At 39.8% G+C, this 72,089-nt stretch overlaps 1 protein-coding gene and 1 pseudogene across 1 annotated transcript; both read right to left on the bottom strand.

The window, feature by feature from the left end:
* Positions 1 to 7,789: 7,789 nt before the first annotated feature.
* Positions 7,790 to 7,902, bottom strand: LOC137750006 (U6 spliceosomal RNA; annotated as a pseudogene).
* A 4,577-nt stretch (positions 7,903 to 12,479) lies between these two features.
* On the bottom strand, positions 12,480 to 56,449 carry KIF5B (kinesin family member 5B). The gene is made up of 26 exons (XM_068562173.1): positions 55,902 to 56,449; positions 49,430 to 49,517; positions 41,363 to 41,436; positions 40,011 to 40,115; positions 39,466 to 39,514; positions 38,887 to 38,942; positions 38,715 to 38,802; positions 38,425 to 38,549; positions 36,933 to 37,037; positions 36,474 to 36,619; positions 35,683 to 35,831; positions 35,093 to 35,286; positions 34,170 to 34,238; positions 31,953 to 32,159; positions 29,916 to 30,059; positions 24,171 to 24,359; positions 23,401 to 23,518; positions 22,686 to 22,747; positions 22,480 to 22,589; positions 21,617 to 21,718; positions 20,557 to 20,617; positions 20,375 to 20,446; positions 20,122 to 20,226; positions 19,008 to 19,224; positions 18,350 to 18,463; positions 12,480 to 14,941 (listed from the first exon to the last, which is right to left on the bottom strand). The coding sequence occupies exons 1-26, from the start codon at positions 56,025 to 56,027 to the stop codon at positions 14,925 to 14,927; spliced, it is 2,892 nt and encodes a 963-aa protein (XP_068418274.1). The 5' UTR covers positions 56,028 to 56,449; the 3' UTR covers positions 12,480 to 14,924.
* Positions 56,450 to 72,089: the final 15,640 nt, after the last annotated feature.

Genomic DNA, 72,089 nt, shown 5'->3' with positions numbered 1-72,089 from the left:
TGGGGATACAGCAGTGAACAAAAGAGATGCCAGTCTTTACCCTCTCTGGGCTTACATTCTACGGACACATAGTAAACAACCATAAAATGTAGCTGGCGTTATAATATAATACAAAACATGCACAATTTAAAAACCAAAATACGAACCCTACCTGCACTGTTGACGGGAATGTAAATTGGTGCGGCCACTATGGAAAACAGTATGGAGGTTTCTCAAAAAAAGAGAGCTACCATATGACCCAGCAATTCCACTCCTGGGTGTTTATCTGAAAAAAACCAAAAACTCTATTTCAAAGAGATACATGCACCCCAATGTCCATAGCAGCATTATTTACAATTGCCAAGACATGGAAACAACCTAAATGTCCATTGACAGATGAATGGGTAAAGAAGATGTGGTACCTATATACAATGGAATATTACTCAGCCATAAAAAAGAATGAAATTTGCCATTTGCAGTAACATGGATGGACTTGGAGGGTGTTATGCTAAGTGCAATAAGTCAGACAGAGAAAGACAAATACTGTATGATATCACTTATATGTGGAATCTAAAGAAATATGACAAATTAGCAAATGTAACAAAAAAGTAGATGCACAGATATAGAGAACAAACTAGTGGTTACCAGTGGGGAGAGGGGAGGAGAGAGGGGCAGTATAGGGGTAGGGGATTTAACTGCTATGTATAAAATAAGCTACAGGGATATACCGTACAACACAGGGAATATAGTAACTATTTTTTAATAACTATAAATGGATTATAACTTTTAAAATTGTGAATTACTACATTGTACACTTATATAATGTTATACATCAACTATACGTCAATTAAAAAATAAATAAAAATCAAGATACCTTTTTTTTGCACCAGCTAGATTGGCAAAGTTTCTCTGCTAAACATGATGCCCACCAGGTTTGGCCAGTGGTGTGGGAAAGGAGAAGCAGTATGAGTTGATGTAACTTTCAGGACAGCAGACGACAGTACGTGTCAAAAGCCTTCACTCCCTCAGTTCCACACCCCCTGATTTAGTACCCTAAGGAAATACTCGTGGATTGCCCAACTATTTCTACATATAAAGGAAGGTAGGAGGTTCAAGCCCGAGCCTGGAAGTGGACAAGCCGGGGTTGACAGGCAGGTTCTACATCTGCCATCTGTGTGACCCGCAGGCTACCTGGTGACTGTCAGCGGATGTGCGACCTTAGGCAAGTGACCTTAGGCAAGCCTCCAGGCAGCGTGTTCCTCATGGTAAAATGGTGATAATAATAGGATTTACCACACAGGGATGCTGTGGGCAGTAAATGAGAAAATGCCCACGAAACACTTAACACAGTGCCTGGTGCATGACGGGTTTCAGTATACATAAGCCAAAGAGGGAAAAAAACAAGGAATATATGTTCAGCCCAGCATCATTTACAACGGTGAAAAGTAAAAGAAAAATTGCCTAAGTGACTTAAAATAAATATAGAGAAGAAAGACCACCCCAACATCGAAAATCACATTGCAGATGAACAGTTAATGGCATGGAAAATGATCACGGTGCATTGTTAGGTGAAAAACAGTTGGTTATAAATAGTACAATAGTTCAATAGAATTCCAATTTCAGGAAAAAATATAGAAAGACAATACTATGTATTTTCCACAATGAACAGGCATTATTTTATAATTGAAACAACACTGCACGTTATTTGCAGCAGACATATGTAGGGTTTTGGATGTCCAGCGTCATCCCACTTTTTGTAACACCCCAGTTTTCTGACGGGGAGTAATCTTTCTCCCGCTGGGAGGAGTCTTGGCAGGAGGGCAGCCTGTAGCTCCAACATCCACCTCTCGCTTATGGAAGCCAAGAGGGCTTTGGCCCCGGAGGCGGTGCTACAAGAAGGGTGGGTCTTTGGGCAGATGCTCTTAGTGCGGTGATGGCACTGGGGATGGGGAAGTGGGTGGGGCTGGGATTTGCTTGATCTCTGCCCTTTCCTCCTCCTATAGTGTTCATGAGCCCCTCCTAGCCTTCCAATAAATTCTTTTCTGCTTAAGTACACCAGAATCTATTTCTGTTGCTTGCAACTAAGAACTCTTACTCGTAAGTTATTTTTAATAACTGGAAAATGAAAAAGGCAAGCTGCACTTAATATAACAGCAGCTACAGGACCATTCTTTGCAGGGATAGTCTAATCCCAGGTGGGGCTGAGAGGGTCAGGAGGAAATGCTAAATGACCTGGCTGTGCCCACTGGATGCCACACACCTGGTTGGAGACGAACATTCATGAAAAAATTATAGATGTTGTGACACATTCAGTTGTTTGACATCGTGTGACAGCTGATGATCGTTATTCATTGATAGTTGTGATTTGGGTTGATTTAGAATTTAGAACAGTAAACTAAACTAAAATGAACAAAGACCTTAAGCATGATGCTAATTACCCCCATATACTAGTAGGTACGAAAGCTACCCCTGTATACTGCGTTATGAAACCATAGACGTGTAGCTAATATGCTTTCAGACTCGACCCCAGGAGGATGATCCGAATGACAGCTTTGTCGTTATGCTTTAAGAATAGTAAACACCTGGGACTTCCCTGACGGTCCAGTGGCTAAGACTCCGCACTCCCAATGCAGGGGGGTCCGGGTTCAATCCCTGGTCAGGGAACTAGATCCCACATGCCACAACTAAGACCCGGCTAGCCAGAGAAGTAAATAAATATTTAAAAAACTAATAGCAAACACCTGCATATATTCATCTGCACTTAACTTTGATAGCATGACACCATTTGTTTTTGAAAGATTTGAAAGCCATCTGCTATTAAAATGATTACTGCCCTTGATACAGTGAGTTTACTAGATATTAATCACACATCCTCAGTGTTCATCTTTGCAAACTTTCAGGACTGTTGGCCTCTAAAATTTTTTGGCTTGCCTCAATTATTTTGCCAGTTTTTTCTCTCTCACGTGGAGAAGATACCCTCCAACTGTGAGCCTGACCCAAGCTTTGGACAAGTTCTAACACCTAGAGAACACAGCAGATTTAACAGAAAATAATTACCCAGCTTTCTAGGAATAATTACTCTTTATATGAGTTTCACTCATTATGCAGCTTTTCATAATTTGCAATCAGTGACATTGAGGGCAGTAGGAGAATTCATGTTACCCAATTTAGCTTAAACCAATACTTCTCACATTGTAATGTACACATGAATCACTGAGGGCTCTTGTAAAAACGCAGACACCAGTTCAGTCAGTGTTCTGGTTATCTGTTGCGGGACAGCAGATTGTCCCAAACATAGTGGCTCACAACAGCCATCAAATGATTCTTCATTTATGTTGCTCACAGGCCTGCACTTTGGGCAGGGCTGGGCGGGGAGAGCTGGTTTCCATACCTGTTCAGATGGGGAAGTTGGATACTGAAGGTGGGAGCTGAATCATCTCACTCTGTCTGGTGGTTGATGCTGGCTTGTATTTTTGGCTGTGCCGCACGGCATGTGGGATCTTAGTTCCCCGACCAGGGATCAAACCTGCACCCCCTGCAGTGGAAGCGCAGAGTCTTAACCACTGGACCGCCGGGGAAGTCTGATGCTGGCTATTGCCTTGAGATGCCAGGCCTGGCATTGACCAGGAAACCCACACGTATCCCTTCCACATGGATGCTTGGCTTCCTTACAGCATGGTGGTTGGGTTTCACCAAGTGGCCTGTTTATGACCTAGCCTCAGAAGTCACCTAACATCACTTCCGCCAGACTCCATCGGTGGTGGTTGTCCTAAAGATCTTCCCAGGTTTAAGGGGAAGAGACATTGCCCCTGTCACTGGATGACAGGAGGGTCAACCTCACAGCGTGCGGGATGGGACGTATTGTAGCGGCTACATTTGGACAATACTATTTGCCCAGTAGGTCTGCTGGGGCCGGAGATTCTTCGTCTCTAACTTGCAGGTGATCTCAGAGCCGCTGATGCTGAGCCCACACTTTGGGTCGCGAGGGTCTAGACCACTGCGTGAGGCCACATCTTATTATGTACAGTAGCCACTTTGGATTGCTTTGGAAGTAGACAGAAGACACTTCCATGTATACGTGAATATTATGGATATTCTTGACAGATGCCATGTAATTTTTCTTCTTCCTTTGTTTTTGGTTTCATCTTTTTTTTTTCCGCACTATTCCTTTAGCTTAATATCATTTACTCTTCTTTCTTCATAATCCCCTTAAAGAAAGAAGAATTGCTTCATATAATTTTGGTTAGATTCCTCACCTGTAGAATATTGCACCACATGTTTCATAAAGGGTACTTGACATTGTATTATAGTGTGTCTTTATTGAATGTTTATGGAAATAAAGATTTATTATTGAAAAGTCACGATCTGTTTCTTTGGAGCAAAATTTGTGAATTCTACAGCTACTAAGTTTTATTTGATTTTTTACATTAATTATTTATTTATTTTTGGCTGCGTTGGGTCTTTGTTGCTGTGCGTGGCCTTTCTCTAGTTGCATCGAGCGGGGCTACTCTTCGTCGTGGTGCACAGGCTTCTCACTGCGGTGGCTTCTCTTGTCGCGGAGCACAGGCCCTAGGTGCGTGGGCTTCAGTAGTTGTCGCTCACTGGCTCTAGAGCGCAGGCTCAGTAGTTGTGGCACACGGGCTTAGTTGCTCCGCGGCATGTGGGATCTTCCCGGACCAGGGCTCGAACCCATGTCCCCTGCATTGGCAGGTGGATTCTTAACCACTGTGCCACCAGGGAAGTCCGTGGCATGTGAACTCTTCGTTGCAGCATGCATGTGGGATCTACTTCCCTGACCAGGGATCGAACCTGGGCCCCCTGCATTGGGAGTGCAGAGTCTTAACCACTGCACCACCAGGGAAGTCCCCTCCTTGGTCCATTTTCTTCCTGGGTTTTCACCTTTCTTTTTCTTGTTAATTTCTAAGAGCTCTGTGTATATTAGGGATATTAGCCCTTTAATGTCATATGTGACAAAGTTCAATCATCACATATTCACAAGTCCAATAGCTAAGAGGCTCTGAAAATTAAGTTTTTTGTAAGTTTGGTGCAACTCTTTTGATAATAAAACATGACTTCAACTGACATGACACTTTTTTCAGCCTTTGCATATTCCGCTGAATGTGAATAGTGGTACATTTTGCTGAAGAGAAAAATCATGTTTGATTCCATGGTACTGGCCTAGACCTCACTGGTACTGCTATATACATACTATGTGTTACCTTTTCTAAATTCTGAAGAACTCAAAACTCCATAAAACATTTGTCCCCAAGGATTTCAAGTAAGCAATTGTGGACTTTATGCACATAATCCCTGGGGTTTTTTCAGTTCACTTTGGACGTGTTGAATTGCAGGTGCCTGTGGGGTCTTTAAGTGCAAATGGCCTGCAAGCATTTGGATACATCAGTTAGGAATTTATGGGAGCAATTAGGCTTGGAAAAGCAGATTTTGGATTTATCAGCATATAGATAATATTTAAAGTCATGAGGGTACGTGTTAGAAGGCGTGTTCTGCCAGAAGAGCGAAGGGAACATCCAAATCCAAGGGATGGATGAAGGAGTTCCTGGGGGGAAAGGGACAGAGGGAAGAGTGGAGAAGAAAGTGTGAATTGGACAGGGTAGAGGTGCCTCGTTCTGGGCTGGGCCCAAGGCTGCAGTGGAGCTGCCAGCCGCAGAGTTCTCAATGGAACGATTGTTAGACATCAGAGTGAAAACAGACCCTGGAATGTGTGTGGCGGGCAGAGTAGGAAGGCTCTCTGATGGTTGCCTCTGTGTCCAGGCTCAGGAACCAGGACCTCAACATTCCTGAATAACCAAGCATCCTTTCATCAGGCTTCCGAAGCAGGGGTCTCCAGCCCTCCTTCCTCCCCTGGGAAAGTCCTCTTAAAGGGTCTGCAGCAGCAACATGGATGGACCTAGAGATGATCATACTGAGTGAAGTAAGTCAGACAGAGACAAATGTCATATGATATCACCTCTATGTGGAATCTAAAATATGACACAAATGAACCTGTCTATGAAGTGGAAACAGACTCACAGACATAGAGCACAGACTTGTGGTTGCCAAGGGGCAGGGCAGTGGGGAAGGGATGGATTGGGAGTTTGGGGTTAGTAGATGCAAACTCCTATATATAGGATGGATAAACAACAAGGTCCTACAATATAGCCCAGGGAACTATATTCAACATCCTGTAATAAACCGTAATGGAAAAGAATATGAAAAAGAATATATATATGTGTAACGGGGTCACTTTGCTGTACAGCAGAAATTAACACAACACTGTAAATCAACTATACTTCGGTTACATAAATTAAAAAAAAAGAAAGGGTCTACAGCAGTGTCCCAGCCCTGTCAGACCTCTGTGGGCCCCGCTGTCCAGCAGGCGGCTCAGACCTTGGGGTTAGCAGGTGGTTCCAGCGGTGGGTGCGGGGAGGAGCTGGCCCTCCCCCCCCCCCCCAACGGGGCCGGGGGCACCAGAGAGGGGGCCCCGCCTCTTCCTGTTTATTCCTGCAGAGGGGTCACCTTGGGACCCCTGACTGGGGCATTTAGAAAGTCCTTGCCAGTGGGCAGCTGCCTTGCAAAGAAGGGACTGCTGAGAGGCCGCAGGTCGGCCCCCAACCGGCCTGCTGCAAAATTTTTCCAGCTGGTTTTCTATCAGAAGAAAAATCCGTTTTTCATTTTCAGTTGAATGTTCTCAGCCTTAAAATGTGCGCCTTTTGTTCATTCTAATTCGCCTACATTTGCATAAAACAAAAGTTCATTTTCAGAGCAGAATGCAGGGCGGCTGTGCACAATTCCAGTTATTGTAGAGAAAAGCTGTGTGCCTAACTTTTTATTCGGCAAGAAAAGAATATATCTAAGATGGTAACGTGGGTGTTTCCTGGAACTCATACTGGTGATGTCTTGTCTGCCGCTCAAGAAACAATGGGCACTTATCTGGGATTTCTCAGATTTAGTTACGGTATTTTGATTTTTCATTTCCAATGGCTCTTGACTGTTAAGTGGGTGAAAAAAATGAGTTAATTTCTTGAATATTTTAAATACTTGTCCTCAGTTCTGATTTTACCTACAGTGGAAACGTCTGAAAGTTTATAATGTTAATAACATCATTCCATCAAGCTAATATGAACTGAAGAACATTAAATAAATATTTTGGTGTAGATCATGACACAAATATTTCCAGTCCTGAGCTAATTTCTGTGTACACACACACACACAAAAACCCCCAAACCAAACACTTTTCTTCCAACACTACTGAACTGTACACTTAAAAACGCTTAAGATGGTAAATTTTATTTTATGTGTATTTTACCACAATTTTTAAAAATCCACTTCTCTTCTAAATCTTCAAAATTTGGAAGCATTCATTTAATGAAGAAAGAAGTACTTTCTGGGAATTCCCTGGCGGTCCAGTGGTTAGGACTTGGCGCTTTCAGTGCTGAGGCCCGGGTTCAGTCCCCGGTCGGGGAACTGAGATCCCACAAGCAGCACTGTGCAGCCAAAAAAAAAAAAAGTACTTTCAAGAACTGCTTACTTCAGTTTGAGAGACCTGTGGATTTATTTCCACATAAAGTCAGTGATTATGAAGGCTTAATTTCTTTCTTTCTTTTGCAGCATTCAAACTCTTAGTTGCGGCATGCATGTGGGATCTAGTTCCCCAACAAGGGACCAAACCCCGGGCCCCCTGCCTTGGGGGCGCAGAGTCTTAACCACTGGACCACCACGGAAGTCCCTGAAGACTTAATTTAAAATAAACAAACCTTTCAGATGTGATCTACATATATATATTTTTGAACTCAGAGGACATTTAATTAAAAGTAGGCAACAGCTCCACGAATTTGTGCGTTATCCTTGTGCAGGGGCCATGTTACTTAATCTTTGTTGTTTTGTTCTAATTTTTAGCATGTGTACTGCTGAAGAGAGCACCAGATGTTATAACTCTAGACCAGATTACTTGGCATCTCAGAATTACAGAACAAGAGGCCTAAGAGTCACCTCGAGGTTTCCAAGTGTTTTTCTACAAATGGGCAAGTTGAATTCTAGGTTGGGTCAAGAAGCTGGGACATGCTTCTGAAGTCATCCTCGGAGGAGAGCCACCCTACAACAGGATACAAACTGAGCCCTGAAAAGTCAAACATGCTCTAGAAAACTTGTTTCAAAAACAGAGGTTCCTTCCACCCCAAACAAAACAGCGGTCCCCTGCCCCACTTCACCTCTTTCCCACTCTCCAGAAGCAGCCACTTTCATTTTGCTTCATCTCCAAATCTCTGCTACTTATTGATTAGTCATGGTTAAGTGGTGCCAGTTGTCTTATCCTGTGGAAGATGAGGATTGAACCCTCTTTCACCACCATCAACACATAGACACAACCCCTCTTCCTCTCAATAAGGTCATGTTGTAAGTTCAGTTACTAATCCATGTTTCCATTACTACTACGATGAAATGTGCCAATCACAGCTGAGTCATGTAATATACTATGGTGACTTTTCCTCTCCTGCTTATCTTAGGATTCTTTTTTTTTTTACACTTATTTAAAAAAATTTTAATACAATTTTTAAATGTTACTTCTCATTTACAGTTATTACAAAATATTGGCTATATTCCCCACGGTGTACAACATATCCTTGAATCTATCTCACACCCAATGGTTTGTGCCTCCCACCCCCCCAGTGGTAACCACTAGTTTGTTCTCTATATCTGTGAGTCTACTTTTTTGGGTTATATTTAGGAGTCTTTTTTTTTTTCTGTTTTATCATTTAAATTTTATTATTTTATACAGCAGGTTCTTATTGGTTATCTGTCTTATACATATTAGTGTATATATGTCAATCCCAATCTCCCAGTTCATCACAGCACCACCACACCCGGATTCTTTTTTGAATAAGTAACACTTTTTTTAAAAAAAATCAATCAATCAATTTATTTATTTATTTATTTATGGCTGCGTTGGGTCTTCGTTGCTGTGCGCTGGCTTTCTCTAGTTGTGGCAAGTGGGGACTGCTCTTTGTTGCGGTGCACGGGCTTCTCATTGCAGTGGCTTCTCTTGTTGCGGAGCACAGGCTCTCGGTGCGTGGGCTTCAGTAGTTGTGGCTTGCGGGCTCAGTAGTTGTGGCTCACGGGCTCTAGAGTGCAGGCTTAGTAGTTGTGGCTTGTGGGCTCTAGAGCACAGGCTCAGTAGTTGTGGTGCACGGGCTTAGCTGCTCCGCAGCACGTGGGATCTTCCTGGACCAGGGCTCGAACCCGTGTCCCCTGCATTGGCAGGCGGATTCTTAACCACTGCGCCACCAGGGAAGTCCTCTGACTTTTTTGTGTGTATGACTTTGTCGGCAACTTTCTCAACTTCATCTTCTAACCTTCTTATTGTTTCTATTTTCAAGACTTTTTTTGTTTTCTCAGTATTTCTTTCTTATGACCCCTTGGTTTTTTGTTTTGTTTAGTGGAGACAAACTCTTTTTTCACTATGTCAAAATCTTGAGGCTCTTACTATTAGGTTTTTTTTTTTCCCCAAGTTCTAGAATTTATATACCAGTGCTATTCTCAATAGACACAAACTGAAAATCACTCATATTGTAATACACATTGGAATAAATTAATTGTTGAATGTTTACACTATGGAATCCTATGCAACAGTGGCAATGCATGATCACAACAGGCAACCATATAGGTATATTCCCAAACAACATAAGGAATAAAAAAGCCCAATCCAAAAGTGGTTATACTGTGTCATAACATTTATATAAAATACAAAATACAGGTAAAGTGATCTTTTTGTTAGATACCAGAACAATATTAAACCTTAAGGGGAGTCACTAGAATGGGACCAGGGGGCCTCTGAGTATCTGGCAATTTTCTGTGTCTTTATCTAGAAGCTATGTATAGAGTGTATTCAGATTCCGAATTTTCTGAGATTTGTCATTTCCTTACAAACCGTGCATGTTTTTAGTTGTTTTTTAATACATAACAAAAAGTAAAAAAGATACACTAGGGAAGGTAATTATATTAGCACTTTAATATCCATGGTTTTCAAGGTGGAAGTGAAAGGTATTAAATTTAGTATTAGTTTTTAAAAATGTTTTGTTCCCCTTTCATAGTTCCACTTTCCTCCATATTATTATTATTATTTTCTGTTCTGATCCTGTCATCGTAAAGGCTTTCTTCACATGCTTCGTGACCCTCGGCTGTCTGTACATATTTAAGGTGGGGACACGATGACGCTGACTGGAAGCAGTTGGTTCATAGGAGTAGGACTGTTGACTGTGGCATTTCTGAAACTGTGCCTCTTTGGGTACTCCTTGTAACAGCTGTCAAACTTTTCACCGAAGTCTTCTCATCTCCTGGCTGGAAACCATAAGCCTGGTTGCCAGCATTCAGGTAACCAAGCAATGGAAAAAGGTTGGGGTTCTAAGTATTCTGATTACAAACGTTCATATTACCCTCTGTATCAGGCCAGGTCAGAGGGGATTAACTATAAATGGGTACAGAGAACTTTCAAGAATAGTCTAGGGCTAAGGGAGAGTACCCAGGGAAGGAACAGACTTGGAAGGGGCTCCCTCCCCATGTCTGGGGTTCAGGTCTCATTGCAAAGGCATGGCTGCAGCCCACTGGATGGTGGAGAAGTTTGCTAGGTTTCCCAGGCTAGAGCTGGTCCAGTCACCAGGTGAGCGGGAAGCATCCCTCTGGGGTGCGGGCAGGCCAGGTCGAGACCCTGGCTGGGACTGGGGGGGAGGAAACACCTCACTGGATCCTAGTGGGCCAAGGCTGCCCTTCCCCCGCCCGCCACCATGGATCAGGTGGGCAGGAAACTCCTCTCTGAGGCTGAAGGGCAGGCTCCCAAAGGAAGGCCACCTGCTGCTGAAGGGGTGGCCATGTGGCCCGGGCTCTCCGCTCACTAAGGGACAGTGTACGCCTGGTGCCCCCCACCTGCCCCCTTCACACCACTGACAACTGGATGGTATTAACAAGAGGCAAACCGAAGGAAAGAAAGGAGGAATGCTTAGAGGGTCCAGCTCACTGCCAGTGTCGGCAATCACATTAGTCTGCTCGGGCCGATGAAAGCAAGCACCACAGACTAGGCGAGGTAATAGAAATGGATGGTCTCACAGTTCTGGAAGCTACAAGCCCCAAACCAGGGTGTTGGCAGGGTTGGCTCCTTCACAGGGCTACGAAGGGAGGACTGTTTCAGTCTCTCCATGGCTTGTAGATGGCCATCTTCTCCCTGTGTCTCCCTCCTCGCATCTGTCAAATTCCTCTTTTATAATGTCACAAGTCACATTGCCAAGAGCCACCCTGATGACCTTTAACTTGATTACGCCTGAAAAGACCCTATCTCCAAGGAAGGTCACATTCTTGAGGACTGGGACTTCAACATAGGAAGTTTGAGGGTGCACAGTTCAACCCCTAACAGCGACGAAGGGTAGCTCTGGCAATGAGGGAATACACTGCTAACTGGCACGCTCCTTGTTTTCAGCGCGTCCCCCCACCCTCAACTGCTGCCAGCGTCTGCATCTGGAGACGCTCTATTTCAGCCTTTCTGGGGAAGAAACAGGCTCACGCTGGGATGTCAGAGAGGCAGTGGCAAGCCACGTGGCGCTGAAGAAGGGACCTGCGGGTCAGACGGAAAGGCCTAGACAGACTTCCAAATAGTCCGATTTCAGCCTACTTCCACTCCTACTTCCAGAGGTACGGAGGTCATATTCATGACCATTTAGGGGTGCTCTGGGGGGGGATACCGAGTTGCTCCCTGGCGTTCCCCACTGCTGGTTGAGTCAGGTGTCTGCTGAGTTTTGCTCTCCTGCTTGTGGTCTCCTCTGTTGCTCTTTGTGGCTTGATGCCTTATAAATTAGTAAATAAACCTTTTATTTCAGAATAATTTTAACTTAACAGAAAAGTAGTCAAGGTAATAGAGTCTCCCTCATACTCTTCCTCCTAATGTACCATCTCACATCACCACTGCACCTTTGTCAAAACTAAGAAATTAACTGGCACATTACTGCTAACAGATTTCACCAGTTTTCCCCGATGTCCTTCTACCGTTCCAGGGTCCAACCCAGGACACCGCCCTGCGTCACTGCGTCCGGCTGTCAAGTCTCCCAAGTCTCCTCAGACTTATCTTCCTGGTTTTCCACGACCTTTACACTTTGGAAGAGTACTGGTCAGGCATTTGGTAGAATGTCCCTCTATTTGGTTAGTCTGATGTTTTTCTCATGATCAGACTGGGGTTAACAGTTTTGGGGGAAGAATAACACGGCGAAGTGTCCTCATCACGTATCAGGCTACACTAACGTAAAATAACGTAAGTGAGACTGATGGTTCATCTCTAGCTCTTAATTCTTCAGCCTACATATTTAATACTTGATGTCCAAAGCATATGCAATACATTAGGAGACAAAATACACGTGAATATAATGACATATTAGTCACTGTTCTGTCAAGAAAGAAGGCCACTTGGTCATGTAAAACCAACCTAATACGTCACTGAATTGAGTTTTAAGAAAGTCATCACATTTCAAAACATTTTTTCCTCTTTATTTAAACATAGAAGACATTTACAGCATGCAGGTTAACTAAAATTATATGGTGCCTTCCCAAATCAATTATCTTTGAATGTATCTTCAAGCACTGAAACGAAACCAACACATTCCACAGGTGGACTCGGACTCTTTTCTATCACCTCCTGTCAAATTGAGAGTTATGCACAGTAGTTTTCTTAAATTAGGCAAATAATTTAATTGATCACCATGAATAAATATTACTTTTATTTCACTGAGTTTCTGTTCTGAACCATTTATCAATACCATTCAGAAGAACATTAATATAGTCAGTCAAAAAAAAGACACTGCAAATTGAAATAAGTGTCAATGTTCCAGATGATCAGAAATTTTCATTCATAAGAGTAAATGCTGTGTTTAATGACCTACCATAGCAAAAGCAGTTCAGTGAAAACAAATTTAGGAAATTCTCTGTACATTTTGTGAAAGTTTGAAATTATAAATAGAAAAGAACCATTAAGATATTTTAAAAACCCTAGCATTGTATACTCTGAACCACATGCTAGTTACAATTCATTGTTTGTTACACAGCACCAATACCATGATGTATCTTATAAGAATGACACTACCATATTCAGACAAAAGAGAGAAAAAAAATTCTGCTTCATTTAACAATATTGCCCAAAAAAGCAAGCTTTCGTTTGAAAACAAAATACAAATGTCTATGTGAATGCAGCCAAACATTTCTCCATTTAGAAAACTATCATCACAAATAGGCGGTAGCACTTTTTTTTAGTGAACTGCACTGCTTCAATCTTGCTGCTCTACAAGGTTTCATCTCAATTTTTGGAGTGTTTCTTTTGATCATTCCTAAAAACAATACAATCATTTTTAAGATTGCAGATCATAACAGCAAGGATTTTTGACTGTTAAAAAAATAAATTTATCTTTTAAATCAAAACTATTATAAAAGTGGAAATTGCAACAGTTAAGGAAATAGAAAAATATGCCAATTATGATCTGAGTCTTCTGACTACGGCTCCAAATTTAATACAAACATCTGTATATAAAACTTTTTCGAAAAGTTAATTCTGCCACCCAGATCCTAACACAGAACTTTCCAACTTTCTCTTCTGAGTAACCTTAAATCCCCATTCTCTGCAAATTTCTGCTAACACAGTTGCAGTTACCCACCCCCAAATGATGAAGCAAATATTGAAATCTCTTTCCCTGTTACTTTTATAGCTTCTAAAACAAACTGCTGACTTAGTTTAATCATCTGAGGAAGAAGAACAGGTACACTTAACAACAAAATTACCAGCTACCGCCAACAAAATAATTTATTTGAGGATTGTTAGTGACTTGCAAATAATTTACTACTTCTAGACTAAACAAGAAATAAATTATAGTGTATGACTTAGTGTACCAGGTAAAAAACCTCAGGGATTTCAGACCAAAATTTAACCTATGTATTTATAAGTTTACCATATATTTGTCTTGTCCTTCCACATTTTTTCTCAATTTCCATAGGCTATAAATTTAGATCAACCAATACGGTACTAACAATATAAAATTATGCTTAATCCTATAGTATCTTAGTTCACTTCACTATATTAAGATGACAAATCATTATCCGTCCAATTCTTATATTAATTAGTGGGCTCACCAAAACAAAGCAGGGTGTTTTCATTCCACCAATCTATGTGGATTAAAGCACTGGGAAGAACAGAAATAAATTCCTTTTCCAAACTCTCCTTCTTAAACAAAAGCAAAAGATTTGCTTTTGATATTGTAAAGTATTTCTATTCAAGATAATTCAACAACAGTCATTTCATGAGATAATTAAGTAGCCTTGCTCAGTCTCAAATGTCTAGTTAGGCAGTTTTAAAGGTTACAATGCTCAAAGAGTAGTTTTCAGAAGCAAACTTCAGAGATGATACAGATAATTTTTAACTCCGAAGTCATTTCAAGGGATTTTAAAGTACAGTACTGACCTGATATAATTTGTGGGCATGTAGTGTTATAAGTGGTAAAATTTAAGACATTTAATCTAAAGGTTCCATTTCCCCTAAAATATTGTTTTAGTAAGAAAAGAAAAACAACAAGCAGTAGCAGCTAGGTAACTTAAACTGAGATTAAAAAATAAACAAAAAAAAAAAACAAGTACAAAAAGCACAGTCCTGTATGACACAGTTAGGTTGGCACAATGAAGACTAAATTTAAGACATGAAAGACAAACTGTGTAATAAATAGGGCCACAGTTGTAAACTGTCGTTTTTCCCTTCTAAGACACCAAAATTGCACTCTAGTTGTGTTGGGAAGCAGCAGAGTTTACGAGAAGAGAGGGCAGGAAACAGCTGTACAGGCCAGGTACAATTTATACACTAAAAAAAAGGTTATAATTCTGAAGTTCCCAAGGGATACAGGCTATAGTCATTGATATAATGTCCTCTTCATACTTCAATTACTTTTAACACCTGAAGATGGAAGAAAGCACAGAGAAAAACATTTTTATTTATACAAAACTTGTGTTTGAGATAATCATGAAAAGAATTAAATAAAATATACCAATGAGTTTAAAAACATTTAGCCAACAGCTTCGACCACTCTCCCCAAAACAGAAAAGATGGCAACATTAAATGATTGAATTTCTTTTCCTTTTATATGCCTCCGAAGCAGAGCCATTTAGGGACAGTACAATATTGAAAGGAGGTCACCCTGCATGTTTTTACTCCCTGCAAGAGCTATGAGTGAGTGGATGTATAAGTTAGATTTTTTTTAAAAAGAAAAAGATGATTAATAAAATGGCAGCCAGTAGACAGTGGCAGTGACATTAAGCCAAGGACCACTAACTAACTAGCAATGTTACATACATGGTAGCTGTAAGAAACAAAAAGGGGTGGGGGAGGGATAAGCAAGAGGTACATGTGGTGGGGAAAGTGACAGTGAAATAAACAATCCCAGGGACTTCCCTGGTGGTCCAGTGGTTAGGACTTGGCGCTTTCGTCGCTGTGCCCTGGGTTCAATCCCTGGTCTGGGAACTAAGCAGCTGCAAGCCGAGCGGGTGTGGCCAATAAAATAAAATAAAATAAAATAAACAATCCCAGCAGCAGGTGTTACCTAGAGGCATCCTTGTGTTCAGCTGCCTATTTACCTCTGTGTTTATTAGAAAACCTCCACCTGTCCAAAGCATTACGCAGTTAGAAGAACCAGCCATGTAAAACTGGGTACTGAAAGTATCAGTATCATTCATACATTGCCATCTTTTCCCAAAATAAACCCAGTGTTTTGAAATGTTTTTCTTAATAATTAAATAATTTTAAAATCTCTACAAAGTATCTAATTTTTTCAACAAGTTATCACTTATGTAGACCATATACTCCTCAATCATGGCTTAAGATTGATCGATGCAAGACTTTAAAAAATAATAACCATTATCCTTTGGACCAGCAATGAAACAAACCTGTAGGTGGCTATACTTTTATAGTTACTTCAAGTCTTTGAAAACCTGGGTTAGCTAGCTTAGCCATCTCCCTCATGTGCTTAAGTGCTGTCATTACACTGCGATCAGCATTCTACTCTCAAGCTAAAACCTAGCTATATTTAACAAAGGCCACGGACTATCCTCTCTGCAAACGAGATAGGAATTCAAAGTTCACGTGTGAATTTTAACGTGAGGACAATATCCAAAACGGATAAACTTTTACCTGTATTTATAATTATCCTTTGAAAATTCTTTTGCCCACCTCCACTTCCAGAAAAGGCAGCTTGCATCTACTCAGCACCCGTGCTGTACTAGGTAATGACATCTTAACTTGCGTAATTCTCAAGAATGACTTTCATTTTATTAGTAAAGGGGCTCAACAAGTTATTAATCCAAAGGGGGAAAAACAGAGGCCATCTCTTAATTGGCAGGAAAACTCCTGTCATGTCTGCTGATGTGACACAATATTAAACACGTATCACCCACAGTGTAGTCTGTAAACATGTTTAAAAGAATCCAATAAATGCTTCTAATAAACAGGGAATAGAGGAACAAGGCAACTACATACAGAAACAACCGAACACATCCGAGAAGGCATATGCTCAAGGAAACTGGCCTAGTCTATTTAGTAAGTCAGTGTCATTAGAAAAGGGGGGGTGTTACTCTAGATTACAAGAGACTTAAGGGAAATAACCTCATGTAAACATCAGTCCTGGATTATTCCCTGGTGTAGACAAACCAGCTGTAGAAGACTTAACCACAAATAAATAATTAGAAAAATCTGAATATGGATTGGTATATTAAAAATATTTTGTCAAGTGTGATAATGTTATTGTGGTATGTAAAAAATGTTTTATTTCAGAGATACATTAAATAGGTCATAAATCCGTAATTTACTTTTACACTTAAGAATTTTTTAAGAATGTTAAAAGGAGTCAAAACGAGACAAATTAACTGTTAAAAAGTAACTTGCTCAAACTCATAAAAGTAGAAAAATCAGGATGCAAACTTAGATGGGACTCCAATATCTGTACTCTTTTCACTGTATCAATCCTCTACCGTGTGGACAAAAAACTGTATTAAATTTATGGAAATGTGATTCCTCCAGAATACTGCATAATTTTCCACTCAAACTGAGAGCCAATGTTATGCAAAAATGACAAAGTAAAGAGCAGGATTAAAATAAACTGACTTTAGTACTGTTAGAAACAAACCCAGTCACTATCTCAAAGTTATCTACTGCTTTTAGTTTCCAAACCACCTACACACTTGGGATTTGCTGAAGAATTTAATCTGAATTCCTGTCATATGATAAAATATTAGGCAGCTATAATCAGTCATGCTGTATAAGAAAATGTTCAGAATATATTGGCAAGTTAAAAAAAGCTGGCTACAAAGTAGCAGATATAGAATAGCGTAGTATGTTGGTAGTATGTTATATTAGAATGTTTATTAGACACTTTAAACTTTCTAATTTAAAAGTTATAATATGTAAAGAAAGCTCCAGAAGCATATATACAATATATTGGGTGGTGTCTCTGGATGACATTTATCTTCTGATAATTATTTTTTTGATAATTCTTCATCCCCCTACAGGGAACAGATATTACTTGTATTTAGAAAGAAACAAACAAGAACTCATAAATCAGTTAGAAAAACCACTCACAACAGGTAAATGGGAAAGGACACAGAAATAATTCATAAAAAACATATGTATATAAATGGGCCAATAAATATACGAAAAAATCCAAATTCATTAATAAATCAATGAGACGCTTATTTTAGCCTATTAAATTAGAAACTTAAAAACTATTAATACTCAGTACTGGCAAAGATGCAACAAAATGCACAGTGTCCTTGGCTAAATACAATTTGGTGCAGTCTTCCTGAAGAGCAGTGTGTTAGTATGTGTAAAGAGTCTTAAAAATGTTCATTTTCTCATAATTCCACTTATGGGAATCTTCTGGAAATAATCTGAAAGTGAGGAGGTATAAAAAGATGTTTCATGCTTCAAATTTCATACACGGAAATTTCAATTTTGGAAAATTTCAAGTATGGAAAAACTGACATAATTAAATGTCCAGTAAAATAGTTATAAACCATGGTATATTCATTAGACAATACCCAGAGCTTTTAAAAATGACCCAATATTACGTTAAGAACAATAGGAGCAAAAATTTGAATATACATATAGTATGATCTGAACTATGAAAGAACTAGATGAAACCATGCTAAGTTACTTTTATAATCACATACATTAAAAAGAAATCATAACACTACTGTGAGAATCCAAAACACTGTTTAGCCACCAATGGCTGAACATCTCCACGGACAGCTGTGACTCTGAAGCCAGACAGAGAGCACAAACCCGAGGGCGCCACGTGAAGCCACGCCTGCTCACCTCCTCCGCCTCGCACGGCTGGCGGGCCGTTCTGCACAGATGCACCTCCCCCACGAACTGCACTGGGATGAGCCGGAGAAGCTGCTGGATGCTGCCCAGGACGAATAGGTTTAGCTGGGATGAGAAACAAACACTGACTTCAGAACAAATAACACACGACCCCAAGGACTTGTTAAGTCTCTTTTCTTATTTACAACAAATTCCCAAATGTCTTGTATTTCTTTGCCTTCTTGTTTCTCAGCGAATCCCTCTATCTCTCTTTTTCTTTTCAGTTACACCCTTTTCTCCAGGACCTATACAACCCCTAGCCTCTTAAAAACCTTATTCCTGCATCAATGCCTAGCAATTAAAGCGTGAAATACCGTGCATGACATTTTCTTGCAAGTCTCTTCATGCTTTCATAACATCGCTCTACACAGTTGCTCCTACACCTGACCAGTCCTGCTTGTCTAGTTCTGATTTATCTCCTTGTCCTGTTAATTAAGGTGGCTATTCCTCAATGCTCTGCATTCCCAACAATGCCACTCTTTGGTAAATTAGAAAATACAGACAAAAACCACCGTGACATCCCATAACAAATCAATCAGATTATGTTCTCAAGTAAATAAAAACATTCAAACCAAAGCAAGGTTTAAAGGTTTTATTGTGTCCTACTAACCAATTTGTGCAGAATGCCCTCTTCTGGCCATATTCTTTGACCTGACTGCTTCCTTTATACGATCTACTTCCTGCTGATAGCGTTTGCGATCGCGAGATGCATTTTCTTTGGCCTCTTTCAGCGCTGACTCCAAAGCTTTCACTCTCTCAGCTGTAGCTCTGAGTCGCTTTTCCAGCTTAGGAAGCTCACAGCGAAGATCTGCGTTATCACGTACCAGCTAAAGGTATATAGGAAAAATAAGGATTCTGGCTTTAACGATGATTTGAAAAAACAGAAACATTTCATAATTTCTCTTGAAAGAAAAACTACATTTTATATTAAGGTTTTCCCACTTAGCTAATTTAAATAATTTAGACAGCAACAAAGAATACATATACCCATAAATATCATCCTCACACGTTTCTCCCCAAAATATAATTTCACTCAATGCTGGGGGAATGGGGAGACTGTTCTTTCTCCCTATGACAATAATATGCTACGGCACAGTGTTAGGTCTCCTCATTAAGATACTGATCTGGTGGAAACAAATATCTTTTTAGATACAGCAAGACCCACAAGTACACATAAACTTGGCAAGTCCAAACATCAGGTTTCTAGTAACAAAGACATACAACAATAAAGTATGCCAAGAAACTAAAAGTAAGAAACTGAATCAAAGAAAAGTAAGTAACTGAATCAAATATCAAGCCTTAATAAAAAATAAGCAAAAAACCCCACAGTAAGCATTATTTAAAAAAAAAATACAAACTGCCTCATTATTATAGTATTTCAGACTCCAGGGCATTAAATGTATAAACACCAAAAAAAAAAAAGGGGGGGGGGATTTTAACTCAAAGACTTGTCTACCAGAGATTTTAAAATGACCATGAATAAATTAAGAAAACTAACAGACCTGAAACCCTACGAAGAAAACAACACATGTTTTCATTGACCTCTTGCTAAAGGCTGTTAGGAATATTAACTCCCATAAAAACTGCTAGTTGTTTGTTTATACAATTGCGTGATAAAATAATGGAATGGCTCAGGGTATGAAAATCCTTAGGACTCTGAAGACTCAAATACTTGCCACTCTTCAGATTTTATTGCAGCGAACACAAAATATTCTCCTTGTTACCTGTTTGTGGACTTTGGTGAGTTGTTCAAGATTATTCTCAAGAAAGGAGATTTTTTGCTTCTGAGCGGCACTGCCTCCGGTGTCATCCGAATCAACCTCGGCGCTCTAGAGAAGATGGGCAAGTGTTATGAGACCAAATAAGGGCGACGCTTACCCCCCCACTCCTATGACAGTGTCAGGCTACTCCACTCAGAATGCAATTAGACACAGTAAGCACCACTATATAAACACCGACCCAGTATTATTTCATTACCTTTTTAACCCTGGTGGCCAGGTCCTGAACAAAGAGCTTCCGCAGGTTGTGTAACGTCTGAAGTTCCTTCGCCTTGAATTAAGAAAGCAGTATTTTTAGAAGTAGGTCTTCAAACTGAGTATAACCAGGGGAAGAACCCATTAAAGATTCCCCAATCCTATTTATATCCAAGTTTTTCTTACCACCGTCTCTTCCAAACCCTTCAGGTCTTGTCTCGCTTGTTCTCGTCTATCTTGCATAACCCTAAACAGTGGAAGAATATACAAATACACTTTCAACTCTGAGTCCATAAATTCTAGATTTATTTAGCAGAAATATTGAATCAAATATTTTTATCTGACAGGATCAATGCTTACATTCAAATAAGTAAAAGATCATCATAGTTTTAAAAAACAGCTTACCAGTGCTGTGTCTTTCAAAGAAATTTCTATATGCCTTGTAATTTTCTAAATCTATGGTTTATTAGAAAAAAACTGTCCTAACATAGCAATGGAAGCGATGAAAGAAAATGTGGCAGAATTCAAGGAATAAGGAGTGGTTCTTTTTATATTTTAAGAATATGCATTATCATATAGCATACTGATCTTTATCCAAAATAATTCTGATTAACTGAAAATTAGAGATTATAAATTATTGCAGACTAAAACATCTTATGCGTTTTAAGTTAACATTACTCTAAACAAAATTATGGCTGAGACTCAGTAGAATTATTAAAAAATCAACTCTGAGCTGGTCCTGTTGGTGTGCCCATCCTAACCAACTGTTCCTTTATAAATTGTCTCTGATAAATTCAAGGTATGTGAAAGTTATAATCGTGAGTTTTCTACCTGCTCAGATTACAGAAAACTGTGTGTTGACTATACTTTTAGTCAGTAAATCAAAAACAATAAATGGCAAAAACCTCTGTTCAAAAGGCAAGGCTAAAACAATAATGTTCTTTTATTTATGCAAGATCAAATCTGACAAAAATTCAGTTTTTGTGGCAGATCCTGAAATCTTCTAAATTACCAAATGTCATGTTTTAGGTGATAACCAGTGAAATATTAAGACCTGGCTTTCACTAAAGTACAAGAAAGTATTGCAAGTTTTTAGGTATAAATCAAACCAACTCAGAGGGTTTAAGAAAAACACCCTTTAGCCTACACGAAGTGAAAACTTTATCCACTGGATATTTCTGAGAGTAATGCCAGTAACTCTCTCGCTTAGCTTTTATTTTTATACTTGAATGAAGGGTCTACTCACGTAAGTTCCCGTAGCTTTCTGCTCTTGTCCTGCTCTGCGGCTTTCAGCTTCTCATGCTCCGCTCTCAGGCGCCCCTGCTCCAATGCCATCTTCTGGTTCTGGCTGACAAAGTAAAAACCTCGCAGCGTCAACATCCCCATTTTCTGGAGGCTGCCATTAGAGCTTTCCAACTCTTCAATTCCATAGTCTCGCCATTCAAACGCGGCAGGCCTCCTCTGTTAGGATGTGCCCCCCAGCAGCAGAAAGAAAGAGGGCTGGGCTACGTTCAGCCACACAGTACTTTTTATACTTTGGTTTGAAACCGTAACTTGATTCTGTATCTTTCATCTCCCTGAATTCTTGTCCCTAAATCCATTAACAATAAGCCCCATGTCCCAAACTTTGCCATCGTTTTTTGTTACTCTCCTCTGGTTCCTACTCAAATCATGATTTGGTCACAGATCTCAAATTTCTATAAATTCTGTGCTATATGCATATGGTTCTGGAAGTAGGAAAATGTGTCCCAGAAAAATGGAGACGACAACTCCTATTAAAACACACACTTCTAAAACCCACAATTTCCAATAAAGTTTTTCTCAGTTAAGAATATTTTTTAAAAGTTAAGGAAATGATTCAGAGGAGACAGTGCTATCTATTTGTAATAGTGGCTGAAGTTGGGAATTCTTTACTTTTTACTGAATATTTACATCAAAAGACCTAAGAACATTTTTCAATAATTTCCTATGGAACTTAGAAGTTCCACTCATAAATGAAAAGATTCTTTATTTTCAAGTCAAAAATTGTTTCAAAGAAAAATGCAGGTTTCTAATAAGGATATATTGTCCACCAGTAGTTTCTGCTATCTCAAAGGAAAGCATACTTACTCTTGAAGATCAGTGATAAGTTTTTCTTTTGCCTCGACCTCATCTCTCAAACTACTAATTTGTTTTTGATGCGTTTCTCTGTGGCTTTGGATCTGCTGTTCAACAGCTTGCTAAAATCATTGGGGGGAAAGGATATTAAGTCAGATTACTCAAGATTAACAAGGATGAATTAAAACTGTGAGAATCCAATGCTACATCAAACTTGCCTTAACTTCATTTGCAGTCTGAACTTTATTCAAGTGCTCCTTTTCCATTTCATGCACTTTCTCTGTTTGGGTAGGGAGAGAAAACAGAAGAGAGGAAATGAGCCTTAGAGTTCTTGATATAAACCAAGGGGCAAATGGGTTTTATGAGGCTATGTTCCTTAACAGTACTTGACTTTAAATTATCCAAATGCCAAACGGTAAATCTTGCTCTCTACGCTCAAGACATACTGACTAGTAACCTTAGTTATAGTCTTTGTGTTGATATTATGGTTTCCTTTACTTTCTTTGCCGAATCCTGGAACAGATGGGTTAGCACATGGTAGGGAAATGAAACAGCTTTCCCCTGTGTCAGGACACACACACACACACACACACACACACACACACACACACACACACACACACACACACACACACACACACACACACACACACACACACACACACACACACACACACACACACACACACACACACACACACACACACACCACTTTATAACTTTGTGGGAAATTCCTAGACTGGTCACTTGACTATTCAAACACGATTTCAAAAATATGTTTCAAAGCCACATTAAAATGTGTTATTTGTTTACTATTCCAAGTTATCTGTATTCCTACCAATCTCTATCAGTGTGAATGCTGACTACAATCATACTAAAGTCGGTAACAACTTACAATAGAGATGTAACTCATAAGTAACTGGAAGCGAGTACCTTGTGCTCGAAGCTGGACGAGTTCTTCACTGAGGGAATCCACAGACTCCTCCAGCTGTCTTTTCTTTTGCTCCACATTTTGAAGGTATTCAGTCAATGATCTGATTTTGGCTTCATGCTTTTGGGAAAAATATACTGATATGAAGTGGAATAAAATCTCTGACACATACTTTGTTGTTCAGAATATTTGAAAGTAAGCAAGTTTTATCGACATTATCTAAACATGTAATACATTTACAGAATAAGATATTTAAACCTAAAATGTTCAGGGGCAAGATTTACAATGATAAAGAATTTAATCAATGAAATGGTCATGCGTACAAGTTTTTAACACTTACAAAATAAGGCACTAAAGGCTGACATATGAGGTAATATTCTTACTGTTATCTCCAACTAACATTATTACCCTCATCCCTCCTGCTACAATTCCTATCTTGGTGAATGGTCTCACCCATGCAGTTGCCAAAGCCACATAACCAGCCCTGCATTTTTATTCACCCTAGAGTTCTTCTAGATTCTTCAACAGTCAAATCAGTCACAGCTTTCTAGTAAATTCCTATACGTAACATACACGTTACCAAACATAACCCACTTAAATCATTCATGTTATTTTACTGCAGCTAGAGTAAGAAAAACTAATTGAATTAACCTTTTAACGTTGTTACTCAAAATAACCTACAGAAGGTCATTTTTATTAAAACATTTACAATAAATAAAATTTACATACGGCTGTTCAAAAAACTGAGGAAACTTTGTTCTGTAACACATACTTGAGAGATACGAAGCTGGCATGCTGCTAACTCCTTTTCATTTTCTTCCATTTTTTTGTTGCTCTCAGTTTGTGTGCTTTCTAGCTGTTTGCAGCGCTTCACCATGGTTTTCACTTCTGACTTCATTTTGCTAATGTAGAGCCTTGCAACAGTGAACTCTTCATCTATCATGCCAGTTCCCTCAGGCTGCTGTGAGAAAAAGGGAAACAGAAATGAAAGACAGAAATGTCTAGTCTGTGTTTACCCAATTATGACTCTAAAATCTTAAACAAAATTAAATATTTTTAATACTACTCAACATTTGTAGGAAGTCTGAAATTTTTTCTTTTATTAAATATTGTTTTTAATAAAGGGTGAGTAAAGCAGAGCTTAATTTTTGCCTTCCTTACTTCCTAAAACTTAATGTTAATACATGCCTACAAGGAAGATGGATGTAAGCGTAAAAACAAACAAACAACACTAATGAACCCTGCCTCTTTCAATTTTTGGATTTCCTCCTCAAAGGCCCTCTTCAGTAAATTCACTGTTAATCATGTATATGTCCAGTTCAAAACTTAACAAATAATGATGTTTAGGTGGCAGTGAAATGATGACTTTTAAGTTCTCCAAGGAGGAACTGTGGTCAGTGTACATTCCTTAGTAACTTTCATTACAAAATATCAGTACAATATTCAGTGTCAAAAATAAGGAGCTCAGGGGAATTCCCTGGTGGTCCAGTGGTTAAGACTCAGCACTTTCATTGCTGGGGCATGGGTTCAAGCCCTGTTCAGGGAACTAAGATCCTGCAAGCTGCACAGCACGGCAAAAAAATAAGAGCTTGACCTTCCTGCTAAAATCTGGAACAAGACAAGACACTCTCACCAATTCTATTCAACACAGTATTGGAAGTTCTAGCCAGAGCACTCAGACAAGAAAAAGAAGTAAAAGGTATCCAGACTGGAAGGGAAGAGGTAAAACTGTCATTATATGTAGATGACATGATATATACTATATATAGAAAACCCTAAAGACTCCACACAAAAACTACCAGAATTGATAAAAGGACTTCAGCAAGGTAGTAGGATACAAGATAAACATATAGAAATTGGTTGCATTTCTTTACACTAACAATAAAACAACAGAAAGGGAATGTAAAAAAACCAGTATCTTTTAAAATTGCACCAAAAAATTAAAATACTTAGGAATAAACCTGACCAAGTAGGTAAAAGACTTAACCGCCAAAGCAATCCTGAGGAAAAAGAAAAAGGCAGGAGGCATAACCTTCCCAGACTTCAGACAACACAAAGCTACAGTAATCAAAACAGCATGATACTGGCACAGAAACAGACATATGGAGCAATGGAAAAGAACAGAGAGCCCAGAAATAAACCCACAAAACTATGGCCAATCACACAGCTTTGACACATGAGGCAAGAATATACAATGGGAAAAAGACAGTCTCTTCAGCAAGTGGTGCTGGGAAAGTTAGACAGCCACATGTAAATCAATGAAGTTAGAACACTCCCTCACATCATACACGAAAATAAACTCAAAATGGCTTAAAGACTTAAACATAAGACATGACACTATAAAACTCATAGAAGAGAACATAGGCAAAACATTCTCTGACATAAATCGTACCAATGTTTTCTTAGGTCAATCTCCCAAGGCAATAGAAATAAAAGCAAAAATAAACAAATGAGACCTAATCAAACTTAAAAGCTTTTGCACAGCAAAGGAAACCATAAACAAAATGAAAAGACAACCTACGGACTGGGAGAAAATATTTCCAAGTGATGTGACTGACAAGGGTTTAATTTCCCAGATATACAAACAGCTCACACAACTCAATATCAAAAAAACAAACAACCCAATCAAAAAATGGGCAGAAGACCTAAACAGACATTTCTCCAAAGAAGACATACAAATGGCCAAAAGACACATGAAAAGATGCTCAACATCATGAATTATCAGAGAAATGCAAATCAAAACTACAATGAGGTACCACCTCACACCAGTCAGAATGGCCATCGTTAAAGTCTACAAATAACAAATGCTGGAGAGGGTGTGGAGAAAAGGAACCCTCCTACACTGCTGGTGGGAATGTAAGTGGCTGCAGCCACTATGGAAAACAGCATAGCAGTTTATCAAAAAATTAAAAACAGAGTTGCCATATGATCCAGCAATCCCACTCTTGGGCATCCCCTTTTGGTTGCCAAGGCGCAGGAGGGGAGAGAGGAGTGGGAGTTTGGGATTAGCAGATGCAAACTATTATATAGAGAATGGAAAAACAACAAGATCCTACTGTATAGCACAGGGATGTATATTCAATATCTTGTCATAAGCCATAATGGAAAAGAATATGAAAAAGAATGTGTGTGTGTGTGTGTATATATACACACACACACATATATATATATATAAAAGTGAATCACTTTGATGTACAGCAGAAATTAACACAACATTGTAAATCAACTATACTTCAATTTAAAAAAAGAGAGGAAAAAAATAAGGAGCTTGAGAAGGAAGAAATAAACCTGTCTTTGTCTGCAGACGACACGGTTGTTTAAATGTAACATAATATGTATAAGATCCAGATGACAAAAGAAATCAAAGAAGGACTACATAAGTGGGAGACGGTCCATATTCATGGACAGAAGACTCAATATTGAGATGTCAGTCTTTCCCAACTTGATCTATAGATATAATATAATCTTAATCAAAACCCCTCCAAGTTATTTTGTAGATACTGACAAAGTGATTCTAAAGTTTAAATGGTAAGACCTTGAATAGCCAACATAATATTAAAGAACAACAGAGCCGGAGGACTGATGCCACCCAGCTTCAAGACTTATTATAAAGCTAGTAGTAATCAAGATGTGGTATTGAAAAAAGAACAGAAAAATAGGTCATTAGAAATGAATGGAAAGCCTAGGAATAGACATACACAAATACAGTCAATTAATCTCTGACAAAGGGAATTCAATTCAATAAATTGTGCTGGAAAAGCTAGTCATCCACATATAAATACAGAAAAATTTAATTTCAGAAAAATTAACTCCAAATGGATCATAAGCCTAAATGTAAATACAAAACTAAAGAGCTTCTGGAAGATAACACAGGAGAAAATCTAGGTGACCATAGGCTTGGAGATGAGTTTTTAGATATAACACCAAAACCACAATCCATGAAAGAAAAAAATTGGTAAGTTGGACTTTGTTAAAATCAAAAACTTCTGCTCTACAAAAGACACTTAAAAGAATGAAAAAAAAAAAAAAAAAAAAGAATGAAAAGATAAGCCAGACTGGGAGAAATATTTGCAAAACACATATCTGATGAAGGACTATCATCCAAAACATACAAGGAGAACTCTTAAAACTGACGGTAAGAAAACCAACAACCAAATGCAAATTAAAACAACAATGAGGACTTCCCTGGTGGCGCAGTAGTTAAGAATCCTCCTGCGGGGCTTCCCTGGTGGCGCAGTGGTTGAGAATCTGCCTGCCAATGCAGGGGACACGGGTTCGAGCCCTGGTCTGGGAGGATCCCACATGCCACGGAGCGACTAGGCCCGTGAGCCACAATTGCTGAGCCTGCGCGTCTGGAGCCTGTGCTCCGCAACAAGAGAGGCCACGATAGTGAGAGGCCCGCGCACCGCGATGAAGAGTGGCCCCCGCTTGCCGCAACTAGAGAAAGCCCTCGCACAGAAACGAAGACCCAACACAGCCATAAATAAATAAATAAATAAAGAAAGAAAGAAAGAAAGAAAGAAAGAAAGAAAGAATCCTCCTGGCCGTGCAGGGGACACAGGTTCGAGCCCTGGTCGGGGCAGATCCCACATGCTGCGGAGGAACTAAGCCCATGCGCCACAACTACTGAGCCTACGCTCTAGAGCCTGTGAGCCACAACTACTGAGCCTGAGTGCCACAACTACTGAAGCCCACGCGCCTAGAGCCCGTGCTCTGTAGCAAGAGAAGCCACCCAATGAGAAGCCCGGGAACCGCAACGAAGAGTAGCCCCCGCTCACCGCAACTAGCGAAAAGCCCGCACGCAGCAACAAAGACACAAGGCAGCCAAAAAAATAAAAAAAAAACAAAAAAACCCACAACAATGAGATAATATCACACATCTGTTCAAATGGCTCAAACTAAAAAAGCTGATGACCTCAAATACTGGTGAGGATGTGAATTAACAGAACTTTTATTCACTGCTGGATGGAACAAAAAATGCTATATAAGCCAGTTTGGAAGACAGTTTGGGAGTTTCTTACAAAGCTAACATAGTCTTAACATATGATCTAGTGAACCATAATGTAAAAAACACAAAACAAGTAGAGCTCAAGCAGCACTTACTGATGCTTATTAACAGGAAAAGAACTGCATGCGAAACACAAAAATATCGAGGATCCTTTTTTTTTTTTTTTTTTTTAAAGAACCTATTTGCAAGGCTGACTTGTTTTCAAAATACTGTAATGGTTTAGTGAAAAAAGCAGTTTAGGTGTCAGGGTACCTGTACTATTATCACTGGCTCTGCCACTAGACATAAGCCAGTCTTACTCTTTATTTTCTCTATCTTTACCACTTTTTCACTTAAATTAAGATTATTTGAACATGAAATGGAAGGATTTTTCTAAAAACAAGTCACAAATCTACAAAGCAAATTTTGAACAACACCTTTCTAGTGTTCAGTAATATGAAGGAAATCTACTTTTTCATCCCAGAAGATTCCCACAGAGCTCGACCAATCTCACATTGCTTCACCATAAACAGGACAGGGCAGGATGTTCAGACTGATGGGGAAGAAAGAGCAAGCCATGTCATCCAGCATTTAATAACAACACTTTGCTCTGTTTCGATGAGGTGAGCCAGCATTAAAAAATGACATGATTACGAGAATGAAGGCTTGCCTCCATCAACAAACAGTAGCTCTGAATAACATCTAACAGAAGGAACGTGTGCTCCACAGTGAAAACTTTTATTTCATTTCCAATTCTTGTTAAACTGGGCTGCTTAGTTGGTTCTCACTATAAACCCAAGTTTAAGTTTGTTCTTTTTGATACTATTATTAGACTTTAATCAAAAAAGGAAGTCTAAACAAATACCTACTATATAACATACAAATCTTTCATGTTACGTGTATGTTTTTGCAGTTAAGAGTCTTTGGTTTTTTGGTCTAAGTCTTAATATCTACCAGGTCACAATTTTTTTTTTTTTACCACAAGCTAGTGCTAATATCACCAGTATTAGCATCCTGAAAAAGATTATTAGAAAAGAAAAAATAAGTGTGGCAAAATTTTGATTACTGATTAACTCTAAGGTTCATATTATTCTCTTTATTGTTATATGTTTGAAATTTTTCAAAATAAAGAGAGAGAGAGCATTAATTAGCAGTGCTCACCTTTCATCTTTTTAAACATTTAAAGCAATCAAATTCATTCACAGTTTACTCCTTGAGCTAACTTTCACTGTTGTTTCAATTACATACTTCCTGTGTGGTAATTTATTAACATAATCTCTAAGCGCAAAATCTTTACACAGAGGAAAAAACCAAACATGGGGTCCAAATAAATGCTACTTACTGAGCATGTCTCCCCAAGCACCCCTTATTCTCCCCCTTGTTCCTCGGCTATTTAAAATGAAGTTAATACCATCTACTACAAATGGCTGCTGTGAGGAGGAGATAATGGGTATGAGAAGAACTCTGTGAAAAATGAAAGTATGAATTGTGTAAAGATTATCATGCTTAATATTTGGTAGTTACAGTTACCTTCACGTCGTTGTTTCCTACAGCAATCCCTATTTCTGCCAGGTCTTTCAGTAAAGATGCCATCATCTCTGCTGCTCGCTTTTTCTGGTGGTTGGTCATTTCCTTAAGTTTCTGAAGCTCAGCATCTATACTTGCTAAACTTGCCTAACAGAACCAAAACAAAAGGTACTGTTAAATCTATTAAATGAAAGATCAATTCAAATATTGACACGTATTTCAAGTTTTCACCTAGTACTCACAAAACCATTATTTTCTGCTTTCATTTTCTTGAATTCTCTACTGAGTTCTGCGAAAGCTCCCAGCTCAAACTTAAAAAATATTTTAGGCCTAAGAGACCATGTAAAGTAGCTATATTGTAATTCCATTAAGGGCAAACAGTTTGTATTATTTCACTCATTTTTGAGATTGGGTAATGTTTTCTACTTAGAAATGGAAAACTTCCAAATTAACTATATTTGATTTTCATTTATGACCACAGTACGGTATGTTTGTGGAAACTGAGTCTGAGAAAATAAATGTTAGAATGCAAATGACAGTTTTCTAGATGGCTGGTATGTTTTCTTCATCTGCTTTTTATATACTACTTAGTCTCTGAAAAGAATCCACCTGATAATTACTACTACTTTTGTTCTATGATACAAGCAATTATCCAGGAGAGAGTGATAAAGTAGCGTTACTATCTGAGTTTAATTACTATAATTATAAATTTAAAATACTAGCTGGCTTACCAGCAACAAAGTCACCACAATTTTGAAAACCCAACCGAATCTGGTTGCTTTAAAACTATTCATTATATCACAGATCAGATACTGCATTTTAAATGCAGGTTACTGACTTTTAGTCAATATCTTTTAGTAAAGATACCATCATTTCAGCTGCTCATTTCCTTAAGTATCTGAATAGCGGTATATTGTGTGTTCACTCAGTTTGACCTACAGTGTAATACCAGGTCTAAATTACCAGACATTTTCTCTAGCAGCTGAACAGCAATATTGTAAGCATATAAAAAGATGCAGAACACTCTAGGGGTTTCTAACTCCTTACCAATACAGTGCTGATATATAAACTGGGACACAAACAGAACTGTCTTAAAGACTGAAATCAGTGACCAAGGACCCACTTACAGTTTACAGAGTTGTAAGAAACTCCTATTGTTCTTCCAAACAGAAATTAGGTTTGCTAATAATGCAACTCAGTTAAGAGTTATAAAGGTAACTTGATCTCCATGGTATTAAATTGTAACTTCAAGCTAACTGTAAGCTGGGAGGTTAAAAAGGGAAAAGGAACTTCTCCAGGGGCAGGAAGCCTTTTAAAAATGCCATTTCATAGTGTTGACTGCTTTCCTTTAGACACTTGACACGGATAGGGAGATAAATAGTGAGCAGTGATCCTGGGTCCAACTCTAAATGTGATTCGTAAACAAGAAGTTAGCATTAACAACAAGAAAACTTTTAAGAAACAGAGCTCATCCATGGTGATACTCAAAATACTGCAGCAGCAATCACAGCTATATACTATTCCTGGAGTCACTGTTGGGGGGCAGCAATCCCCGCCTTACAGCTATGAAAACAAAACCCTCATCCCCTGGGGAAGCACAAGGAAGATCCAACTACACTGTCCTAGGAAGGCACTGGTCCGAGTACTGGAAACGTAACAGTGAACAAAACATAAGTTACATATCCTGCTATTTTATTTTTATGTGCACATTTTTAATTCTAGTTTGAACAATTAGCTAATAACTTTACTGAGCAACTAGAAGCCAACTTTTACTTTTTTAACAGTAGAATAATATTTGGAATAGTCAATATGTTTTAAAATATCATTTAATTACGTATTAATAGATGTTTAAAAACTAAAAAGATAACCCTCCTCCCTCTACCTTTAAGGCTTCACATATGGGAGGAAATAAAGTTGACACTTGAGTTCCTTAAGAACTGACGTTATCAATCTTGAGCTTATATAGAAATAAGTTACTGAGGTAATTTTTCAATTAAGAACACTTGTAGTATAGTATTAGGAAAGAAAACTATACCCTACCGACTTCTGATTCAGCTCATCACTAAGTAATTCATACTCCTTAGTTTTGTCTTCAACTTCCTGAGACTTCTGATCATAGTTGACAGCAAGTTCCTCTAAGGCTTGTAAAACTTCCTTTACTTCTTCTTTAGAGGCATCGTTTTCTGCCTGAAGACGATTCAGCTCAGCCTGCATATTATCTTGATCCCTTCTGGTAGATGCCAGAAGCTATACAAAGGAATAAAAGTATCTGTTTTACCCAAAGTACACAGGTTTTTAAAACGTATACAAGTTAAAAATAACCTATTTCCATTATCATCTGCAAATCACAAAAGGAGTGAAATGTGGATGTTATTATGCATGGTAACATTTATTCATTCAACCGATCTCCTGAATGCCTACTATGTGCAGGCTCTGTGCTAGACACTGTGGGAGATGGAAAGGAAATCAAAGATTCCTTTGAGGAATCTAGTGGAAGAAAGACAGGTACACAAATAAATGCAATACAAGATGAAATGTAAGAGCCATAAAGGAGATAGGACACGACAAAGTGCTTGGTAGTATAGGAAAAGGGGGGGGATATTTCTGGACAGGTATTCATGGAGAAGGTGGCTATGAAAGGAAGATTTTTGTCATGTACAAACTAACATAACAGAAAGAAAAAGGCATACAAGGCTCACAATAGTGGGCACAGAAAAAGAAAGAAATCAGTAATGTTTTAAAAGTTTAGATTTTCTTTGGGCAACAGAGGGTGGCACCTGAGCCATGCCTCATGAAAACATGTTATCAGTAAATAAAATTTGAACTGGAAGAAGCCAAGAGACTAGTTAGGAGAATACAGTAATCGCCCAGGGTCGGCGGCTCTTAAGTAGGGGCATCTGGAAATGTATAGGAGTATTCCTAATGGGGCAGAATGACAATGGCCCTTCAAAGTGGGAGCCAGGGATGCCAACTGTCCTACTATAATGTGCAGGACAGAACCATATAAATGACGAATTATGCAAACGTTACTAGTGCTCCTCTGAGAAGCAATGCTAGAGGTCAAATAAGAATAAAGACGATCTGACCAGGATTAATCTGACTGATGCTGGGTGTCTCTCCCTGAAGCTGTGTAGTCTTTGCTCCCATCCCCAGAACAAACCTTAAACAAAGGACCATTTTTCAATTATCCCCCCATTCTGCCAAGTGAGATAAAACGAGGGTCCAAAGTGAAAAACTAGAGAGAAGGAACTTGAAAGAAATAAGATGAAAGTGAAGATGACAGAAATGAACAACAGGTTAGATGAGGGTAGAAATGGTGAAGGGGTAAAAAATGATCTTATTCATTGACATTCTCATTTCCATGATAAAAGTCATACCCTAAACTACAAATTACTAAAAACAAAGGCAATACAATTCAGAAATCAGTATTTTCTTTAATAATCAATCCCTTTAGACATATATCTGTGTTTAACTGTTTTTTATACTCCTTCCCTCATCACTTCCATGAGGAAATACGCTTCATAAAGGGAGGGGGAATCTAAGGTTACTCCAGCTCAGTGTAGTAAGTCTTTCCCAAGGATCAGTAAGAAATGGTTTGGGGGCCTTCCCTCGTGGCGCAGCGGTTAAGAATCCGCCTGCCAATGCAGGAGACACGGGTTCGAGCCCTGGTCCGGGAAGATCCCACATGGCGCGGAGAAACTAAGCCCGTGCGCCACAACTACTGAGCCTGCACTCTAGAGCCTGCGAGCCACAACTACTGAGCCTGTGCGCCGCAACTACTGAAGCCCGCGTGCCTAGAGCCCATGCTCCGCAACAAGAGAAGCCACCGCAACGAGAAGCCCACGCACCACAACGAAGACCCAATGCAGCCAAAAATAAATAAATAAAATAAATAAATTTTTAAAAAAAGAAAAGAAATGTTTTGGGGAAAATAAGACAAAACAGCACTGTACAAGGAAAGAAGACAGAGTTAAAAAGAAAAAAGTCATCTTTCCCCCTCCAGTTAGAACTCAAACTGAAAAAAACCAAAAAAACCCAACCCCAAAAAACCTTAAGAGGAAGTCAATCTTTGCTTCAGTCTGTATGATGTACCGGTCTCATAGAATATCCACAGTGAAGCATGAACATATTCAAAAATTTTAAAAAATGTACTCGAGTATATTCTGAGCTCTGTAGATGCCTTCATCTTTTATATTTAAGTGATAATGACAAACTATAAAGCTTTTCTGGAAGCAATATGAAAGGTATTCCATTTACCTCTTCCTGATCCAACATTTGTGTCTTCAGTTTCTCTACCAATTGGCTCTGTTGATTAATTTCTTCATCCTAGAATTTTTAGTAACAGGTTAAGAAAGTAGCTCACAACCTGGTTCTAACTGATTCCTAACACAAATTGTCATTACTACCCACCCCCCAATATTTCAAAGTCATTTTCTCCAAATTCAACCTAGCTTATTCCAATCTCTTATCTTAGGACGGTGTTGAAACAGATGGAATTTCAATTATCAATAATAGTAACATACTTATCACACAATAAGAAAAAAGGCTTATGTTTATGAAAGCTATTCATTAAATACTTTAAATGCTAAAAAGTAATAAACATGTTTAAAGCTTTGTATTGAAAATAAAGCCATGTAGCCACTTCAAACCTACCTACCATCTCTGTTTAAAATACAATAAAAACATCACCTAATAACAAAAACCAAAAACAAAGCCGGAACAATTTTCTTCTGGTCTCTTTACTGTTGTTTTTCCCACCCTCTCTACTTGGTTCAAAATTGTGCTATTTTTCACACTACTGATATAATCAAAGCAGAAGAGGTTATTTCCACTCGATTCTGTTCCCTCTGTCTAATCTCTTGCATCACTTTTATTATTAGAGCCCTCAGATCCCTGATTCTAAGAACATTTCATTAAGGCTCTCCAAGGACCCATGCCAAATTTCCTTTTGAAAGTTCTTTTAGCTTAAAGGGAAAAAAAGATATGCCTCATATACAGTTTCTACATACAAACAGAGATTGTGATTTTGTATTTTTTGTTAATACAATGATCTTGAAAAGGTTAACAGAAATCTAGGAAGATGTATATAGGTCACAAGGACCCAAAATATTGAAATTAGAACATAAAAATACCTATGTCAAAAATGTTCTAAAACAGAATTGAATATGAACAATACTTACCTTGTCATCAAGTTGTTTGTACAGCTTAGCAATTTCTTCTTCACACTTTCTTCTTTCAGAATCAGTAAAGTTTCCAGTAACTCCAATTGTGGCTGCTGGTTTATCATTGGTAATAGTAATATCCTTATCCACTGCAAAAGCTTCCAAGTTGGCTTTCTCTTTGTCAAACTGTTCATCAATAGGCACTGTCTCTCCTAAAATAAGACAACAGAATGGTTAATAAAACTCACCTGTCTAAAACTAATTTCAATTTTACTCAATTTCAGCAGCTCTTACCAACTTTATCTGCTCAGTCCCTGAGATATGAAAAGTTGGAATTACATTTGACTCTCCCCCATCTTCTAAAGCCAGTCATCAAATCTTATCATTTTAACTGACTTCACCCTAAGCTAAGCATCTTGCCATCTTGAGACTTCTATAGCTAGCTAGTTGGCCTTTATGCCTCTATTTATTATTTCAGGTAAAATCAGAATTTAATGTAAAAGATTTTATTCATTTTTATCTGATGATCCCTAATGCCTTTTAAATTTATAAAACAGGTCTAAATCTGTATTCAGCAAACTCAAAATGACAAATTCATAAGTTATTACCATTACGCCATCGGTTGAGTTCATTTTCAAGCCACTGAATGGTGTTCCGCAGGGTCTTATTTTTTTCTTTTTCTCTTTCATACTTCTTTTTCCACTGTTCTGCAGTTAACTCTACATTGACACAAACTGTGTTCTTAATTGTTTTGGCCCTAAGAGAAGTAGTTGGGGAAAGGGGAGGGGGGAAGAATGTGACAATTACTTTCACAATCTACTTTCAGGTAGGTTTGAATACCTACCTGAAACTTTCCTAGATTTAATAAACAAAAGGCCTATCTACATTTAGATTACATTTTCTTTTCTTTTCTTTTTTTTGATATCCCATTCAATTTTATTTAATTCAACAAGCATTTTCTACAGAGGGTATGTAAATGTAATACTTGGTTTTCAGGTGATTCTAGTCCAGAAGAGGAGACAAAAATATAAACCAGTAAGTTAAAATATGGGTGATAATATCAATCACATAAAGACCTCTGTTGCACTTATAACAAGATAAGAAGCAATTGGGATTAACATATACATACTACTATACATAAAATAAAAAACCAACAAGGACCTACTTTATAGCACAGGGAACTATACTCAATATTATGTAATAACCTATAAGGGAAAATAATCTGAAAAAGAATATATATACATATATATGTATATAACTGAATCACTATGCTGTATACCTGAAACTTACATGATATTATAAATCAACTATACTTCAATAAAAAAATTTTTTTAAAAAGATAAGAAGTAATCGCAGCAGAGAAGGAAGTGGTATAGACTACATTTTCTTAACAACAAACCTCTGACCAAACAGGAGTGTAGATTTTGTTTCAGATTCATTGTACGATGATGGAGAGCAGCAAATTACAATAGTGGTTCTACAGTTCCCACCTAATGAATCTTGAAGGATTCTTGTCATTTTACTATCTCGATATGGAACATATGTCTACGTACAAAAACAAACAAACAAACAAAAAAACAAAGAGGACCAATGGGTTTCTACGTAATAAAATTTGTTGTAGAAATATGCTACTTTACAATAAACTACAAAGTGATTTCAGTTGTTTTAAATGCTAGTTATTAAGATGGAAACTAGGATATACATACTAATACTATAAAATAAATCCCTAAAAGACAACTTATTCATACATACTGATTCAGTGAATCCCTCTCTCACTCACACATCCATGCACATGTATGTATCTATCTGTAATTCTCCACTAACTAACGACAGGGAAATAGAAGACAAGTATACTCACACTACCCTCAGCCAAAGCAGAAATGACATTTCCAAGAGCAGAAAGGGACTTGTTGATGTTCTTAGCTTCATCCAGCACAGCACCTTCAGCTCCAGTTTTACTAACCTATACATAAGATTTCAAAAAAACGAAACAAAATTACAAGTTTAGGTGATTTTCTTTGATTTTCTAAAAAGCTCAGAGGTCATCAGTAACTAGTAAAAAAGAAAAGGGAAAGGTTCATGATTTTATTTGCCAAGTATTTACTGTAAGTTATCATTATTATTGAGTATGACTCTTCTGAGACCTTGGTCAAGTAACTAGCTGCATGACAAAAATGGGATTAAGAAGATACCAAATTTTATTTTTAGGTGTGCTCCTGAAATTAACCAATTTACACGTACATTTGTAGTTTACTAATTTGTTACCCCGCCCCCCCCTTTTCTTGGCTGCATTGGATGTTCGCTGCTGCGCGCGGGCTTTCTCTAGTTGTGGCGAGCGGGGGCTACTCTTGGTTGCAGTGCGTGGGCTTCTCATTGCGGTGGCTTCTCTTGTGGAACACGGGCTCTAGGCACGCGGGCTTCGGTAGTTGTGGCTCGCGGGCTCAGCAGTTCTGGCGCACGGGCTTAGCTGCTCCACGGCATGTGGGATCTTCCCAGACCAGGGCTCGAACCCGTGTCTCCTGCATTGGCAGGCGGATTCTTAACCACTGTGCCACCACGGAGGCCTGTTAACCCCCTTTAAAGAGAAACTTTAAAAAATTTACTGAAGCATAATGTTGATGTTGTAACTGTTAAAGAGAGAGACCAAATTTATATTATACAAGCAAACTTGCTTCTATTAAAAAAATATAAAATATATATATTAAAGATAATAGAATAATATGTTAGCAATGATGGCTGAAAAAACAGCCTCTCAGTATTCACAAAATTAGAGACGGGCTTTGAAGTATGTGTATAAGACTTTGCGTAGAAGGGAGCAGGTATGTCATTCTAATCAGAAGAAACAACACATTAGCAGAACAGCAAAAAAGTTTCACATATAGGTCAATATTAAAACATTTGAACTTATTTTGATTTTGACATAAACTAGAATCAGATTGTATTTGACTGTAATAGTTAAATAATCGTCAGAAAGAAAGAAGTACAACAAAATCCGAAGGACTAATGGATAGTTACCAGTTTTCAGAGACAGCCCACTGCCAATATGAATAAAACAGATACCAGAAACTAGGAAAAGGATACCTCGTAAAATTCTTAATGACATACATTCAACACATTCTCAATAAAAGCACACACCTTAAGTCAAGGATAACACTTATTGGTTGAACTGGACTGTGGCCCAAATGACAGTAAATTTGTAATGACAAAGCACTGGCATAAATGCTTGTGACTCTCAAAATGTATAATTGGATATACATTTTCAATATATGACAATAAATAATACACAAGCCCAAATCTGAGCTAAAGTTCGTAAAAATGCTTAGGTATCTATCAGAATATAAAGATTTTACCTTTTCACTACCAGCTAAATCAACCAGATAAAGTTTTCCACTCAGCTTTTGTTCCGTTTGCGTGTTCTCTTGTTTTACATTAATAAGAAATATACTGTGACTCCTAGAGCTATGTTCATTCATATCTGCAAAGAAACCACACAAACAACTATCAACAAACACGGCTTTCCCTTACTAATAATTTCTAAAGCATTATTTCACCTAAGAAAAATCTTACAATTAATCAACTTGATAAAGATTATTTTAAGGCAGTTTGTACGTTAACTAGTGTTAATACATAGGCTACTTACTTGTAACCGCTACGTGTCTGTTGGATTTTCCTTCATCTATGGTGTCCATAACTTCATCTGGACTACATACGAAACGCTCTGTACACCCCTGTAAAACAAATTTTTAAAGTATGTCACTATCCTAAAAAAATGTTATTGTAGGGCTTTTCTAAATATTCTGTATTATACGTACCTTTACATAGGGAACTCGGTTTTTATCTTCATGAACTGAAAGATTGGTCTTTGAAACTGAAAAAGAAAAATAAATAACATTAACAACATTTCCCTAAACTCTAACACTGGCTGTGAAATAGTCAATCAACTATTTGTCTCCCCAAGCAGCCTAATAATAATACATAAACTTCAAATATATGTAAATATCACTATAAAAGCAAGAGCCTATAGAAACAGTAGGAGATGTATATAGAAATCAATGCAGCAATATAGAATTTTAGGTCCAGGCCAACGTCTGCCACCCACATTTTGGAGTGGTTCAATGGTTTGCCAAGGACAGTATCTCTGACCGACAGCGGACAGAAGATGAGCGCTCAAGACTCAGGCTCCCAGACTCCAGTCCAATGTGCTAATTACTACTTACAAAGCGCCCACAACATATGCTTTCAGTAAGTCCAAAGGCATTCAATTAAAACTTTTTCCTATAATTTAAGTCAATTTCATGTAGGTTACTAAGAAATGGTCTCACATTTACTACTAAAAAAAAAGCAGTATGTGGTATATTGAAAAATGATTGAAGAGCAAGAATTTAACTTACCATCTAACAGGTCCCTTATTTTGTCCAAATAAATTTCAAAATATGAAACCTACAGGGCAGAGGGAATAAAGGAAAAGAAAAATCAACCACTTAAAATTACAAAGTAATTTATTCACTTATTCATTAAATATTTATTGGGGTCTGAGTTCCAGGTACCATCTAGACTATGGGGACAACTCAGCCACAGCTCTTACTCTAATGAGAAGCCCTAAATCCACTAAACTCCTTATGTAACTAAAGTACATTTTCCACTATGTATCTTCTCCTAAAATTAGACTAATTAGGTGTAATTAGTCAGAACTTTTGAGCTTTGTAGCCAACTCCCTTATCTTACAGAGAAGGCGGCTAAGGCAAGAGAGGCTCAGCTTAACTTGTTTACCACGGCAGATGAAGGATCTGAGTTTACTAATTCTAATAATCTTTCAGCTACACCTGCCCGTAAGATAATTTTTAAAATATTTAAAAGTACTTTTTTAAAAGAAAAAGTACTGAACAGAATTATTCTAGGAATAAAATAAAATACAACCTTTCCCCAATGATTTTACCTTAATATGAAATTCCAAATTTTCATCCATGGAGTAAATATAATTAAAAATATCTTGCACTATTCTTGGAATAATTCCCATGCCTTCTGGATCATGAAGTTTACCCTAAACAGAAAACAAAACCAGTTCTTAAACAAACTGTAACATACAAATTAAAAATCAAAACTTTTAATCTATAATTTACAGTCAACAGAGGATAGGAATTCTAATTGTTGCCATTTTTTGGTGAAAAACGTCAGAGAACAAGCACATTCCTAGCATTTGGATGAATTTGACTTGAAGTAGATGCAACAATGCAGATTTATATGCCGAGCAACTAACAAACATTTTCCTAGAATGTGTTCATTTACAAATGTGCATAATCTGATCTAACAATTAAATAAAAGGCTGAGATCAGTTGGTAACCCATATGGTTGGCATATATTATTTATGTGTAACTTACGAAAATATGTAACAGTTGAATTAGGTTTTTTTAGGTGAAAAAAAATGTGGCTGTACCAAAAAAAACCTAATTCAACTGTTACATATTTTCGTAAGTTACACATAAATAATATATGCCAACCATATGGGTTACCAACTGATCTCAGCCCTTTATTTAATTGTTAGATCAGATTATGCACATTTGTAAATGAACACATTCTAGGAAAATGTTTGTTAGTTGCTCGGCACATAAATCTGCATTGTTGCATCTACTTCAAGTCAAATTCATCCAAATGCTAGGAATGTGCTTGTTCTCTGACGTTATGGAAATGAGTAACATGAGTGACACTAAAATAAGCAGTCATTTACTTTATATGGAATGCTCAGATAAATGACAAAAGCAGATACTCTGTAGCAGTGGCAGAAAATTACAGGCTGTCTTCTAGAAGCAAAGCTTGAGCAGGTTCCCATTTATTATTAATAGCAGCTCTGATAATTTTGGAGACCTTATCAGAGAAGAGGGGCAAGTATTTGGCTGGGGGTGGGGAAATGGGACGGACACACGGACACGACCAAGGAGAGGAGGAAAAAATTAAGTGCTCTGAATAGAACTGAAAGCACACAAACATTAAAAATTTCAAAATATCCCATTATAAGGTGATGGAGAATTCTTACTTAATTCTAAAACATTCATAATTTTGTGGTTATGTGGATAAAACAAAGCTAGATATAATTTCAAATATACGGTTTCACCATTCAAACTCAGGAACTGATTAGATTGCAACAACGATGTTACTCATACATAACGTGTATGAGACAAAGCAATAGGGTAAATAAAGCTGTTTAAGCGTACGGTAAAACGATGTCACAAATAATGAATGAGTGCACCGTGAGCAGGCAACTACATCTAAGTACAGACTGTGAGATGTTACCTCCATTGTGTGTGTCTTCCCGGAGGAGGTCTGTCCATATGCAAATATGGTTCCATTGTACCCCTCAAGCACATCTATGAAAAAATAAGAGATTTTATACATTAGGGATTTTTCTCTCCCCTTAAGCGGGGCATTAAAGGACATAAGAATATATTAATAGTAATCCTCTTAGTGATGGTCCACCTAAGGAACTCCTTTCTCTCCAGCCCAGATTACTTCCTGTTGTCAGTAAGAAGCAAATTTTAAATTCCACTGCTTATAATCGTCTCTCCTGTCAATGTACATCTCAGATGTCATTACACCTGTATTCCAAAGCTTTATGTGACCTAAAAGAAAAAAAGTGCTCTGGCAGCTTGCATACATACATGAAATAGCTTTTAGAAGTAGGACTGATTGGTGGTTAAGCCTCACAAACCCACACAACATACCTCCTTATACAAAGTGTAACAAGCCCAGTCCTACCTCAAAACCGATTATCAGGGAGGTCCCGTGGAATTAAAAAAAAAAAAAAAAAAACAAACAGCGAAAAACTTTTCTAGCCCTTTGTGTATCCTAAGGCCTACCATTAACATTTAAGCATCTTCCTTTACTAGGCTAAAGGGGGGGCTGGGAGGGATGTGAGTGAACAAGGTGACCTTTTAATTTCCAGTTTTCAGGGATTCAGTTTGTTCTGTTTTTTTGTTTGGTTGTTTGGTTTTGCTTTTGTTTGTTTTGGTGAAAAGAAAGGTACTATAAAATTACATTCTAGGACTTCCCTGGTGGCGCAGTGGTTAAGAACCCCCCTGCCAATGCAGGGGACATGGGTTCCAGCCCTGGTCCAGGAATATCCCACATGCCGTGGAGCAACTAAACCCGTGCACCACAACTACCGAGCCTGCACTCTAGAGCCTGCGAGCCACAACTACTGAGCCCGCGTGCCACAACTACTGAAGCCTACACACCTAGAGCCCATGCTCCACAACAAGAGAAGCCACTGCAATGAGAAGCCCGCGCACCGCAATGAAGAGCAGCCCCCGCTCGCCACAACTAGAGAAAGCCTGTGCGCAGCAACGAAGACCCAACGCAGCCAAAAATAAACAAATAAATAAATAAATTTATATATATAAAAAATTACATTCTATTTTAGAGGAAGCCAAAGTAAAAAGAGAAACCTCAGTTGGAAACAGCAGATGGTAACAGTGGAAAGTAAACCTGTAGTAAGCAAGTCAATTCTCGTTTTTTTTTAACTGATTATTTTAAAAAAGAAGAAGAAAAAAGAAAAGAAAAAACTTTTTAAAGGTCCCAACGTTGGGCACAGCTAACTAGGTAACAGATTTGCTACAGAAATATTTAATAAGGAAAAGAAGGTATTACTACTTACTTCCCTGGGAAGATTTTAGGAGATCTCAAACATTTGAAACTTTCATTCAAAATCTTTTCAGTTTTATGAAGGGAAGCAAAATAATTTCAAGAATCACATTTAAAACAGGTAAGACTGGACTTCCCTGGTGGCACAGTGGTTAAGAACCCGCCTGCCAATGCAGGGGGCACGGGTTCGAGCCCTGGTCCGGGAAGATCCCACATGCCGCGGAGCAACTAAGCCCGTGGGCTACAACTGCTGAGCCTGTGCTCTAGAGCCCGTGAGCCACAACTACTGAGCCCGCATGCCTAGAGCCCGTGCTTCGCAACAAGAGAAGTCACCGCAATGAGAAGTCCACGCACCGCAACCAAGAGTAGCCCCCACAAGCCGCAACTAAAGAAAGCCCGTGCACAACAATGAAGACCCAACGCAGCCAAAAGTAAATAAAAAATAAAAATATGGTACATTTGTTACAATTACCAAAGCAATATAAAAGAATTTTAAAAAGAATAAAATAGATAAGATTACAGTATTTCTGTAACTCTGAAGAAGCAATCATCTGGAGAAAAAAAAAGCACCAGACCCTTTCCAATCCACTTCCTTTACATATAATTGTTCTCAGCATGTCGGTATCATACCCTCTGCTTAAGATCTTTTAATCAATCACATAAAACCTAATTTTGTTAGATCTATACATGAAAGGTTCATTCATGATATGATCCAATTACCTAGCAACTACCACAATAAGCACTTAATAAATACTGTTAGGTGAATGAATAAGTGACCTTCCCAAGATCATATTAGTAGCATATGTCTATAGGATATTATGGTAATTTTGTGTTAGGTGAAACACATCATATGAGGGCTCATAGGATAAACAATGTATGCCACATGTCTATATTTGGGACTTCAAGCAAAACTTAAAAATTTTATATGATTACAGAGATTACAGGATAGTCAATGTTCAAGTATTTACTGAGCACTATGATCTAGGCTCTCTGTTCCGGAAGCAGGGATGTAACAGTGACTAGGTGATTTCTAGAGGCACCAGGCTATCATTGAAGTAACAACCGTTACCAATTAGGAAAATAATCCCTTCTTGCCTACCTTCAAATCCATTCCTGACCTTTGCTTTCCATAGTGATTTAACTGCCAACACTTTATTATAAAAAAGTCTAAACATACAGAAAAACGGAATGAATTTTACAGTGAACACCCCTATAACCACTACCAAGATTCTATCATTAACATTTTATCATTTTACTGTTGGCCTTAATCATCTTAATCCGTCTTATTTATTTAATGCATTTCAAAGTGAACTGCAGACTTCACTTCCACCTAAATACTCCAGCATGCATACACCATTGGCTAGAATTCAGTGTTCTGCAGTTTTTATTCTTCAGAGATAAAATTTGCATACAATGAAATGCACATATCTTAAAAGTACAGTTCTTTTAAACACACACACACACACAAATAATACTCATCTCTTTGAAAATCCCAGAAAGCACTCACCTGTAATCAGATAAAATTAGGCACCTTTGGAACTGGCTCTTTTTTGCCTATTCAGCTCCATCTCCCACCATCCTTCCCCTCACACTGCTGTTTTTGTTGGTAAAAATGGTTGAATCTGACAATTTCATACGGTTCAATGTCACAGTCATACCATAATGTATGTTCTTCCCTACACAGGTGATACTTTTCTCATGTGGGCTGCCTTAGTTAGCCCACATGAATCTCTCTGTCTGGAGTAAATCTCTCACTCTCCTTCCCACTCTTGTGCATCCTTAAGACTAGCTTAGGCTTTACTTCTCTCCAATCCAATTCCACCCCCAAACGAATCTGGGTAAGAGTCCCATCCTATGTGTTCTTGTAGCACCTGTATTTAATCATAATACTGATGACTGTCTATTGCAACCATCAGTTTACTCGTCTGCCTTCCTCACTAGCCTGTAAAATCCTTGAGGCCAGGGCTGTGTTTAACTCCTAGCACAGTGCCTGGCACTTAGTAGGAACTCAAATGTTTGTTGAATGATTACTACTATTACTCATACAGCATCTTTCTAAAGTGTCCCTCCCCTTCTATAATATACTTTTGCCTTTCTTGTGAGAAACAGACAGAGGTGGAACTATGGACAAATATTACTTTCATACTTTGTAAACAAGAAAAACATATTTAGCAAGCGAAGGAACAGCTTATCACCTTCTAAAAGTCACTTAATCCCTCTGAACTTCAGCTTCCTCATCAGCAGAATGTCTGCTTAGGGGAACGCTGTGAGAATTAGAAGTCATCATATAAAATTATTACTGCTGGGCTTCCCTGGTGGCGGTAAATGCCACAGAGCAACTGAGCCCGTGTGCCACAACTACTGAGCCTGCGCTCTAGAGCCTGTGAGCCACAACTACTGAGGCCGTGCGCCACAACTACTGAAGCCCGCGCACCTAGAGCCCGTGCTCCGCAACGAGAAGCCACCGCAGCAAGAAGCCCGCGCACCGCAACGAAGACCCAACACAGCCAAAAATAAATAAATAAATAAAATAAATTTTAAAAATATATACATTACTGCTAACATTTGAAAAGCATTATGTGCCAGGCTCTAATAATCTTTCATATACGAATGTACTTAATCCTCACAAAACCCTATGGAAGGTACTATTTTTAGTCCCATTTTATAGATGAGGAAACTGAGAAACTGTGGCCTACAGTTCCACAGCCAGTAAGATAGAGCTGGGATGCAAACCCAGACAGTCTTGGTTCCAGAGACAAGCTCTTAACTACTACATTATATTCCCAAGGAACAGAGGAACCAAAATAAATACATGGCAGGCTACACCTGGAAAAATTAAGGTGGATACAGTGGCACACAGTCCAGGTCAGGAAGCTATGGTGGGAAACTGGGGACTCCCTGGAGGCCTGGTAAGATGCCTGGCATATAGCAAATACTGAATAAATGACAATTACTTTATAAGAGGGAAACCAACTTGTAGACATCACTCGGGTTCAGAGTTCTAGAGAATACAAGTGGATAAACCGTGCTCAAAAGAAAACAAACAAAAAAAATCTATCTGATGAATCTACAGAAAGGAAAAGGTAACAACAGCCCTATACGTAAGTTACACACTTGTACAGATATTTACGAAACAATGCCACCCCTCGGTGGGCTGGCAGGAGCCCAGAGAACACCAGCTGCTCTGACCTCATTCCCGGCAGCTTGCTCATCGAATCCACATCGCGGAAGAAGCACCAGCTCACCCATCATTTTGCCAATCCTTGCCTACCAGTTTCTTACCATGGCCTTCTACTTGATCTGTGTGCCAGTGAGTATCCCAAGTCCAGCGCGCCATGTATTTAACTGCTTTCCTGCCCTGACACCTCACCTAGCCCCCACCCCCATCACTCTCCTTAAAGCTACGTGTTTACTGCTAACTCCGCCACATTTGTGTCTTGTCCAGGGCGAGTCAGTACTTTTTCATGAATCATCTTTTAAAATCCTCATGGTACCCTTATTTTGCAGAAGAGGAAATGGAGACTTAGAAAGGCTGGGGAACTTGCCACAAGTCACAAAGCTAGAAAGTGGCAGAGCCTAGACTTCAACCTAGGTTTGTCTGATTCCAAAGCCTATGCTCTTAACCCTACTGCAAAGAAGGGAACTGCTATCCAGAACTCGGTTCCCAACAGTAAAGCAGGAATCTGCTGGTAAAAGGTAAAAAGTAAAAGGAATCAAAATGTTGAGAAAAGGAGAGAGATTTCAAAAAAAGAATGATGTCATCTCAGAGTTGTAAATAGAAATGAAACAGTACAAAAGGTAGTAGAAACAAGTACCCTAGATGTCAGGAACACAGACTGCAGAGTTCTGAGAAAGGTAGGTATGAGCCTATGGTTGAGACTACATAACTGAAGATGTACAAAAGAGATAAAAATCACTAGAACAGTATGAGAAACGTAAAAGCCCAGGATAAGTGAGTCTTATAAAAACAAAACAAAATAAAAAGTAAGGCCCTAAAGAGAGCTTTTAAAATATTCAGAAGTGAGTAGACCTGCACTGCCTAGAAAAGGTGATTATGTCAACAAACGATGTATTACCGTCTTCTACAACACCATCTGCAAAATGAACAACAGAAAAAACACTGCTGAGAGCGACTTTGGGGTTGAGGTGGGTAGGATAGCCAAAGAATGGTTTTAAATGAGCCCAAGTTTCTAGTTATAAGAGAATTACATCCCATGGATAAAAATTTCACAAAAACCACAGGGAATGGAGGTAAAAGAAGATGACTAACTTGTAAATGCTACACTCGTTTTCAAAAAGCAAAAAGTCAACAGATTCTGGGAACCTCAGACAAATATACCAAAATTTCACTGAGGAAAAGCTATGGCTGAACTAATCTCATTTCCTGTTTGGGTCACTCAACCAGTACTTTGGGGGAACACCAGAGTCATGCACCATGATTTCACAAAAGAATGCAAGCTTTTCATCATATTCTTGTGGATATGTTGGCAAGCTAAGAACTAGACAACTGTACAGGTAGGAGAATCTGAAGTTGGTTAAATACCACGTATGATTTAACAACTGCCAACAACCTTATTCCGTTTTTAGAAGATTAGGCTAAGAACCATGGCCCATTAAGTACTTTATAAATGATTCATAGTAATACTTTCCAAACTCCACTGTGCTTAAATAAAGACCTTAACAAAAAAAAGCCTTCAATATCCTTGTCACCATAACAGACTTATTAAAACATGCTGATAGCCAACTCAGATCCCTTGTAAGACAACTGTAAAAACAAAACTCAAAATAGGATTATGAGCTAAAATGAACAAAATGGAATCTGCACTTTAAAGCCTTGTGCAGATGCCAGATGAAAAAAATGTGCAATGCTGGTTCTATGCCTGATGAAAAAAACTCCAATACTTAAGTGTGGATTGGGGTCTAATGTTGGCTGCAGCAGATGTGAAAAAGTTTCATACATTTAAACTGCCCATGAATTCATGAATCAACAACTTCATGTTATTAAAAAAGCAATCTTCTGCTGTACTGACGACAAAAGTTAAGTCAAAATCAAAGAATGTAGTATAACTGCGTTCCATGACAGACCCATCTGGAAAACTCTGTGATGCTCACAACGAAAGCTGACACTGCCTGCTCCTCTTTCTTGCAGTCGTCTACAGCATCACCCATTAACTCTCCCTCCAGTCTGCTGTCTCTCACCAACTCCATACCTGTCGTAATTCCTGGTGGTTTCATGTCCACGTAGTGGGTGATCCCACTACTAGATGTCCATGTACTAGATGATACTCTGGCCTCTAGATCCGTGAACCTAATTTTCTCCATGATCTTATCCTTTTCTCCTTCAGATGCCGAGTCCATGGTCACACTCTAGACCTTTCATTACTAACTGCACTGCCTTCCTAACACCAAGTATCCACTTCCTTTTACTCCTTCTATTACCCTGATTCCAAAAAACCTTTGACTCCACTGAGACTATAACACACTAACCTTACCACCTTTTATCACTGTCCCTTAAATTCTGCCTCCCCCCACCCAGGCAGCTTAGATTCCAGGGTTCACCATTAGCAGCACTCTCGACTACATCGCTTGCCCTTCTCTCCCTCTTTTGTACTTGCCTGGCAAAATACAACTGGGTAAATTCAACTCTCTGGCAGCTAACCTAAGTGGGCTCTTACCGTTGCCTGGCAATGCTGCCACATTTCCCTAATCCGTTCACCTCCACACCTGCTAGAAGACTCTGCACCTTTTCCTAGAACCTCCTCTCCCAGCCTCACTCCCTGTGATGACTTTGCTCCCTACATCAGAGACACACTGGAATTAATATGAAAAGAACATGTACATTTTCCTTCCATCACACGAATGGACCTACTTCTATCCATAAACTCTGCGTTTTCTCCTGTTACTAGATGAAATGTCTGTGCTCCTACTTAATCCTAACCTTCCACTTGATACTGAATCCCAACCCCTCGACGCTGGTGAACACTATAGGAAGACAGATGTTGCCTCAATCTCGTAAGTACTCTTTAACAATTAGACCTGTCAAAAAGTGATATAAAGCATTTCACGAAGTAATGGCTATTTAATCATAAGATCTCTTTGATGTAAGATATTTCTGCAGTAACTGGAAGTAAGTCCAGATAATCACTTAACACCCGCTCAGCTCTAAGGTTCTATGGTTTTAGAAAACATAAACCTGAAAAATACCTTAGTATAGGTTAATAGTATTAACTGGAATGTACACACTTTTCTCATCTTTGGCAACCCCTGTTGAATTCCTCAAGGGTTTCGCAGTTGACTACAAGGTAAGTCCCTGGGGAAGGAATAACAATGGAATGGGAGAATGACAGACTGCCATTTCCTAATACATTATAGAAACTTGTCTAGCGATTCTGTCTTCATCCTCATGCTGCTGTGTTTCTACAATTGCTACCTTAGAAACTCTCCTGGCAATATCTAATAGAAATGCATCTACCAAGAACATGTGTGTAACACTATAATTATCATAACACCCTTTAATAGGTACTGTATATAAATTAGTTCATGGAATATGAGCAATAGGTTACTAACTATGTTTGACCTTTTTATTATTTAAACAACCTCTGCAATTAACTAAAGGGAAAGGGAACGTAAAATGAAAAAGAGAACGTTGGGTAAACAGGAGAGATCACAAACAAAATTTGACTTATTGCTGGGACAACTCAGCAGGTTAAATATATTTACCTTTAACAATCTTCTTTGCACAGTCATTATACACTTGCTCTTGAGATGTGTTTGACTGGAACACCCGGTCAAATGCATAAGGCTTGGACTGAAAAACAGAAACAAGGGTTTCAACTACACAGATTAAAGGTGAACAGACAATTCTAAGCTCCTTTAAAGATGTCATCATATATTCAACCTTCAAATTAGGATACCTACTATGCCTCACTTCATGTCACAGAATCTTTGCGGAAAGGACCTTAGGGCCCAAGAACAAATCTACTAGAATAAACTCCACAAAAACAAGCATGTCTGTTTTAGTCTTTGTTGTATTTCCAGAGCCTAGCACAGAAATTAGCACTACTGTGGTGGGCACTCATATTGCTGAGTGAATTTTTATTTAATGCGTATCTTTTCTGGCAGATATTGAGACCCTATTTTCAATACTAACATCATCTTGCAGGTAAGGAATTAGCATCGTGAAAGGTCCAAAAGTTGTAAATGACAGAATTAAAATTCAAACCCAAATCTCCTGTCTTTCGGTTCAGGGCTCCTTCCACTATTCCATTCAGCTTTTCAGTTTACTGCAACAGCATTTCAACCGTTCATCCACTTAATAAGTATTTATGGAGTGCCGATTATGCCGGACACCATGCTAGAATGATGACCAAGACAGATTCATTCTCTGCTTTAGTGGAACCTAAGTAACAGTGGGGCAGACATCAGACAAATGATTAAGTGACTAGAATTCCGACTTGCCCAACAGAGTGATAACGAAAGTGCTATGAGAGCACTTAGAGGAGAACCTGAGACTGGGGAAGGCAGAAGAATGCCAGAGACACACTCTGGAGAAGGGATGTTAAAGAACTGAAGAGTAAGAAGCACCCAGCTCACCGTCATTCTCTTCAATGTTACTCATGAGGGAGGGTGAGCGTGGGGAAGTACTCCAGGCATTGGGAACAGGATGCTGAAAGAGCCTGAGGCTGAAGGGAGCTTGTAGCATTCAAGAAACCAAAGGATGTTGTAAGTTTGAAGTGCAAGGATGCAAAAATCAAATGCAAATGTCAACACGGTGAAAAAGGCAAGTAACATCTCAGTGTTATTTTGAAAAGTTTTGATTTTGTGGGCCCCTTAAAGGATCTTGGGGACACATTTAGAGAACTGCTGATGTAGCCTGAGAAGGAGCCAGAGACATGAAATGAAAAAAATCAAGATTATGATGTCCATGCAAGTCAAGGAAGAATTTTCAAGGAGGAAGTGATTGTGTCAAATTCAGCTGTGAGGACAAGCAAAACTGAAAAGTATCCAACAACCACAAAGATCAGATTGGAAAAGGTCGAAAAAAGAATAGGAGATAACTGAACAGAAATCTGGCTGTGGCTCAAAGAAAGCTGTTTTTTAAGATAGACAAGACCTGAGCAAGTTTAAATGCTGGCAGGAACAATCTAGTAATCTAAGAGAGAAAGTGAGCATCTAAAGATGAGAGAGGGAGCAAGGGGATTCTTGGTATTGAAAGTAAGTGTATGACGGCTCTCTAGTCTCTTCTAAAGTAAAGGAAGGGAGCTGGGCCCCAAAATAAAGTCACGACCCCAGAAATAATCCTTAACATTATCAAATACTTCCTAGGTCTTAGCCGAAAAAGACCATACTTTTTAGAAACTCTACCCCACAATTCCCCTCCCCAAAGCTTGGAATAACAGTAAAGATGACGCAAACAGCCCCTAAAGGCCTGTCCAAAGCCATTCCCAATTCCCTGTCCCCTTCCGGCCTCCCACCAGACAGGCTGGAAGCTAACCACCTGCTATCTGAGTCTCCTTGCAACTAGTGTCACATGACCCAGCTCTAGATACCATGAAGTGAAGCGATGGTCTGCTGGGAGGTTTCAGAGAAGGGTTTTGTTTTCCTGATAAAAAGGACTGCCTCAGCTGAAGCTACCCTTTCTCCTTTCTGGAATGAAGCTCTGGAACTGGAACATCCATCTTGCAAACACGACAAATACGATGAGGGAAAGTCAATAACTTAGGATGACAGAGGGTAACAGAGTCAGCAAGTAGAACTAAAGGCCCATCTCCAGACTTCTTATGTGAGAAAAATAACCTCTTATTTATTTAAACCACTATTAATTTGTTTTCCCTCTGCAGCTGAAAGCATTCCTGAAGGATATACTCAGATGACCTCACTTTGACATCAATTAAATGTAGGCATCTCAATGTCTGATTATTCTTTGGCTACGACATACATAAAAGTGTCCTTTTGCTAAGATTCTGAGACATTAACATTCAAATCTACAGGTGTGGCTAATAAAAGATAATCTATTGTTTCACTGATTGTACAAGATGTATTCACAATAAACAACTGTGAAAACAAACACAAGTACAGTCAAAATAACAGAAATAAACCATACTAATATTTTTTCTATCAAAAAGAAAGTAATTTTCCCTCTTCATTTATCCAGCAAACATTTATTAAGCACCTATAAGGTATCAGATATTGTAAATGAGTAACAATTTTAGAAATGATATTAATTAGTACAGAGAGTAGGGTTCAAAAAATAATAGAGGATAAGGCTGGATAGATTCTTGAATACTAAGCTAAACAACTATATACTAGGATCGAATATAAGTGATCAAGTAATGTTAACTAAATCGAAATGGAGACAGCTTCTAGGGTTAAAGAACTCATGATTAATTTTAATTTTACTTGCAAGAAACAAGTTAACAAAAAACAGGTAATAGTGTGACAACTGCATCTCTCCAAAATAAGGCAAATAATATTTTTTTGTTGCAGGGGAGATTTTGTTTGTTTAATTTTTGGCTGTGTTGGGTCTTCGTTGCTGCGCGTGGGCTTTCTCTAGTTGCAGCGAGCGGGGGCTACTCTTTGTTGCGGTGCGCAGGCTTCTCATTGCGTGGCTTCTCTTGTTGCGGAGCACGGGCTCTAGGTGCGCCGGCTTCAGTAGTTGTGGCATGTGGGCTCTAGAGTGCAGGCTCAGTAGTTGTGGCTGGTACACATGCTTACTAGCTGCTCCACGGCATGTGGGATCTTCCTGGACCAGGGCTCGAACCCGTGCCCCTGCATTGGCAGGTGGAGTCTCAACCACTGTGCCACCAGGGAAGCCCTTACCTTAGATTTCTTAAGTGAAGTGGTTCCTATTTGAATCTGCACGGACCAGGCTGAACACCAAATTTGGTTACAAAGGACACCCTCTGGCAGGAATATGTCTTTCTCTGGAATTCTGAATAGTGATTTTCAGATCACATGGGATTACATCATATTAGATTTTCCTTAGTTAGATTCCTTAGATAGATTATGGGTGAACATTCCACAACTGTAAAGGTATATTATGATGGCTCCTTCTCTATTAATTTTCGTATTTAAGGTAATCAGGATCAAACACCAAATCATCATTCATTTGAAAGGGGAAATCGTGATGTGCTAGAGGTAAGAAACTGGGTCTAACTTCAATGAACTACAACAGCCTGTTTTGGGTTCCGTCAGCCTCTACAGTATACCACATAAGGAATGATGATTAGTAAAGATGCTTAACGATGCAAATATGCATGTTCCACTTTCATGATGCACAAATAAATGTGGGAATAACCTTTTCTATTGATTTTTTTATTTGGTGTTTTCAGCAGGCTCCTTTGAACTATATCAGGTGTTGCCCTGGTCCCCCAGTTTTTGTGGATAACAAGTTTGCATATCTAAAGCAAAGCTGTATCATTCAAAGTTGTTCAAAAAATAATGCATTTATTTCATTCAATATGTGATATTTATAGCACTTCACTGAGCACTTAATTACAAAAAAAAAAATCTGTACAAAGGCTGTAAAGCACAGAGAAACACTACAAGATTACATTGCCATGGGGTCACATTACATTAAAATCCCTGATTATATGAGTAACAGGAAAAAAGTTTGCACAAAATATTGGAAACTGAACTTATAGGAAAATCAGAATCCTAAAAAATTATCTCCTACGTGAGCACTGATTATACGCACAATTCAGTTAACACTGTAAACTAAAATACTTATTTTTTAAATTTTGATTTAACCAGAAAGCTGTGTACAAAATGTTGTAAAATCGTTTAAGATAATTTAATTTTAAATGCTGCACTGCAGCAATTCCTTCTTAAACTATTTACTTTGAATCAGGATCAGGATCCTGTAAAATGAACAAAATAAACCACGAGATGACTTTTACCTAGAGATTTTCTAATTCCACTCCTCCTAGCTGCCCTTATAAATTCCCAGACAACTTTTTAAAAAGATAAAATGAAGCACTTTAAAAAATTGGAAAAAAAAAAAGACCTCAGAGTAATTAATGACTTACTATATGCAAAAGATTGGTTTCAGAAAATAATGAATTAAACATGTTGCCTTACACTTTTTAAAGCTGTATCACACTCAGTTGTAATGTGTTTTTGCTTAGACTTAAACAAAAAACAAAAACAAACGACTAAAATGCTTACCAGTTTATCTAAAGGCCAACTGTTCATTACTGATTCACAACTCAAATCACTCACCCATGATTTCTAATATTATCACTTAAATTTATTTAAATGTTAAGGAAACCTAAGTAAAGAAATTAAAAGGAAACAACCTAAAATAAACGTTATAATTCCTGTGGTAATTGTTTATATTCTTTTAACTCTTTCCTCATATCTTATGTCATATTTGGCCTGCGTTAGAAGGTTGCCTTCTAACCTAATCATAAAACATTTTGTGAATCCTAAATTCTATCATTCCAACACATAAATCTTGATAATACTTATAGATTTGTGTAAATACGCACACAAAAAAAATCTGAAGAAATAAGATATTCTTACTACAAATCTGAAAGGAAGACAGCCGTGATGTTGAACCACTGTTGAGAGGCTGAATAATCATAAAAACTCTGTGAGAAACTAGCAGCCTACCAGTGTTTGCCAACTAACAACCCAGGCCTTGCAAGCGTCCTCTGATTCCACGCACGTACAATATTATCACCCTAAAGGAAAAGGATGACTATTTTCGTGCTTAACTTTTCTTGGCCTCACCGTGATGTCATTTATAGCCTGAGTTTTTCTGTGGACTTGCTAACAAAGAACCAGCCTGACAGTCCTCACACAGTAGTAGCTGGCAGTTGTTGGGAACCTAACGACTTGTTTGCCAAAATCCTCCTGAGCCACGTGGAGCTATGACATTCATATTCTAGAGCCGAACTTTGGAAACGTTCACATAAAAACTCTAAAGAACTTGAGTTCTGTCTTACATGTCAATGCTTTTCATCTTCCATGTTCCATCTCCTGTGATCCCTTTGTCCGGTTTCCAAATTAAACTATCCAAACATATGCCAAATGTGGACTACCACTAGAGAAAAAGTCAACGTTAAAACTGGGTAGCATGACAGCAATGTAGAAGCAAGTTGTGCCAGACGGCATCACCAAGAAAGATGACTTTCATTTCCAGTCACAGCTCACCGTTCTGTGGGCAGTATCTTGCCACCCATTTTAATCTCCGTGAGCTGGGGATGTTATTTTCAGAGACCTTTCAATACCAGAGATCAGACCTCAAAAAAAACAAAAACAAAAACAAAAACAGACACCAACCCCACCTTACTTTCTGGTCTCTGAGAAGTTGACAATGATCCGCCAACTCTAGTCATGTTACGGTTTATACTACGAAGGACAGTATCTCACCATCCTCGGCATTATCAAGTTCTTCAAGGTAGCTCCTGACTGTAGACGTAGGAAGCTGACACTAACAAGAAACCTAGCTTACTGGTCCAATTTTACCTTTTTCTCAAAAAGACTGCTGTTGTAATACTTTGATATACACACAAAAGAGTGAACACTCTTTCCCATACCGTTACCCCGTAAAACCCAGTGAGAGTGAGACTCGTTTATAACCCAGCGTGAATCGGCCAGATCCGATGCAAGACGAAACGAAGTCGAGCGCTCCGAGTTCAAAAGACACCTACTTCTTTTCGCAGCCCTCCCCGTCCGCCGTGTGTAACTGTAAACCCGAAGGCGGGCTGGGCGACCACCCAGGGCACGGGTCCAACTGCGCCTGGTGCAGTTTCCCTTCTCCCGCAGGGGACACGATGCAGTCTAACGCATACGGCTTTCCCCAAGACCACGCATCATGACTATTTAAGGTATGGAGGGCAGGTCTCAGAGCTCAACGCGCCCGAATGGAAAGTCGGGGGGAGGCGGCGGCGCAACCCCCCGACAGCACCTGCACCAGGACCCGCACGCGCACGGAAGCCGGCCCCGGTGCCCGCAACCCGCGCCCCGCACCGCCCCCCCCCCGCGCGCACCCCAGGTGCGGGAGGGCCGCGGACCCAGGGCGGGTGCTTCCCGTCGCTGGCGCCGCAGACCAGGGCGGGGCGACCCAAGAGCACCCGAGGAGGCGCCGCGCCCCTCCCCGGGGCCATCGGGGCCCCCAAAGCTCGCTCCCCGCTTCCCTGAACTCCAGGAGCGGCCGGGCCCGAAGGAGGGGGCCAAGGGCACTCACCGCGATCATGATCGTGTCTTCTCCCTGAAACTTGACGATGTACTTGTCGCCGCGGTTCACCTCGGACTCGTTCAGCGGTCTGAAGCGACACATCACTTTGATGTTGCACTCGGCCGGGTCCGCCATCTTCCTGGCTGCCGGGGTCGGAGGCCGGGAGCCACTCCCCGCCGCTTAGTCTTGAAGGAAACGGGCCGAGCCGAGGGGCTGGGGTCGCGAAGGCAGAGGGCCCGCGGTCCGCTGCGTCGCGCTTCCCCGGCGGAGCGGCCGGGACCGGGGCTGCAGAGCCCGCGCCGGCACCGTCGCCCGCAGGCTCACTTCCGACCCATCATGGCAGCCATGGCGGCGGCGGCGGCGGCGGCTCCTCAGCTTCTCCTTCGCCGGCGGGGCAGGCTGCGGGGCTGGGGGATCCCGGAGACCGGGAACACGACCTCCTCTTTCCTCCTCGGAGAGAGCAGGCCGCGCTCACCGTCGGCCCGCCCTGCTGTCCGCTCGCCGGCTCGCCGGCTACCGCCTTCTCATTCCAGAGGCCGCAGACTGGCGACGGGCGGTGGGAGGGGCGGCGCGGGGCGGGAGGAGCATTGCGCACGCGCGGCGGGCCCGGCACCCCGGCGACCAATCCGCGCCCGCGCCGCCGCTCCGAGCCGGGGTCGCAGGGCCAAGTTTCCCGACGCGCACGCGCAGAGGGACCTGTGGACCCCGGCGGAGGATTCGCCGGAGTTGGCTGAAGCGCTAGCTTTATTTCCTCTAGAGTACAAGGGACTTGTTAAGACTGCTTGATGTTGTGGTTTAAGTAAAACACTATATTCCTGTTGGGAAGTGTTTGCTTTCTATTTGGTCTGGAAATACATTTATTCCTAGCCCACCTTTTTAGAGCGCTTTGCCGGAAAAAGGAAGATTTGAATGAAGGGCGGTACCTGGCTTCTGATTCAAGCGGTCGCTCATTCCCGAGAGAGTGGGTTGGGAAGACAGGACAAAGCAAGAAAAAGGAGATTTCGTCTGAGGAATACAAGGTGCTGAAGAAATGTGGAACAGTAGGGTGAGGTGGGAGAAGGCCCTCGGGGAACTGGGGGTCCCAGTGACCCCGTAATAATCGTTATGGAACTCGTCAGTCTCGGTACCTGGAGTGTAGAGACGGAAGACCTGCAAAGACAACTAGAAACCCTTCTCCTGGTCCCCAGGATTTGTCTGTGAAATGGAGGAGTGTACTGTGAAAGCCTCCCATGCTCTCTGTCCTCGCCCGATCGTCCTAATACCCCCAGAAATGAATCTAGAATCCACAGATTCAGGTTTATTGATCCACGGTAATGGGGGAGAGTTCACATCTAAGGAGCCCTGGGGCATCTCACCAAACACAGAAAAAGATGGAGTTGTTACAGGACTTTCGGGGAAGTGTGGAGTTTAGGTAAAATTTAAATGAAGTTGTGTTTTGATCGGTCCCAACAAAGCAGAGCTGTGAGTGGCATCATGTCTGGACTACAAGTGGACCCAAAGTCTCGTTTCCTTGGAACTACAAGGTTAAGGTAGATGTGGAACGTTGTCTCCAGAAACCCCTTACCCGCAGCTCTGCACCTGGCTTAGAAATCAGTCAAGGCTGCCTCTCTGTGCCTGCGACTCTTCGGCAAGAGTGGGATGTTTTCTTCTTACTGATGTACTTTCAAGGGGCAGTTTCTGATAGTCTGTGATTTTAGAGAACAACGTTTTCAGTAAGAAAGCAACAGACACTCCAGGAGGTTGACGTGGCAGGTGGGTCACCACTTTTCATCCTTCGTAGCAGGGTCTCATAAAGCTTCTGTTCTCAGCTCTCTGCTCTTTTCTCTCCGAACTCACTTCTTCAACAGTTGTTGGAATCTCTTATCTACAGCCTTGACCTTTTCACCTGTGTGACATTCCCATCTCTCCAGCTGCTTCTAGGCCACCTTGTTTAGAATGCTCTACCTTAACCTCCGATTTAGCATTCCAGAGATGAAAGTAATTATCCTCTGCTCCCTGCCAATACTGAGTGCTACTACTCAGCTCTCCATTTTTGATGACCAGCATCAGCAATCTTCCATACTCCCAGGCTTAAAAAGTTCCAAGCGGGACTTCCCTGGTGGCGCAGTGGTTGGGAGTCCACCTGCCAATGCAGGGGACGCGGGTTCGATCCCTGGTCCAGGAAGATCCCACATGCCGCGGAGCAACTAAGCCCGTGTGCCACAACTACTGAGCCTGCGCTCTAAAGCCCACGAGTCACAGCTGCTGAGCCTGTGTGCCACAACTGCCGAGGCCCGCGCGCCCAGAGCCTGTGCTCCACAACAAGAGAATCCACTGCAGTGAGAAGCCCGTGCACCACAACGAAGAGTAGCCCCCGCTCGCCGCAACTAGAGGAAGCCCGAGTGCAGCAACGAAGGGTCAACACAGCCAAAAATAAATAAATATTTAAAAAAAAAAAAAAGTTCCGAGCACCTGTCGTTCCCTCAGCCCCTCTACGTGCAGAAGAGAAACACGGGAATCTGTGTATCTGAAGCTCCTCAACCTCCGTTCCACCATTCCCGACTGTTCCCCAACTCAGAAGAGCTGAGGAATCATGGTTCCAGAGCAGTGATTTTCAGATTCTGCTCCGTAGAGGATCCAAAGAAGTGACTCAGGAGGTTTCACGGGTCTGGCGAGGGGACGGAGGTGGGTGGAAAGGCGAAGCCGTGAAGCTCTGGGAACCTCTGCTGTTCAAGGTCCTTTTGTTGCCTTTCGACTCTCGCCTTTCCCCTCCTCCTGCACGACAGATTCTGGAAGCTCAGGCTTTATGAAAACACAATCCAGAAAGGGAAGTGTCTGCAAGAGTCTTCTGCTTTCAGGTCTGACATACACACTTCTCCTGTGCGAGGGGGCACAAAGGGCCTGACTGCAGAGAACCAGGAAGGAGAAGAAGGCTATGTGAAAAACAAAATCTTTCTTTTTCTTTTTTCTTTCCTTCTTTTTTTTTTTTTTTTTTTTTGACTGCACCGCGTGGCTTGCGTGATCTTAGTTCCCTGACCAGGGATTGAACTTGGGCCATGGCAGTGAAAGCGCTGAATCCTAATCACTGGACCACCAGGGAATTCCCAAAACCAAAATATTGCTAATAATTGCCCTATCACACGAGTGAGGACTAGCAGGCAAAAGGGTTTAAGAAATATTTTCTTAGGAAAATAGAATTTTTTAAAAATGGTTCATCTCGGTTTTTCTTCCAAATCTAGAAAAGACCACCATTATTCAACATTAGCAGTGAAACAGTAGGTTTCCTTGAGGGTATAGTTTGAGACTCATCAACATAACTTTTTCTTATGAAAATGTGAGTGATACTTTCACCTATACAGATTATTTTTTAATTAATTAATTTATTTTTGGCTGCATTGGGTCGCTGTTGCTGTGCGTGAGCTTTCTCTAGTTGCTGTGAGCGGGGCAAGCAGGGGCTACCCTTCGTTGTGGTGCACAGGCTCTAGGCCTGCAGGCTTCAGTAGTTGTGGCGCACGGGCTTCTGTAGTTGTGGCTCATGGGCTCAGTAGTTGTGGCTCACGGGCTCTAGAGCGCAGGCTCAGTAGTTGTGGCCCACGGGCTTAGTTGCTCTGTGGCATGTGGGATCTTCCCGGACCAGGGCTCGAACCTGTGTTCCCTGCATTGGCAGTTGGATTCTTAACCACTGCGCCACCAGGGAAGCCCCACCTATACAGTTTTAGAACATTAAATCTCCACTGTGGAAGTTAGCCTCCAAAGAATGTCCTCCAGTAAACCATGCCTACTTGGATCACACTGTTGTGTAGCCTCTCTCCTTGACTCTTGGCTGGCCCTTTTATTCACTTGTAAGCAGTACAAGGTGACAGAAGTGTGATCCTGCAGGCTATCTGAAACTGCGTGAGGAGAAGCCTGTAGCTTCCACTTAGTTCTCTTGGAACACTCTTGCAGGGGCTTCTGAAATGCCACATGAGAAGAGCAATTACCCTGAGAACACCATGCTGGAGTCAGTAGAACCCAGCTGATCCCAGCCTTCCAGCCATCCCCACCCAAGCACCAGACTTGTGAGGGAAACCACCTTGTACAGTCCAGACCAGCACACCCACCAGCTGAGTACCAGTGAGTAATCCCAGTTGGTACCCTTGGAGCAAAAGAATCACCCAGCTGAGGCCTGCCCAAATTCCTGACCCATGGAATCATGAGATGTAATAAAATGGTTATTGTTTTAAGGCAATCAATTTTGAAAATTTGTTACATAACAATAGATAACTGGAATAATCACCTACAACTTGGAACTTAAAATTTATCTCCTGGAAATAATCCTATAAAATGTTACTTATGTATAATAGGTGTATTTAGGTTGGACTGTATTTTAGAGTAATTATAAATAGTTGGAGGGGGTCTGAGAACATAACCACTGTTTATAACATTAAGAAAATTTGTTTCATATTTAATGTGAAGTGACTTTTAAAAATGGGCATTTTGAATAGGAAATTAGAGTATTTCTCTTTTTCAAATGTGTTCAGGAAATACCTGTTCCTTTCCATTGCCACTACTCATTCCTGGTCCATGGCCCTACTACTTCATGCTTATATTCCTCCAACACCTCCCAGCCTCTTTCACATTTGATCATTCAGGAAATACAAGTTGAGCTCCTATGAGCACCACAATAGGTGCTGGGGATGTAATGGTGAAAAAGACTAAACAATTGCCTCCCATATCCACTAGTTGCATACAATTTTCAGATTAAATTTCCTAAAATACTGCTTTTATTACATCATTTCATTTCTCAAGAATCTACAAGTCCCTTTTTTCTCGAACAAGTTCAAGTTCCTCTACTTAAATCCCAAGTCCTTCTTCCATCTGACTTCCCCTTATGTAAGCAGGATTTTCCCACTGTTCCACAACTTACTTTCTTGACTCCTGGCAACTGGCCATTTCACTGACCCCCCCCCCCTTATAATGTGCTAATTTCAAGGTCATGTTGATCCCACCCTGAATGTCTCTCCCTTGTGTCATCCAAATCCTACCCATCTTTGGTCAAGTCCCCCCTTCTGCAAATGGTTTTTCAGCACAGAATTATTTCACAGATCAGACAGAAAACCCCTGTACTCTACTTACTATCATAGTTTAATTCTTTAGGATATTAAAAAAAAATTTTTTTAATTAATTAATTTTTGGCTGTGTTGGGTCTTTGTTGCTGCTCACGGGCTTCCTCTAGTTGCAGCGAGCGGGGGCTACTCTTTGTTGCGGTGCGTGGGATTCTCATTGTGGTGGCTTCTCTTGTTGCGGAGCACGGGCTCTAGGCGCGCGGGCTTCAGTAGCTGTGGCTCGCGGGCTTAGTTACTCCACAGCATGTGGGATCTTCCCAGACCAGGGCTTGAAGCCGTGTCCCCTGCACTGGCAGGAGGATTCTTAACCACTGTGCCACCAGGGAAGCCCCTAAAATATTTTAATAAAAATAACACATGTTCTAGTTTAAAAGTAAAATTACAACAATGAAAAACAGAAGTTCTTCCTCCACCCAGTCCAATCCCCATTTCTATTTTTCAAAGCAATCACTTTAACTCTGAGCAATCTCTTCTGGTATTTCCCTTCATATTTGTTTTCTTTTCTTTCTTTCTTTTTTTTTTATTTTAGATTTTGCCAAATGCTTTCATTTATTTTTTTTCTTTATTGTAGTATAGTTGATTTACAGTATCATGTTAGTTTTAGGTTACAACACAGTGACTCGGCTATATATATGTGTGTGTGTGTGTGTGTGTGTGTGTGTATACTTTTTCAGATTCTTTTCCCTTATAGGTTATTACTAAATATTGAGTATTTTTGTACTCAATAATACCTTGTGCTATACAGTAAATCCTTGTTGGTTATTGGTTATCTATTTTATTTTATTTATTTATTTTAAAATTTTTTATTTATTTATTTATTTTTGGCTGCATTGGGCCTTCACTGCTGCATGCAGGCTTTCTCTAGTTGAGGTGAGCGGGGGCTACTCTTCGTTGCGGTGCGCGGGCTTCTCATTGCAGTGGCTTTTCTTGTTGCGGAGCGTGGGCTCTAGGTGTGCGGGCTTCAGTAGTTGCAGTATGTGGGCTCAGTAGTTGCAGCACGTGGACCCTAGAGCGTGAAGGCTTCAGTAGTTGTGGCACATGGACTCAGTAGTTGTGGCTCGTGGGCTCTAGAGCACAGGCTCAGCAGTTGTGGCGCATGGGCTTAACTGCTCCACGGCATGTGGGACCTTCCCGGACCAGGGATTGAACCCGTGTTCCCTGCATTGGCAGGCGGATTCTTAACCACTGCACCACCAGGGAAGTCCCTTCCCAATGTATTTCTATCACCATTTTTAAATTAGTGTACAGTGTTTACATTCTAAATAATCGTTACTCACAGCTTAGCCATGTAATGTACTATGATTACATTTTCTATCTTGTACAATTTTTTGTTTTTCCTGGAGTCAATAATTGCCTCAACTTTCCCCCAGTTGTTTGCTGCTGACACATTCCAAATCTTCATTAGAAGAATAAAGCTACTCTTGATAGTCTGAAGGCATTTGTCCACTGTCTTCTAGCTCCTATTGCAGTGGTGGAGAAGTCTGATTTCCCCTGAGTCCTGATCATTTGTGTGTTATCTGCATTTTTCTTCCAGGCAGCTTTTAGTATCATTTTATCTATACTTCTCTTTTCTTTCCTATTTTCCATTTCCTCAGTTTTTGTTCTCCTTTTTGAAGATTCTCTCAACTTTCAACTCTTCTGTTGTGTGTGTGTGTGTGTGTATATATATATATATATAGGCATATATAATTATATATTTATATAGATGTAATTTTCTGAATTTTTATTCTCTAAATGGATGTTTTTAGTGAAATTGGTTCTTGCTTTATAGAACAATATCTTCTCTTATTCTGAGGCTCTGTTTTGTTTTTTAATTTTCTAAATTTTTTCTGTGGTTTGTTTTGGTCTCTGTCACTCACGTTAGAGGATTTTCTCAAATGTGTGGTGGCTCTTGGTGTCCTAATACACTGAGTGAGAAACTTAAACACTTAGAAGCTCTGTACATGTGAGTAGGGTTTGGAGATTGATGGTTTTCACCACTGTGTGATTGGGCAGGACCTAGCAATTTCATCAGGGAAACTCTAAATTGTCATTTTACGTAGACATTTCTTTCGGACTGGTTAGTTTCCTGAGAGAGGAATTCTCCAATTTCTTGGGAGGTGAACATGAATCTTGTGGCCAGTTTTCTTTGAGGTGAGTAGGTTTGGGTGATGTCAACATTCAGTTTGTATACTTTTATTTTGTCTCCCTGTCTTCAGTCAGGCAACTCACCTCCTTCTTCAGCAGAGACTGGTGTCCCAGAATCCACAGATTTTCTGGTTCGACTTCTCCACAGTGAGCTTCCTTCCCTGTGTTGTGCTGGGGAAGCTGCAATCTTCTGGCACTTTGGTTGGGAGAATTGCATTTTAACAGCTCCCTATATAAACTTCCAACTAAATCTTCCTATTTTCAGCTCTACCCTGCACCCCTGCTTCCTGATGTCTGCAAGCTTTCTGGTTTTCCGTGTGGAGAATTGACTGACTTCTTGGCTTTCTGCCCTGCAAGCTTAGGTTTTAGCAATCTTGGGGCTTTTTAGACAGTTACACACTTCCAACGTTTTGCTGAAATCCTGTTTGCTGATGATCTTTTTTCAAGTTTTCTCTACATTTATGGCTTTAGGATTTTTGTAATTCTGTACTGTTACTTTAGTGGAGCGTCAGGGGAAATCAAAGATAAATGTGAATATTTAGGTTATTGTATTTAATTGGCCACCCTTAAATGGTCTCTAGCTGTTTAAGTGGGTTATAACCCCAGGAATATAACATGTTCCCGGAGGGTAGTAACTGTGACTCATTTTCTCAAACAATGTTTAGCTTGGTGCCAAAGATCTCATAAGTGCTAATAAATCCTGTACTGATTGAAACTGGAATTCAATAAGGGCCTATTAATTACTATGCTCAAGAGGTAGAGGGATACAGATGTGAATAATTTCCCACTGAGGAAGGCCTAGTCTAGTGGGGGAATTAGAATAAGTATACATCACAGGGATAGGTTCTGTACAAGCAGTGCCATGACAGCACAAAGAATGGATATTTGGGGTAAACTTCCTGACATTTTGAAGTTGATATCAGGGATGACTGTCAAGATCTTTCACAAAATCTGCCAGAACATTGGGCTGGATGTACCATGATTTGACCAGGTACATCTTGGTCATGTCTTCAATGCCCAAGGTCTCATTCTTATTCAGAGAGTGACTCCATATTAACAATTAATTGTATTATAAGGAAAATACACATAATTGAGAAAGTAGAAACTGAAGTCTCTCCTATTCATTCATATATTTACTGTGATTTGACAAGCTTGTTAATTCTATTTTCTAAAAACCAGACTTGTATATATTCTACAATTTTTTATTTTGACCAGGTACACTCATTTCTAACTGGTCAGCAGAATCAACTCCTTCCAAGTATGTTTCTTAATGTTGAAGAACCTTTGGGACCTTGAACCTTGATGTGTCACCACTGCCCACCTGCCTTTCAATTCTGTTCATTACTGTCACTCCACGAGACTAGAAGTCAGGACAAAGCCTATTTGGAAAGGTAATGAAAATTTCTCTCTAATTTTGGAGGCCCTGAATTATGATAATTATCAAGAATAGAGTCTGATATTTTATCGTAGCCATCTTAGTTACAGACAGGATTAAACGAGGAGAATCTTTAAGTGAAGAAGATGACGTATCTCTTACCCTAATCCTAATCATGCTGTAGCATGTCTATTCCGGTTAAACCTTTCGCAGGAGTGTCCTACCTTTGGGTTTCACCTGTACAAATACACGAAGTAATCAAGTTACTTACAAAGCTGTATAAATACAATCTTTATAAGGGTTATGGTCTTTTTCAAGATCCGGGATGGTAAATATATCCTGTATAGGTGGTAATTAAATAAAGCCACAGTAAAATAGTACTATAATAGCTTGTTGGCTGGATGAACCTATTAGGTTTCAAACCTTTTATTCAACAACGTTTAAATGGATGTGATTGTTTGAAGTTTCTAAAGGTGGTTTGTACTCAGCCCATTTGCAGTTGGTAGTTCTGCTCATGAGGATGAAGAGCTACTTTACTACTGATGAATGAGGAAACCACCAGAAGGAAAATGTGTCGTTTCATTCAAATCAACAGTAAAAACAAAGATTTTAGGTAGGAGGAATCTCTGGTACTAAGCTTTTTTTTTTTTACTGGCAACTCTTCCTCTTCTTTGATTTACTCTAAAGGTTATATAGATTTATGTATTAAAGGGAAGAGGTTTTTTTTTTGAATAAATTTATTTATTTATTTATTTTTGGCTGCGTTGGGTCTTCGTTGCTGCGCGCGGGCTTTCTCTATTACGCACGTATCTGTGATACATACTTTATGTACATATAATCTGTAATTCGGGGTCCATCATTTGTTTCTACATTATTATTTCCTCCTTGACCCCCTCAAATCCTACTTCCCTGTCCCACTTGTAATAACCTTAGGAAGAACAAACAGCCACAAATTCTGTTCCTGCAAATCCTCAAGGGAGCTCTGTCAGCCACTGAGTGAAGTCAGGATAACCTCGCATCACTCATCACTCATCAGTGAGTTTGTTTATTTGCCATCAGAAGTCAGTGTGACAGTTGCATTAGCTCAGCTGATGAGGAACAGAAAAGAGGGTGGACTCGGGACTCAGCTCCCCGGCTCCAAGCCTCGGCAACAGCACGGATCACAGAAATCCTCCGATCCACAGCGTATCTCCCAGGACTGAGGCCTTCATTCAACAAATATTTACTCACCACCTAGTAGACACCAGGCCCTGGAGTTACAACAGAGAAAAAAAAAATAGGCCTGGAGCAGTTCAGTGCAAAAGACTAGACCATGGGGATAATTGAGGTAGGGATCCATTTTTTTATGGACAACTGCTTTTCACAACACCACTTATTAAATAGTTAATCATTCCCCGCTACTTTATATTGCTAGTCATACACTGAGCTCCCATATACTCCTGGGTACGTTTCTGGGCTCTCTATGATTAAGGATTCTATTGATCTATTTGTGTATTCCTTTGCCTTTAATTTTTAAATTTACAGCAAGTTTTTTTTTTTATAAATTTATTTATTTTATTTTATTATTTATTTTTGGCCGCATTGGGTATTTGTTTCTGCACGCAGGCTTTCTCTAGTTGCGGCGAGCGGGGGCTACTCTTTGTTGCGGTGCGCAGGCTTCTCATTGTGGTGGCTTCTCTTGTTGCGGATCCCAGGCTCTAGGTGCACAGGCTTCAGTAGTTGTGGCACATGGCTCAGTAGTTGTGGCTCGCGGGCTCTAGAGCGCAGGCTCAGTAGTTGTGGCACACGGGTTTAGTTGCTCCGCAGCATGTGGGATCTTCCCGGACCAGGGCTCAAACCCATGTCCCCTGCATTGGCAGGCGGATTCTTAACCACTGCACCACCAGAGAAGCCCTACAGCAAGTTTTAAAATATAAAAATAAAAGTTTAAACTTACAGCAAAGTCAACAGAATTGTATAGTGAACACCTGCATAGCTACGATCAAGATGCTACATTTACAGACACTTTGCTGTACTTTATCACGTATCTGTTCAGCTGTCCATTACTCCATCCATCCATCCATTGATCCATCTTCTTTTTGGTGTACTTCCAAATAAATTGCAGATATCAGTACACTTTTCCCTAAATACAATACCACACTTTAAAAATTATAATTATAATTTTATAGTAAGGTTATAGTTTCACTGTTACCACAACTGAAATCTTCAATTATGTCTCAGAAATGTTGATATTTAAAGTAATTTCCTATTAAGACTATGAAAAATGAAATAGTTGAGACGTTGACGACTTGCTGGGTCAGGGTAAATGGAGCTTATGCTCCTCTCAAGCTCTCTTGCTTCTAGACCAACTGGAAGGAGGTGAGCTCAGATAACTTTACCCTGATTATCTGGGTCCCTGGGATCTTTAAAACTGCGAGATACTTGTAATTTCAAAGGTTCAGTTTCACTTCGCCAGAGGAGGAGGCTTGAACTTAACTCTGAGGGCAGACTGTTCCCTTGTTCCCCTGTTCTTGGACAAACATGTTAATGGACTTTTTGGTAAAGAAAGATCTTATTTTGTAATAAAAAGATCCAAGAAAATGAGGAGCTATACTGTTCTGAATAATATTGATATTTCCAACATTTGTCTTCATTGTGGGCATTACATCCCTGCAAATCTGAGTCCTTCCATTCTTTCCTATAAAGAAATGTGATTTCTTTAGGATAATTTTTATTTATTTTTGACTGCGTCGGGTCTTTGTCGCTGCGCGCGGGCTTTCTCTAGTTGCGGCGAGCGGGGGCTACTCTTCGTTGCGGTGCGCGGGCTTCTCATTGCGGTGGCTTCTCTTGTTGCGGAGCACGGGCTCTAGGCATGCAGGCTTCAGTAGTTGCAGCACGTGGGCTCAGCAGCTGTGGCTCACAGGCTCAGCAGCTGTGGCTCACGGGCTCTAGAGTGCAGGCTCAGTAGTTGGGGCACATCGGCTTAGTTGCTCCACGGCATGTGGGATCTTCCCGGACCAGGGCTCGAACCCGTGTCCCCTGCATTGGCAGGTGGATTCTTAACCACTGTGCCACCAGGGAAGTCCCTCTTTAGGATAATTTAATGTTGACCAAAAGAACCATGCTGGTAAAATAACCACCAAAATGAGTTTACTCAGGAATAGCAGAGAATTGTAATTTGGGACAAGAAAAGTAATGGCGAACCATAGACAAGGCTGGAGAACACAGGAGAGGGGCTTGCTCATATAGGCGGAAGAGGAAATTTGGGAGGGCTGGGGTGGTTTTTCATTTGCTGCAGGTGGTGGGCAGCTGCATTGAAGGCTGGGGTCCATAAGCTGCGATGAGTGAGTGCGCCCCCTTCAGGGCTTTCCGGGCTGCATTTAAAAGGAGGTCGCCTTTATCCATTTTCAGTTTCTTTCTTAAATGTGCTTTTGCTCTTTTCTGTCCTTGAAAATTACTGAGTATTCATGCAGATGTATATGTGTGTCTGTGTGTTCTTGTTTAAACTAAGATCAAAGTACCCGGCACATGATAAGTCCTCAATAAAAGTTAATTATTATTAATAATAAGAATCCTGGACTTCCACTGATGATACAGGATGGAGGCTCAGACTATTCCTATTTCAGCATAAAGGAAGTGAACTCTTACCAGGTTGAGGCATTGGGCATATCTGAGTCACAGATTATTACAGAGTATTATTGCCTTATTGTCTAGTTATCATGGTTAATTTTTCAGAGAAATGAATGCTACCTATTGGGAAACTATTGGCTAGAGATTTGTGCTTGAGAGTTAGGCGGATAAACAAAGGAGAGCTTTAAGACATGGAGGGAGACAGAAAAAATTATGGGAAAAGTATGGAAGGACTCAGATTTCCCAAGCTCCCACCCTCTCCTCTCCTTCCCCTTCAAAACCTCTCCTCAGTAGAGGATTTTATTTATTTATTTATTTATTTAACATACATGTATATATATATATATTTTAATACTTATTTGGCTGCACTGGGTCTTAGTTACAGCATGCGGGATCTAGTTCCCCAACCAGGGATCGAATCTGGGCCCCCTGCATTGGGAGCACAGAGTCTTAACCACTGGACCACCAGGGAAGTCCCCAGTAGAGGATTTTAAGCTTAGTCACAATAAGGTACCAACTAATAACAGTTTGAAGTATTAGCCTCCCCAAGGGGTGTTTTCACTTTAACTGGATTCAGTTTTAATTTAGACTCTACGGGGCTGCCTGTAACATGTAAAACAAGTGAGCAAAACAGCCTAGTCCAAGACCACAGGGTCTGGTGGAAGCTGTGTAAAAATTCAAGCTCAAGTTTTTAAAAATCACCATGCTAAACAAGACGTGTTGCTGGACCAGATTCAGTTTGTCGCCTGCTGGTTTATAACTCGTGGGTTAAAGAAAATCTAAATGTGGACTGGGGGAGAGATAAATTGGGACACTGGGATTGACATATACACACTACTCTATATAAAATAGGCAACTAATAAGAACCTAGCACAGGGAACTCTACTCAATGCTCTGTAATGACCTGTATGAGAAAAGAATCTAAAAAGGAGTGGATACATGTATATGTATACCTGATTCACTTTGCTGTACAGCAGAAACTAACACAACATTGTAAATCAACTATACTCCCATAAAAATTAATTAAAACAACAACAACAACAACAAAGAAAATCTAAACGTGAAATTACAATTATCATTCAGTGGGTGGTTGAAAACGATATGTATGTGGGTCTTTTTTTAGGGGGGGTAGAGAGGGAAGGGTAGGAAGAATAGAGGGTTTAGTAGTGTCTCCAGTCCCTTATGTGGTTCCTGGGAGGTTCCCTGCTCTTAATCAATGGAGAGAGCTCAGGCTTCCAGGGCTGTGTAGCCCTGGTTTCAAACTCCTATTGGATGAAATATTGCAGAGGGAGGAACACTGCCAAACTCATTCTATGAGGCCACCATCACCCTGATACCAAAACCAGACAAAGATGTCACAATGAAAGAAAACTACAGGCCAATATCACTGATGAACATAGATGCAAAAATCCTCAACAAAATACTAGCAAACAGAATCCAACAGCACATTAAAAGGATCATACACCATGATCAAGTGGGGTTTATTCCAGGAATGCAAGGATTCTTCAATATACGCAAATCAATCAACGTGATACATCATATTAACAAATTGAAGGAGAAAAACCATATGATCATCTCAATAGATGCAGAGAAAGCTTTTGACAAAATTCAACACCCATTTATGATAAAAGCCCTGCAGAAAGTAGGCATAGAGGGAACTTTCCTCAACATAATAAAGGCCATATATGACAAACCCACAGCCAACATTGTCCTCAATTGTGAAAAACTGAAACCATTTCCACTAAGATCAGGAACAAGACAAGGTTGCCCACTCTCACCACTATTATTCAACATAGTTTTGGAAGTGTTAGCCACAGGAATCAGAGAAGAAAAAGAAATAAAAGGAATCCAAATCAGAAAAGAAGAAGTAAAGCTGTCACTGTTTGCAGATGACATGATACTATACATAGAGAATCCTAAAGATGCTACCAGAAAACTCCTAGAGCTAATCAATGAATTTGGTAAAGTAGCAAGATACAAAATTAATGCACAGAAATCTCTTGCATTTCTATACACTAATGATGAAAAATCTGAAAGTGAAATTAAGAAAACACTCCCGTCTACCATTGCAACAAAAAGAATAAAATATCTAGGAATAAACCTACCTAAGGAGACAAAAGACCTGTATGCAGAAAATTATAAGACACTGATGAAAGAAATTAAAGATGATACAAATAGATGGAGAGATATACCATGGTCTTGGATTGGAAGAATCAACATTGTGAAAATGACTCTACTACCCAAAGCAATCTACAGATTCAATGCAATCCCTATCAAACTACCACTGGCATTTTTCACAGAACTAGAACAAAAAATTTCACAATTTGTATGGAAACACAAAAGACCCCGAATAGCCAAAGCAATCTTGAGCACGAAAAATGGAGCTGGAGGAATCAGGCTCCCTGACTTCAGACTATATTACAAAGCTACAGTAATCAAGACAGTTTGGTACTGGCACAAAAACAGAAATATAGATCAATGGAACAGGATAGAAAGCCCAGAGATAAACCCACACACATATGGTCACCTTATCTTTGATAAAGGAGGCAAGCATATACAGTGGAGAAAAGACAGCCTCTTCAATAAGTGGTGCTGGGAAAATTGGACAGGTACATGTAAAAGTATGAAATTAGAACACTCCCTGACACCATACACAAAAATAAACTCAAAATGGATTAAAGACCTAAGTGTAAGGGCAGACACTATCAAACTCTTAGAGGAAAACATAGGCAGAACACTCTATGACATAAATCACAGCAAGATCCTTTTTGACCCAGCTCCTAGAGAAATGGAAATAAAAACACAAATAAACAAATGGGACCTAATGAAACTTAAAAGCTTTTGCACAGCAAAGGAAACCATAAACAAGATGGAAAGACAACCCTCAGAATGGGAGAAAATATTTGCAAATGAAGCAACTGACAAAGGATTAATCTCCAAGATTTACAAGCAGCTCATGCAGCTCAATAACAAAAAAACGAACAACCCAATCCAAAAATGGGCAGAAGACCTAAATAGACATTTCTCCAAAGAAGATATACAGATTGCCAACAGACACATGAAAGAATGCTCAACATCATTAATCATTAGAGAAATGCAAATCAAAACTACAATGAGATATCATCTCACACCGGTCAGAATGGCCATCATCAAAAAATCTAGAAACAATAAATGCTGGAGAGGGTGTGGAGAAAAGGGAACCCTCTTGCACTGTTGGTGGGAATGTAAATTGATACAGCCACTATGGAGAACAGTATGGAGGTTCCTTAAAAAACTAAAAATAGAACTACCATACGACCCAGCAATCCCACTACTGGGCATATAGCCTGAGAAAACCATAATTCAAAAGGAGTTATGTACCAAAATGTTCATTGCAGCTCTATTTACAATAGCCAGAACATGGAAGCAACCTAAGTGTCCATCATCGGATGAATGGATAAAGAAGATGTGGCACATATATACAATGAAATATTACTCAGCCATAAAAGGAAATGAAATGGAGGTATTTGTAGTGAGGTGGATGGAGTTAGAGTCTGTCATACAGAGTGAAGTAAGTCAGAAAGAGAAAAACAAATACAGTATGCTAACACATATATATGGAATCTAAGGGAAAATAAAAGTTATGAAGAACCTAGTGGCAAGACGGGAATAAAGACACAGACCTACTAGAGAATGGACTTGAGGATGGGGGAGGGGGAGGGGTAAGATGTGACAGGGTGAGAGAGTGGCATAGACATATATACACTACCAAATGTAAAATAGATAGCTAGTGGGAAGCAGCCGCATAGCACAGGGAGATCAGCTTGGTGCTTTGTGACCACCTAGAAGGGTGGGATAGGGAGGGTGGGAGGGAGGGAGATGCAAGAGGGAAGAGATATGGGAACATATGTATATGTATAACTGATTCACTTTGTTATAAAGCAGAAACTAACACACCATTGTAAAGCAATTATACTCCAATAAAGATGTTTAAAAAAAAAGAAAAAGCTCCTATTGGATGAA

The sequence above is a fragment of the Eschrichtius robustus genome, chromosome 1 (genome assembly GCF_028021215.1).
Source record: "Eschrichtius robustus isolate mEscRob2 chromosome 1, mEscRob2.pri, whole genome shotgun sequence".
NCBI classification, from domain to species: domain Eukaryota; kingdom Metazoa; phylum Chordata; class Mammalia; order Artiodactyla; family Eschrichtiidae; genus Eschrichtius; species Eschrichtius robustus.
The sequence above is the reverse complement of the archived record's forward strand: the minus strand, read 5'-3'. Positions and strand labels throughout refer to the sequence as shown.

Excerpts from the sequence above, each read along its gene's own strand:
- KIF5B (XM_068562173.1), bottom strand. The coding sequence starts at position 56,027 with ATGGCGGACCCGGCCGAGTGCAACATCAAAGTGATGTGTCGCTTCAGA. Across the intron at positions 38,943-39,465 it reads AATAAGGGACCTGTTAGATG|TTTCAAAGACCAATCTTTCA; the intron begins GTAAGTTAAATT and ends TTTCTTTTTCAG. Across the intron at positions 24,360-29,915 it reads TAGGAAACAACGACGTGAAG|CAGCCTGAGGGAACTGGCAT; the intron begins GTAACTGTAACT and ends TTTTTCTCACAG.